Source organism: Vigna unguiculata, chromosome 3 (genome assembly GCF_004118075.2).
Source record: "Vigna unguiculata cultivar IT97K-499-35 chromosome 3, ASM411807v1, whole genome shotgun sequence".
Lineage (NCBI taxonomy): Eukaryota > Viridiplantae > Streptophyta > Magnoliopsida > Fabales > Fabaceae > Vigna > Vigna unguiculata.
Genome location: NC_040281.1, coordinates 49596220 through 49663956, shown reverse-complemented (window position 1 = coordinate 49663956; position 67737 = coordinate 49596220). Strand labels below are relative to the sequence as shown.

Here is a 67737-nt window from a genome sequence, read left to right as displayed (position 1 = left end):
CATTTACTAGGTAATATAAAAAACTTATCTTTTTTATTCTCTTTTTTCTTGATTTTTTTTATTAAAATAATTTTCGTTATCTCTCAATTGTTCAATTAGTTTGATTTCTGAAAAGTTTTCGTAGATTTCTAAAGCTTTTTTTTTCATGTTATCATACCCTTAATTATACTTTTTTTGTATAAGTTTACTCAATGGTCTATCAAATTGTTTATAAGACAAACGTTTTATCATTTTTACTTTTCTTAATAATTTTACTTGTTTATTTTATCATGAAAAATATTGTTTTGATACTTTTTATATATTTATTTCTATTTTCTAACTCATCTATAACAATATATAAAGATGATATCATTTTTCTGTGTTCACATTTCGTTATTTCAGTTTTAACTTTAATTGTTATTTTAAAAATGAATTATTTTATAAATAGTTTACCTTTAACTGTTATTCTAAAAATCTCTTTTGTCTTTAATAGTTATTTTATAAACTTATTTTGTGTACATATTTTATTTTTCTAATTTTACATTTAACAACTATTGTAAAGATTAATTATGTATTTCTTATTGATCTTGATTCAAATTTCTATGAAAATTAAAAAGTGCAAACACACACACACACACACACACACACCTGACTACGCATGTGTTTTCGCTAGTTATCATAACTCTAATTTTATCGATATAATTATATGAATTGTATAAAGAAAATTCATTTACTATAACATACTAACTTAATGTGATTGTCATTAATATTGTTTAATCTAACATATATTGAAGTTCAAAGAGAGGAAAGATTATGCTAAATTTTAATTATTATTATTAGTGTATAAATTAAAATTTAAAAAATACAAGTAAAAAGATATTTAAAATATTTTTATAATTTGATTTTTTCTTCTTTCATAAAATTAAAAAATATTTTTAAATTTTATCAACTTTGTTTTATTTATGTTTGCAAATTTAATAAACTTTTAATTTTCATAAAATTTTATTTGATACTTTAATTTAAAAAATATATAATTAATTAATGTTATAACTACATTAATTATTTAATTTCTCTTATTAACAAATGTTAATTGTTGAATCTACAACTTCTCTTATCTCAACACTTAGGGATGGCAACGGGGCGGGGCGGACACGGGTTTCACTATCCCATACTCATCTCCGTAAAAAAAATTTATCTCCATTCCCATACCCAAACCCAACATGTATCAAACTTTTGTCCCATCCCCATCCCCACCGGATAACGAGTATAATCTCGTACCCATACCCATACCCATTTTCTTACTACTTCAATATTAATTTTAATTATTTTTTTTAAATAATAAAAAAAGTATGATAAAGGAAACATAATATTATCAAATATTCAATATTAGAAGGATTATTGTTTCTTCGATATCAAATATTTTAAAATAAATTATAATTGTTTACATTTTAGATTATAATACCAAATAAAATTTCATGAGAACCAAAACAATTATTAAATTTGCAAATATTAATGAAACATAGTTGATAAAATTAAATTTTTTTAAATATAAAATAAAAACAAATATTCAAATTAAAATATATTTTAAATGTTTGTTTACTTCAATCTTTTAAATTTTAATAAATCTCTTTTTTATACACTAATAAAAGTTATAATACATCATTTGATCAAAATGATACAAAGAACAAATAATAATCATAATAAAAGTTTAAAATGAATTATAATTGTTTACATTTTAGATTATAATACCAAATAAAATTTCATGAGAACCAACATATTTATTAAATTTACATACATTAATGAAACCTAGTTGATAAGATTTAAAAATATTTTTTTAAAAATATAAAAGAAAAAAAAAATTCAAATTAAAATATATTTTAAATGTCTGTTTACTTCAATCTTTTAAATTCTAATGAATCTTTTTTCATACACTAATAAAAGTTATAATACATCATTTGATCAAAATGATACAAAGAATAAATAATAATCATAATAAAAGTTTAAAATAAATTATAATTGTTTACATTTTAGATTATAATACCAAATAAAATTTCATGAGAACCAACACATTTATTAAATTTACAAACATTAATGAAACCTAGTTGATAAAATTTAAAAATATTTTTTAAAAAATATAAAAAGACAACAAATATTCAAACTAAAATATATTTTAAATGTTTGTTTACTTCAATATTTTAAATTCTAATGAATCTTTTTTTTATACACTAATAAAAGTTATAATACATTACTTGATCAAAATGATACAAAGAACAAATAATAATCATAATAATAAAATTTTAACATAGATCTTGTATCTTTTGAACTTCAATTATGTTGGATGATAATAAAAAATAATTCATGACAATTACATTAAATTTTTACATTGTAGTAAATAAAAGTTATTTATACAATTATAGTAAAAAAATTACAGTATGATTGATAATGAGTTAGAAAATAAAAAATAATTAGATAAATATATCAAAATAGTATTATACATAATGAAAACAAACAAAAAATAAAAATATTAAAAAATTAACAAATGTTTACAAACAATTTGAGAGACTATCGAAAGAAATCGCACAAAAGAAAACAAATGTATAATTAAGGGTATGATAAGTTGAAAAATATCTTAGAGATATAAGAAAATTTTTCAAATATCAAAATATCAACATATATACTCAGTGGTTGAGAAATAACAAAAATTGTTTTAATGAAACAAAAGAGTTCTTCAAACGAAAAAAAAATAATAATAAGACTAATAAGTAAATGTTTTTTTTTTCTATTACCTAGTAAACGAAAGGTTTTAATATTTATTTTAAGTCTATCAGTTAAGCTGACACTATTTTACATGTCATGAATTTGTGTCATGGTGATAACGAATAAGGATGATATATTATTTTTAATATAAAATTTCATATTTAAAGATTCTAAATCTCTATTACTCTTAACTTTTTTTTCTCTTATTTTCTATATAAATTTTTTTATACTCATGTTATTCACCCTCATTCGTCTCCTCATTTCACACTTATATTTCATTCATATACTCTTCATCTCATCTTATTCGTTTAATCTTTCATTTACACATATTTCCTTTGTTGCCATTCACTTCCTTCATTCACTACCGGAAAAAAAAGTTTATATTTTATTTTGTTGGAAATAAAGGTTTTATCTAAGAAACTGTTTTTTAAAATTATTAACATTAACATCAATTAAACTTTCACAAATTAAATTAATATAAAAATAAATTTAATTTAATGTTGGCTAAATCTAAATTAAATAAATTTAAAATAAAAAAGTATCAACATCAATTTAACAAATATTAAACTTTTTTAATTAAAAGCTAATAATTTAGGGTAGACCTAATATTGTTAATATCTTGAATCCCCAACTAGTTATAGCTCACTTTCCAAATGGAAGGAAAAAAATTGATAGAAAAACATAAATTGAATTGTTCTTCTCAATTGCAGAAGAAGGGAGAGTTAATGTAACAAATATTCAACGCAATTTTTCTCAACTTGTTTATGACCAAAGTGTCACATGATACAAAATTGTTGGAAAAAACTTTCGAGAATCACTTTTTTAATAGAGAAATAAAATAAACACAATAGAACAGACAAACAACACACCTATGCCTTTGGGCTCCGAGTACACTCACACTTTCCAAAGCAATAATTTAACCCATAACAATTAAGAAGAGTCGAATACAAGCTTGAAGTTCCTTTGACTCAGGACAAGAAACATCATGGACTTAAAGCCCATTATATAGTCACTAACATTCACTTCCTTGATTGTCCTAGACGATGTGAGACTTTTCAAGATATGTTATTTTCATTAGTCCAACAAAATTACCTTGTTCTTAATATATTATTACAATAAAAAATAAATTAATTTTATAAATTACTTTTTTAATGAAATAAGAAAAACAATTGATTTAAAATATTTGGAATGACCATCTATTTCTTCAAGTGGAAGTAACATAAGTTTTCTCTAAATTTAAAGGTTTTCACTGGCTTATACTATTCTAAATTTTTTTAATGAGTCTCAAAAAAAAAAAAAAGAGACGGAATACTGTTGATTATTCCTTTTCTCTCATTTTTATTTAAATAACAGAAAACTGGTTACTTTAGTTTTTTAATAATATTGTGCACGTTGAAAGAAGGATGTTGAAAGAGGTAAATTTTGTTCACGAGCATACAAGATTTTCTCCGGTACATGCGCGTACGGTACATTCAGAGCACTTTAGAAGAGATGAAGTAAGAGCATACATAATTTACATAACATAGTGAGATACCACCCACTAGGGTTGTGCTCTCCGATAACCCGCATTGTTGTATATTCTCATACAAAAAACTTCAATAAACATGAAAATATAAATGATTTTTGAATGAAAAAAGTGGGATGATTATTATTATTATTATAAGTGAATTAAAAAAGATGGATAAACAAAAACAAAAGAGTATAAAGGTTTGTCTTAAGTACAGTTGGTGTCATGTGTCATGCATGCTTAGTTAGGAGTGAAAGGTGAAGAGACGAGACGTTGGAGATTAATTAAGTAGCTTTTGAGAAAACCCCACTGCCAAATGTGGCCACTGCCTCTAAACTTCTGAACTCTGTACTCTCTCTACTCAGGTTTAATATTAATATTGCTCACAACCCCCTAATCTCACTCTACTCCACTAGCCTCACTATACCTTTTCTGCCTCTACTTAATTCTGCATTTGGTACAAATAATTCCAACTTTTCGCCACCTACCTACCCTCCCTTCATCCAAATTCAATCTCCTCTTTACTAATTACTATCCTTCATTTCACTTTTTTATTCCTCCTTTTTCACAAACACAATAATTAATATCACCAATTCAAATTCAATTAAAATAATAAACCCAGAAACTGAAGTGAAAAGTAAGAATTGAGTTCTTTAGAGATATTTAGTAATATAATATGAATAATATTTTGTTTGAAGAGAACTATTTGGAAAAAAAAGAAGAAAGAAATCGAAAGAAGGCCTGGGTTTTTACTATTGATATTGCATTTTTATAGAAAAGTATTTCCAGGTTTTGCTCTCCTCATCCCTTGGCTGCTTTAGTAATGTCGTATGATGAAGAGGCAACAAGAATGAGTTCTAACTCAATGGAAAGTTGGGAACAGCCCAAATGTTGACAAAACATGCAAGTACAAATTTCAACTTGACTACCTATTGCCACCAGTTATCAGTTATCACCGCGAGTACTAACAGTCAGATTCCAAATAATAGTAAAAGGAATAAACAAGTGGAGCTATATACCAATAACTCATCACTTCTTCAATATTAACCCCAGTGCCATTTCAATTATCAACTTTTTTTCTACCACCGTCCAACACTGTTGATATCGACATGTCTTCCGTTTTCATTTCGTTCTTCTGCAGTTTCCAGTCGGAGGAGATAAGGAAAAGACGCAGTTTTATGATTGAATAAGTAACCAAAAAGTTCAACCGGTGTGCATGTATTGCTGTATATTAACAAAATACTTCTTCTGCAATTAAAGCGAGACAACTTTCTTATCCTCCTTTGATTTTTCAAAAAAAACAATTGTTGTTTCCCTCTCAACATGTTTGAAAAGTTGTTTACAAAGATATCTTCTACTTTTATGATAATCATGAAAGAAACAAAAAAAAAAAAGAGAGAAAAGTTTGGAATAAATTACATTATGTAATGAATAAAACTTGGCAGAGAAATAATATTATAAAAAATATTGTTTTTTTTTTTTTTTTTTTATGAAAAGACTAACCCTTCTGGTGGATTTGAATATATGGAATCATCTTAATGATATCTGATTGTGAGGGGCGAATAAAGTTCTCAACTTCCCAGTTAGGAACACATTTAATAATCTTGCACATAGAAAGCACGCACTTGACCCTTGCCATATACAATGGATGATGACACGGTTGTCTTTTTTGGGATGAGGGAATCCCACAGGGCTTACATGAGCATGGATGGCGACGGTTCTTATCGGATCTCTCTCAGATCAATGGATCAAGATAGGAGTTAACGACCATCAATTTCACCAGATTTTCAAATAGCTAGATCTTATATGCATACATATACATTTTACACAATTATTTTCCCTATATATTTCACTCACATTTTACTTTGTTATTTTGTACGAAGATGCAACAAGGGGGGTTGATGTGAAATTGAAATCACTTACATGACAAGATTCTAACTCAATTAGCTAACATAAGTCAAAAGAAATAGAAATATAGGAAAGGACAAAGGTGGTAAGTAGCAAGAGGAAAGTCTGCTCGCTGAGATGTTTTTTTTACTGACTTAAATGCGTATCAGTCTGTGTAAGGCCAGCGAGAGGGAGTTGTCAAATCACCAAAAGTAAACTTGTTTATCTCTTTTTCATAAATAATAATAATAATGATGTTATTATTATTATAATATTATAATAATACGGTGTATGATGGTAGCCTGGGTATTATGGGGTTTCTCTAGTTTCACTGGGTGTAGCTTGAATCACGCTTTGAGTGAGGAGCCCTAAGGAAGCGGAAGAGGAAGAGAAAGTGAGAAATAAGTGTTAGGGCTGACTGGGTGGTGGAGTAGTGGGGTTTCATTCTCCTTTGTTCGGAAATTTAGGAAAATTGATTTTAAAATCAAAGTGTTTTTTTGAGAACGCACCACAAGACAAGACCCTCTTTAACTATTGAAAACAACAGGTGAGTGTGTGAAAGCTATATCACTCCATGCACACGTCCCTTTCTGGCTCCTCTCCCCCACATCTGCCGCTTCTCTCTTTCTCTCTCTCTCTCTCTCTCTCTCTCTTACACACATACACATCGAAATGCCAACCACATATGTTCCCATGTTAATTATATAATAACTCCGCCATGTTCATGTACAAACAAACTAACCCCTCTTCCCTGTACATAAATGATGATGATGATGAATGTGTGAATATGCATACATGATAGATGCATGCATGCATGGATAGCAGCATCCATGGGAAGGTCTTGTGTGCTCTATAAACAAGAGCAATAAACAGAGAAAGCGAAGGGGTGAATTCTGTGCCTTTCCCTCTCGTAGTATATATCTATCAACCAGACCAGACCAAATAGATCAGCCTCTTTCCCTCTCACTCTTTCTCTGTCTCTCTGCACCTTTCTTTCACAACTCATAATCAAAAAAAGCATATCCAAGGTGTGGTGGTTAAGCTGTCCATCTATCAATCAATCAATCAAGAGACCAATCATCAACCGAATATAAGAGAACGAAAAAAGGGGGCTACCCAAAATGTCATCCTCTTCCACCACAATATCACTGGACCACCTCCCTCCTTCCGAACAGCTTTGTTATGTTCACTGCAATATTTGTGACACCGTCCTCGCTGTATATGAACACATTTTACATTTTCTTACCCCCAAACTTCTTTCCAACACTAGGGTTTCTCTCATACTCCTCTCTCATTTTTTCTTTCTTTCTTTCATGTTTCAGGTAAGTGTTCCCTGCACAAGCTTGTTCAAGACAGTCACTGTCCGATGCGGCCATTGCACTAACCTCCTGCCAGTCAACATGCGCGGCCTGCTTGTGCCATCTCCCACTCAATTTCATTTGGGTCACTCTTTCTTCTCCCCGTCCCATAACCTTCTGGTACATCACCATACTCTTCTTTTATTTTCAATTTACTCTTCGTCTCTTTAGTAAATTAGTGTATCAGTGGTAGTACACCCTTACCCTCTTCTTATTTATGGACTAGGACTTAAAGAGGTGATGGGTTCATTCTCAGTATAATTTATTTCTGGCTTGGTGAATGACATATTCCATTTCTGCAGGAGGAGATACCAAACCCCTCTCCAAATTTTCTTATGAACCAAGCAAATTTAACTGCTTCAAATGACTTCTCTATGCCTGCTAGGACTGCAGCTGATGAGCTTCCACGGCCACCGATCATAAACAGACGTGAGATAAAATATACTCTTCTATTTTATTTATTTTTTTAGTTTATTTGTTTACATTTATATGACTGAAAAATAAATAACTCGGATTTCTCTCGTTCAAAATTAAGGTTCCCTTTCGTGTTCACCCATGATCTTGTACTCACCTCAATAATGAAGTTATCTTTTAGATGAAAGCAGCATTCGCGTAGTAAAATACACTGTTGTTTTTCAAAGGAAAATAAATCATGTCGTTGCTTTTATGGTCAACATTGACAGCACCAGTTCCTTTGGTAGAAGAAAAAGGGTCTTTTAAGGCTTCATCGCGACAGTACCTAAAACCCTTCCTTGTTTCCAACCGCACATTCCCTAAAATCTTATCAATGATCCTAATAACTAAATAATGACAAGGTCTATATAGACAGCACTGCCCTAATTAAGCCTAGAAGAGATTTTAAATATCTGGGAACACTAATTAATGTAAAAAAACAGCAAGTATTACCTACTAGTATTTCTGATTCTAGGGCACAGTCTGTGAGGCCGTGTTCCACTTTCACTTTTATCAATAATATTTTAGTTTCCCTTGGATTAATTTTTTGTTACAAGCACCGACAGAGATGAAGAAAAACATAGGTTAGTTTGGCGTTCATAAGTGGCACGAAGGAAAATGGTTGGTAGAAAGAGAAAAACATGTAGGGGCAGCTTGTTCTCCCCCGGGATTGTAGTTGCTTAAAACCCTTAACACTGAGTATCATCAGAATCGGAAGCATGGATGTGTATACAGACAGAGGCAGTGATGCCCCTTGCCACGGAAAATAGGGAATTTAAATAGCTAGATAAAATAAATATTGCATCTGCAAAGTCAAAGGAAATGATTTTGATATATGACTGTGCGCCATTGTCCAGCTCCTGAGAAGAGACAGAGAGTCCCCTCCGCGTACAACCGCTTTATCAAGTGAGTATTCATTTTATTAAAGCACTCGCTATTTTTATTATTCTTCTCATTAATATTTTATTTAAATTTTGAACCACTTCATATTTATTTATTAAATTTGTACTTTGTGGTCATGAAAGGCTTTAAAGTTGAAGCAAATTTGAATGGTCCATGTATATTTCTGCAGGGACGAGATCCAACGCATCAAGTCTGTCAATCCCGATATAACTCACAGGGAAGCCTTCAGTGCAGCTGCCAAGAATGTATCATCCTTTTTCCTCCTCTTGAATAAATAAATAAATAAATAAACAAATACAACAATGGGGTTCTTACGTACTAGGGTTTCAATAAATTAAACAGTTAATCACATATATGTTTTCTCTCCAAATGTTGCATGCAAAGTTTTATTATTTATCTAAATATCTAATATATATCATTATTCATAGATTTGTTGACATATTTTCACAACAAAATAATAGATTTCCTTGTTTTGAAATGATTTTTTGAAGTAGTTGGTAGTATTTCCTCCCCCTAGGTTAGAATAAAATAAATTAATGAAAAGGTTTTCTGGCTCACTTTGAACTTGTTCTGATGTATGACGTGCTTTGTGTGTCAGTGGGCCCACTTCCCACACATCCACTTTGGTCTCATGCCTGATCAGACTGTGAAGAAGACAAATGTGTGCCAGCAGGTAAATTATCATGCACCCTCTTCTTGCAAAATGTTGCAGACAAAATAATGCATAACCCTGACTTTGATTTCTGAGTGTGTGGGTGTGTTTTTCTCTTTTGTCCAGGAAGGAGAAGAGGTTCTCATGAAAGATGGGTTTTATGCTTCAGCCAATGTTGGTGTCTCACCCTACTAATTCACCACTCTGTTTTCTCTCTTCAACAAATGCAAGAACAAAAGTTTTCCGACTTCACCAACCTTTCAAGCTCTTAACTTTAATATGTGCATCTATTTGTGCCTCAAGAGTGATTATGTTGATATAACTAAGAACTACTTCTACACTGTGACTGGCTCTTGGGATTATGCATGCATGTAGTTCTCTTATGGTTAGACCTTAATTATTAACTTTCATGTCCTTTAATTTCCCCACTACTACTGCAGCTGATTGCTTATCTCTAATCAATAATTAATTAGCCAAACTTTCTACCAACAAATTATGCTCCCTTGTTTGTTTTCTCACGCGTACACTTTCATGTTTTCTTCCTATAATTCTAAAGTCACACAAAAAATGAGGTGTAAGAAGGAAAAGAAAGATTACGACAAAAATAAAAAAAGTGATATATATATATATATATATATATATATAGAGAGAGAGAGAGAGAGAGAGAGAATGAGATGAAACTGAGTTAATTGAGTGTATGTATGTACGATATAATAACTCATGTCATCTTTTAGATTCTTAGATATGTTCTAAATCTAGTTAAAGTTTGGATGGAAGATATAAGCAATGCCGTTTATCTTTTTATGTTTATATAGAATATTTCGGATGGAGTGTGTCACTTGCATCATTAAGTTGAAAATAACGATTAGATTAACCTGTAAGTTGATTATTACGGAGACATAGAAGCAACACGTGGAGGAAAGTTAATTCAAGACACAAGTTGCACGAGGTCAAACGTACATTTTCTTTCTATCGAAATAGTCTTCATCTCAGGATTTTAACGACCAAAAGGTCTATGACACAACCTGTTTTGGGGTATTTCCTGTAATATTTCTTTGCCAAAAGACCAATGCTTTGCTACTACTGAGATAAGCAAAAAGTTTAGCATCGTTTAAAAAACTAATTCTAACGTAGTTAAATCCAACATAATACATTGCATCATGCTTAATAAAACAACAAAATTAGTCTTCTAAAATTTGATAGTATAGGAAAAATGTGGTGTTCGTAAGATTGAAATAACTACCAAATTCAGTCATTTGAAACAAACAATATGTGTGAAAAGATAATGAATAAAGATTTTTGTATTATCATCGGATTTATTTTAATCAGCAAAACGGGAATTATTTGTTAAAAGGAGTACGCGAAGTACTCAAAAGACATTTCAAGAGTGCATAGTGCATTATGTTCACACACAAAAATTATCCCCTGGAACATTAATATTGGTACCAATGAAATTTCATTCGATTAATTACCATTTTTATTAGAAAGATAATACTATTTAAATCATACCAGCTTAGCACATACCTAGTAAGATAATTTTTTATTTTTTATTTTGGATTTTTACACGTTCACAGCTAGATAATTAAAATTGTTTGATGTTGATTGATCAGAGAATATTTTGATCCAATCTACTCATAATTTGTTCCTGCAAGTCACTGGCCAATGTAGCCTCATGCCCAGCTGGCCGAGGTTAGAATGGGTTTTAAATATAATATTATAACTGGTTTTTCAAAATGACTTTTAATTTCATATACATTAACTTTTTGAAAATATTTTTAATTTAGTTTCAAAATATATTAGTATACACATTTCTTATTATATTAAAGTCATTTTTAGTAAAGGAATAATAATAATAATAATAATAATAATTAATTTTATAGTGTATTTAGAGTTCTTTTAAAATTGACGGAAAGTTTTGGGTATTTTTTCCTCTTTCCTGTTACATCAACATTTCCGTTATAGGGGAGTTCATTTTTCCTTCTTCCCGTTACATCAAAATTCCTGAAGAACTCTTTATTCATATTGTCCTCTAATTTCTTTCTCATTGTTCATCAATAGGATGGCAACGTGGCGGGATAGGAATGAGTTTCACTATCCTATATCCATTTCCGTAAAATAAATTTATCCTCATCCCCATACCCAAATCCAACGGATATTAAACTTTTATCTCATCCTCATCCTCACCGGGTAACGGGTATAATCTTGTATCCATACCCGTACTCGTTTTCTTACTACTTTAATATTAATTTTAATTAATTTTTATAAAGTAATAAAAAATTCTGGTAAAGGAAACATAATATTATCAAATATTCAATATTAGGAGTATGGTTGTTTCTTCGATATCAAATACTTTGAAATAAATTATAATTGTTTACATTTTATATTAGAATACCAAATCAAATTTAATGAGAACCAAAACATTTATTAAATTTGCAAACATTAATGAAACCTAGTTGATAAATTTTAAAAATATTTTTAAAAAAATATAAAAGGAAAAAATATTTTTAAAAAAATATAAAAGGAAAAATATATTTCAAATGTTTGTTTACTTGAATTTTTTAAATTATAATGAATCTATTTTTTAATACAGTAATAAAAGTTATAATACATCACTTGATTAAAATGACGCAAAGAACAAATAATAAATATAATAATAAAATTTTAACATAGATATTGTATCTTTTTGAACCACAATATATGTTAGATGGTAGTAAAAAAATATTCATGGCAATTACATTAAATTTTTATATTGTAGTAAATAAAAATTATTTATACAATTATAGTGAAAGAATTAAAGTATGATTGTAATGAGTTAGAAAATAAAAAATAATTAGATAAAATTTATCGAAATAGTATTCTACATAATGAAAATAAATAAAAAGTAAAAATATTAAAAAATTAACAAATGTGTGTCTTATAAACAATTTGGAGACTATTGGAAGGAATCACACAAAGGAAAACAAATATATATTTAAAGGAATGACAAGATGAAAAATATCTTAGAGATCTAAGAAAACTTTTCAAATATCAACATATATACTCAATGGTTGATAAAAAGTGACACAAAGAACAAATAATAAACATAATAAAATTTTATCATAGATCTTGTATCTTTTAAACTCCAATATATGTTGGATGGTGATAAAAAATATTCATGACAATTACATTAAATTTTTATATTATAGTAAATAAAAATTATTTATACAATTATATTGAAAATATTAAAGTATGATTGTAATGAGTTAGAAAATAAAAAATAATTAGATAAAATTTATCGAAATAATATTCTATATGATAAAAATAAACAAAAATAAAAATATTAAAAAATTAACAATGTGTGTCTTATAAACAATTTGGAGACTATTGGAAGGAATTACACAAAGAAAAACAAATGTATAATTAATGGTATGATAAGACGAAAAACATCTTAGAGATCTAAGAAAACCTTTCAAATATCAACATATATACTCAATGGTTGAGAAATAACAAAAATTGTTTTAGCGAAATAAAATAGTTCTTCAAATGAAACAAAAATTAATAATAATAAGTAAATTTTTTTTATATTACCTAGTAATGAAATGTTTATGCTATTAAACACTTAATTTGTGAGTATTAAACATTCTCATGTGAAAGGAAAATATACAATAAATAAAAATATTAAAAATAATATAAATATTCAAATGTTAGACATAAATTTTTTTTAATTCACATACATCATTTTAACATAATTACATAAAGGTTATGATAAGATAAAAAATATATTGGAGATGAGAATGAGTTTCATGACAAACCAAATATTTAGAAGAAATAAAAAATAGAAAGAATATATATATATATATATATATATATATATATATAGGGTTGCTTAATTGATTGTGAATATTTTAATAATTTAAATGAGGATGGAGATATGGCGGGGACGGGTATTATGGCGGGGATATATCCATCCCCATACCCAATTGAAAAAATAGGAGATTCCCCATACCCATACCCATATCCAGTCAATGCGGGGATTCTCCGTCAAAACGGAAACAGGTTCGGGCAATACCCACGGGGAAGAATTTATTTTTGATATCTCTATTCATCAATGGAAGTCATATTCCATGCTCCCAGTTAAAGTCATCTTCTCCTTTTTGTAAGTATGTTTCCTCTATCTTTTTTCTCCATGTAAAGTATTTTGAGTTTCAGAAATCCTAATCCTATTTTCAATTTGTTGAACCCTAGCTTGAATTTCTACCTTTAAAATATAGAAGAGCTCATTATTTCATCTCTATCGAAGCTATATTGTCTTCTCTTAGTTAAAGACTTAGTGGTGGTTACAATTGCCACTAATTTTTTTTAATTCTTAAACTTTTTGACAGTTACAACCACTACTAAATTTTTTTAAATTCCTAGACTTACGCTGGTTATAACCGCCACAAAATTTTTGACTTACTGGTGGTTGCAAGTTTTGCTAAGTATTTAATTTAATTTTTAAAAAAAATTATTTAGCAACGGTTAAAATCGACTTTAAAAATTTTAGTGACGGTTGTTCCAGCAATTATAGTAAACCAACGTTATAATGACTTTATGGTACCAAAATTTTGTGCTAATTAATAACTGACGATAGAGAAAATAGCGACGGTTCTAAGCATCACTAAATAATACATTAAACTGACATGAAAAATTAAAATTTTAGTAGTAAAAAATCATTAAAAAAAATTCTTATATTTTTTTAAGTAAAAAGTTAAATTTACATCTTATTTATTTTATTTTTAAAATTCTTAAAAATAATTAGAATCAAGTAAAAACGTATTTAAGTTTCATTTTAAAAGAAACTAAATTTTTCATCGATCTAAGTAGACTTTAAGTTTTGAAATGGATAATGAAAAGATAAGATTTTTTTTATTATAGAAAAAAAATTAGTAACCAAATATCTACTTTTAATATTTTTTTTAAATACTATTCTTTTCTATTTATTATCAAAGTTTTTCATCTTTTTTTTTTCTCTTCTTGAGTGGATGTTTAAGATGAGATGTTGTCAATAGTTTACGAAAAGTTTGTTTAGGTTGGTTGATTTGTTGAAAGGAATTTTCAACATATTACTAGATAATAGCACGTTTTTAATGTATGTAAGAGAAGCTAATAGTTGTAATGTTGGAATGTTGATGGTTGTTTTCAATGCATTGATTGATTCCATGAAGAAATATGAATGAAATATATGAAATACTAAATGAGTTGGTTGATTTGAATGGATAAATGTTATAAGTATAGAAATGGCAGTTTTATCAATTCCATTAGTTGTAGAATCATTAAAGATACCGATAAAAAGTTGAAAATTTTGATTTTTGTTGTTTTAGTTGTTCTCAAGCTAAATATTACTCAAACAACGTGTTTTTTTTAAGCAAAATCAAGTGAGGTTCAAATAATGTACAATGATTGCACATGTTGTCTCAAAGTCTCTCAATAAACTTGTTGGCTACTCAAGCTTCTGTATGTATAACTCAAGTAATGGTTAACAACTTAAACATGAAAGACATCGAAACAATTATTTCCTTTCCGCAAGCGTATGGCTTGAACATTGGATGGAACACAAAAAGTAATATGGCTTATGCTTCAAACATTGGTTAATGCTTGAGACATATTTTGCTATGAGATAGTGTTGGACATATGGCTTTGACGATTAAACACTAGTTTGATGCTCAAGTACCCTATAAGGTGATGAAGGAATTTTAGGAATTTGTTGGCTTTCTTCCATAAACATAGTAATGTTGGGCTTAATACTTAAGTTATGGTCACTTAAGTGACGACATGATCACCATAACAAGAGAAACCTTGAGAGAGTGTCACTCTCGAATCGCCTTTCTATCAAAAGATGTAATGTCACTCAAGAAATGTAAAATACCTCTCAAGTAAAATAAATGAGACTTTGTTTATGTTGATAAGGTCACTAATGGTGTGGTGTTGTCTTGTGATTACTGATTTATCATACATGTTATACATTGTGATGTATAAAATATGTGTGATTAATGTTGAGATGCATGACATGTTATATCCATAACATAAGTTCTTTTTAAGCGGCTCATCATAAGTAGTTGATTCTAGTTGGATCGCTTGTGTATGTTGTGTGTGCAATGTTTAACCCTAGATGATGATTTGCATGACTCTTAATGAGTGTTGGATATATGGTATCATGCTTTTGATCACAAAAACAAATACAAAATTCACGTGAAGAGAGGTATCTTGACATCACTATTGTCTATTTACAATACTTTTGACACCCCTTAAAAAATATAAATATATTAATTTCATATTTTAATTATATATTTTTATTTTAATATGTATTATTATATTGTTAAAGTAAGTTGCAAATAAAATTAATTTTATTTAGAGTATAATTTTTGAAAATATAACAAACAACCACATAATGAAAGTAAACCACATAATGAAAGTAAAGGCACCGACATAGATATTATATTTTAATAAAAAAAGAAAAAAAAGACCATGTTTCGTAAACATCCAAAATCTCGTACACATTTGAAAAAAATATAGATTTATAAAAGAACTATAGAGATATAAATTAAAAAAAATAACCTAATATATATGCTGTAAAAAGGATTTTGCATAACATTACTATAGTAAAAAGTTATTACGAAGGTTAATTAATTTTGACGAAAAACATTCAGTATTTCTATTACACGTATGTATAAAACATGATACCAAAAACCAGTTACACCATCCATAGTTTTGGAAGTTCGTATTCAGGTCTGTGGTTGAGTTTTAATTAGATTTTAGAAGAATTACAAGTGAAGTATGTTTCCATAAAACATGCTTCTTGTTAAAAGTTTTTTTAAGGAGTTTTTGTTGAAAATCATTCAATAAAAAAAAATAATAGCGCGGAAGTATATATATCATAACTAAAAATAAAAACAAAAATATATCATAAATTTAACATGGTTCAATTTTTTAATCTTATCTTTACAAATACTTAATAAAACTATTATATTTATTATGTAATTTTTTATAAATATTATAAATTTTTCAATACATTTTTTAATACAAAATTATAAATATTCTTCTCACGACACATAATTCCTAAAGTATTTATACACCCAAGAAATATATAAAGTTACGATGACAAATATCAAGTCAATTTTTATTTACATAATACGTTATGGCCAACAAGTTTTATCATAATAAATAATATTTCAAAAGTCTTAATAAACTCTTTTAACTAATTATATATTTTCATAGGCTATATTACCTTTTAACTGTAATTTTGAAAATAAAAAAATAGATATATTTTAAATTAAAGATTAAAGATATAAATACATTTTTTTAAGTAGAGATTTTGTTAAAAGTAGACTTTAAGCCTAACTCAACCCCCAAAAAGTTATTTGTAAGATAAGGATTGCACCCACTTATATATTGTGAATTGGTCTTATCTCTAGTCGATATGAGACTTCCAACATACCTCTCACGCCGAGGTATATTCATCTCATGCATGGGACAAAAAATTAGTGGGTAGTCCGTTAGCGATCTGATATCGGGTGGAACAGAATGTCCAAGAAATCTCGCTAGGATAGACTCTAACTTGGCTATGATACATGTTAGAAGTGGGCTTTAAGCCTAACTCAACTCAACCCCACAAAATCGACTTGTAAGGTGAGGATAACAAGATGAATATACTTCGACGTGATGGGATGTGTTGGAAGTTCCACATGGACTAGAGATAAGGCCAATTCATAATATATAAGTGGGTGCAATCATTATCTTATAGGCTGGTTTTGTGAGATTGAATTAGTTTTATAGTCCACTTTTAACTATAATTTTGAAAATAAAAAATAGATATATTTTAAATTAAAGATATAAATTCATATTTTCAAGTAAAGATTTAAAACATGATTTTTATTGCTTTATAATAATTTTTTTATAACATGTTGGTTTTTTTTATTATAATAGTAATAAATAAATTTTAAAATAATTATTAATGATATATAATATTGATATAATAAACAATAATAAATATTTTTCTCTAATAAAAATTTATATTATTTATATATTTATTTCATTTCAATCAAATGACGTATATTCGCTCATTTTTATCATCTCTGTTTCTTATGTTTTTTATTTTTATTTTTTGTTTTCCTTTCTATCAAACAAAACGTGGAAAAATTATAATTTTTTTTATGTTTTAAGTTTAAGCTAAAGTTAATTTTGAAACACGAGTTTTTTTGTTTTGAAAAATAATTAAAAATTAAAATTATATTTTAAAACGTGTTTATTTATTTATTTTGCTAGCCATATTTTAAAATGAAACTTATTATAAATCATATTTAAAACAGTTTATTTATGTTTAAAATTTTCTTAAATAATATTTATTTAAAAAATTATCCAAAGGGTCTTATGCAGTTTTTTATTGCACAAATTCTATAAATTCGCTGATTTACGCGGATGAATTTATAAAATTTTCATGTTTTAAAAGCATGTGCAGGGATAGATTTGTGAGATTTCACAAAATTTTTATCTTCTTAAAATGTAAAGATTTGTAACGATAATAAATAATTTGACAATTTTAATCATCTTTGAAACTTTTTCTTTCATAATTTTTCAAATATTTATAATTATAAAATATATTACTCTTAAATTATAATTTACATATATATATTATTAATAATTATATATGATTATTTTTATTATACATATAAGATGTAACTGATTACGTAACCGGTTATATATATATATATATATATATATATATATAATAAAATAATAATAATAAATAATATATTTATATGTGTAATAATTATTAAAATTAATAATATAGATTTATAATAATTAATAATATATGTCTAATAAATTATTAATAATATAAGATATATAATAATAAATAATTTATATTGAATAATAATAATCTTTTAAAAATAATTATAATAATATAATAATTTTTTTTGTATTAATTTTTATTAAAGTTTATTAAGTGATAGTTTTTAAAATTTAATATTTTTAACTAATTTAAAAATTATTTAATGTTTTTTTATCAAGAGTATTTTAGTAATTACAAAATTTTATTTATTATAATTTTTTATTTTATCTATCACATCATTCAAATTATTCATTAACTTTTATAAAATTTATCTTCAAATTCATTCACTTCACTTACTAAATTCAAAAAAAAACCACACATATTTATCTCCATAAATTTACACAAATTCATTGTCACACTTTATCAATTTATCACGTATTTAAATCCATTTATCGATAAGAACACACCCTTAGGCTTTATTGTTATATTATAACCTAGGTTTAGTCAAGCACTCACTCGGATAACTTTTCTCAGTTCCTCAGAATTGATTTTTCAAAACATCAATGTCAGTCTACAGCTAACAATCAAATCAACCAAATCACCTACTTCAGCTAATTTGTATTTTTCTTCGTGTATTTTTTTATTGCTACAAAACATTTCGAAGAAGTAAAACAAAATATTTTTTTAAGTAATAGATAAGAAATAAGTGAAAGTTGGGATTATTGGAATAAAGCGAAAAATTTAATGTATAAGGATTTAGTTTGAAGAAAAGAATGATAAGTATTAAAAAAATATTATAATCCCTTTAATTTTTGCCTCTTTTAACAATGGAGAAGAATAAAAAGAAATAGTTTTGAAATCATACTATAAATTTCTGATTTACAGAAGAAATAAAAAATTATGTTAATATTACGGATAATAAATTCAAAACCTACTTATTCTATGCAAAATTAATTTTAAAAACCGAAAAATTAGCAGTGGCTATTTGTTGTCCAGAATATCGGGTTTAACCATTTTGTCAGCAACTTTGTTAATAGTCAATCTATTAATAATTATTTATATTTCTTTTACATCAATTAATTGTCAATTATTATAACCCTTCTTCTCTTCTATTTTCCCAGGAAGATGGAAAACTATACAACCTTATACCATATTCTTTTTGGAATAATTATTCGAGAGAAAGTGTAAGAGAAAGAAATTCAAAAGCTTAGACAGCGAAATTGATATTTTTTTCTTTTAAAGAATCAGGAGATAATTTTAGAATAAATTAAGAATTAAATTTATGATTGAATTGATTTATGTAATTTATTTAAAAAAATTAATAAATAAAATAGTCAAATTACAAAAATGTTTCGATTGTTAAAATTAATATAAAATGATATATAAATGATTTATAATTATTTTTATAAAATTTATTGAATAATTAAAATTAAAACAAATTATTTATAAAAATTGAATAATATAATATATTTGGTATGAAAATAAATTTAATATTTAATTAAAAAATAATTTATTTACATGGAGATTTTATTTTATTTTTAATAGTAATTTTATAAGTAATAAATTTTTATTATAACTATAAGAAATTTTTATTTGTATTATTAATTTTATTATGTTGTTTTCATAATAAGAAAAAATAAATAAATCACGTACAAAGAAACTGAAATATAAGGAGATAATTTTGTAAATTGGAATGTGTTACCCTTTACAGGTGATTACATTTTGAATGAATCTTCCTATTCATCTTTTGACATCACCTTTTTCCACTCCCAAAAGAATAAGGTAATCACCTCTTAATCCTCTTTTCTCATTTCACATGAACGGTACATCCTTCCAAAAGAACATAGTGTTAAGAAACCCATCATATTATTTTTGTTAATGAATGAATATTATATAGTGTTAAATATATTTTTGGTCTCTTAAATTCGAGTGAAGATTGAAATTAATTATTCTTCAAAACTTTGGTTCAATTTAGTTCTCAAATTTATAATTGCATGAATTTAATCCTTATAACCAAATCTTGTTAAGTTTATTTAACATTTCAAACGCGTTTCATATTTTCTGAACTAACACTGAAGTGAAAATGTGTCAAAATGCTGTAAACAAACAAATGCTTTCATAAAACGCGCTTGAAACGTCAAATAAATTTAAAATTTGGTTAAAAAAAACTAAATTCATGTTTTTCTAAAGTTAAAGTTGAAGGATTAGATTAATTCAAAGTTTTGAAGATAAACTAATTCCAATTTTCATAACATGTAAGGGACCAAAAATATATCTAACTCTATTATTTACATTATAAAATGTTTGACACGAGTATGTTAGGTGATTGAGATTTTTATATAACAATAATAGTTAAGATTTTAAACTTTTTTTTCAATTCTTTTGTAGAAAAAGTAAAAAAATAAAATTATTTTATGTAATATTATATTATTTTTTTATTTGGTTATGATAAAACGTTATGTAAAAAAAATACCAAGTTAAATTTGTGGAAGTGAGACCTCTCTTCTTTTTTAGTAAAAAAAAAACATTTGAGAATAATATTTTACAATTCCAAATTTAATATCAGAATAATTAATCATATTTAGACTTAATTAACAATATTATATTTTTATTTAAATTTATTATTCACTTTGGCTCCTAAATGTTTTTTAGTAAGTATCCGATATTTTTTAAATAGAATTAATGGTCTTTTTATGAAATTAATGTTTTTCAAAATGTCACCTGTCAATTTTTTTTTTATTAGAACTCATTTATTTGTATTTTTTTTTTCTCTTTCCATCTTTTATCTCTTCCGGTTAGGGATGACATATAGACGAGTTTCGCTATCTCATACCTATCTCCATAGAAAAAATGCATCTCATTTTCATACTTAAACTCTACGAGTGTCAAACTTTATCTCATGCCCATCCCACTAGGTAATGGGTATATCTTTTCATACATATACCTATACCTGTTTTCTCAATGTTTCAATATTAATTAATTATTTTATATAAAATAATAATAAAATAATAAAACATTGTGATAAAGACAACATAATATATCTAATATTCAATATTAATAGGATGACTGTTTCTTAGATATAAAATATTTAGAAAGAAATTATAGCTGCATACATATCAAATTAAAGTACCAAATAAAATTTCATGAAAACCAAAATATTTATTAAATTTGCAAATATTAATAAAACCTAACTGATTAAATTTAAAAATATTTTTAAGAAAATATAAAAAGAAAACAAATATTCAAATTAAAATATATTTTAAATATTTCTTTACTTCAAGTTTTTAAATTATAATGAATCTATTTTTTTATACACTAATAAAATTATAATACATTACGTGATCAAAATCACGCAAAGAACAAATATGAAACTAAATAATAATAAAATTTTAACATAGATTATGTATCTTTTGAAATTAAATATATGTTGGATGGTGATAAAAATATATTCATGAAAATTACATTAAATTTTTATATTATAGCAAATAAAATTTATTTATACAATTAGAGTGACAAAATTACAACATGATTAAAATGACTTATAAAATAAAAATTAATTATATAAAATATATCAAAATAGTATTCTAGATAATAAAAATAAACAAATAAAAATATTAAAAAAATTATTAAATGTGTATCTTAGAAACAATTTGAGAGACTATTGAATAAAATTTCACATTTTTTTTTACAAATATATAATTAAGGATATAGTTAATAATAGCGAAACAAAAATAATTCTTCAAATGAAACAAAAATTAATCATAATAAAGTAAAGATGATAAATTTTTTATGTTACCTAGTAAAAGAATTGAGACTCTTAAAAATATATATATTGTGATGGAAATTAATTTAATGACAAACCAACAATTAGAAGAAATAAAAAATAGAAAGTATATATATATATATATATATATATATATATATGATTGTCCTTGGTTCCTTTAGATTTTTTAACTGATCAATAGTTTAATTAGAACTAAAATTTTCAGTTTTTGTCTTTGTTTTGAATGTACATAATCATATTATCGGCAAGACATCCATATTTCATTCTACTAATGTACATATATTGATTTAGTAAGTCTTCACAAGTTTTCATTGCATTGTTATAGAAAAACAACCGTATTGTCATGTTTTTATCTTCATAGATAATTTTCCTTTTATCATTTTTATAAAATAAATATGCTTTTTTATTCTTCATCAATATACTTATTTAAAAAAAATTAACAATAAAAAAGATATGATAATCAATCACATTTAAAAACTGATTATGAAAAAAAATTGATGATGCTAATTTTTTTTATATGATGTATAAAATCTTTTAAGATACCAAATATATAAAATATATAAAAATATATCAAAGTTTTTAAAAAATATTTTAAATTATATATCAATTAATATATAAAAAAGTGGGAAAGGAGTGGTGAAGGCCCTCCCAGTTTCCACTAAGCTCCGCCATTGACCATAACTTAATCCTTTTAAAGATTTGTTTTTCAATTTTTTATCTTTTAATGACCAAGACGCACAACCATACATCTAAATGATAAGGTTCAAATTTATTAAAAGGTAAATTTTAAACTTAATTTAACCTCATAAAAATCATATGTAATATGAGATTTACGTTTATTTATATATTATAAATTGGTATTTTCTATAATAAACATAAAACTTTTAATGAAATTTATTTGTTATCACGATTAACCATATTCTAAAAGCTAAAAGGGAAATTAGTTGCCTTTATAATTGGCAACATCATTTAGATTCTTGTTTCGCTCATCTTGTTTATACAATCTCCTTCATCGCAACGATTATTATTTTGGGTGTGGGAAGTGAAGACTGTGGTTGTACAAGAAGAACTGTTTCCGTTATTTGTTTCTTACAAAAATCTCCAAAAGTTGGTACAGAAGAATCTGTTTGCACGAGCTTGGTAGCATGTCGGTACTCAATTTCGAGGTGCCGGTTCTATAGCTGCCAGATAAAAAAATGATCCAAAGCAAAGGACGTCAAACTACTGTTTCATCTGTTACATTTTTTGCAATATCTGTAGCCATATAATTGATGTTAGTGGGGCATTGGATTCTACGTAGCATAAGCAAAAAGAGTAGTGAATGTTGAGAATAATTACATAACCCCACATTCCACCAATCACTGCTAACACTGTTTTTCACTTTTTCTTACCCATATTTTCCTCTCAAAGCAAAATTCCACACTTTTGCTCCAACATCTTAACACGCTCAACTCTCGACTCTTTGCGCATGCATCTCAACCTTTTTTCACCCTAAAGCGAACCAACCAAGTGCAATATAATTATATGCATATATCAAAAGAAGAGAACGCCAATTACCTCTTATTTTCTCCCAATTTTCCAACATATTCAACCACGAGTTACAATTACCACTTGTTAGATTTATAGACAAAGGAATATTATTATAAAAATATAACATCAATGAGACCTGAGTCTAAACACATCAGAAATTGATACTATTCTCAATCAAAAACGTTAACAATGAATTTATGGGTCATTATCCTTATACAGTGCTCTACTTTCTCATTTCTAATCAATGTGAGATTTAAACTTACATTTGAATTTCTAACATCTTTCTTTCATATTAATATGTGAGAATTGACCTATAACATTCGAGTTCTTCCTATTAAATTTTTTAATCTTTATAGAAATAAAACACTTCTCTCCCCTTATTTAATAGATGTATCTATTGTAGCAAAATTGAAATTTGAAAGTGATTCCTCCGAAGAATATTTTCTCAAATCTTCCTATACATCCTTAACATTATCAATATCAATTGTACTTTGTATATGACATGCATATATAAGTTAGTACAACAAACTAAAAAACAGAAAAGTAAGACTAATACTTTCATTATACCTTTTTACATATATATATATATTACTTTTTAAAAATGAATCAACCCATCTGATTAATTAACATATGTTTTCATGAGCACGTTGACATTTCTTGACTTATTAAAATGAAAAGGTTAAAGTGACTCACTTTTCTTACCAGTATGGAGTAGTTGAATCTAAATAAGTTAAGTTATCTCTTTTTATCAACTCTACATACTATTAATAGGCATTATTTATTTTTTAAAACAACTAATATTTGATGTAATAATTATATATGTATATATTAATTATAGTACTATAATACAAAATACACTATCTATATAAATTCTCGGTTAGTAAATAAAAAATAAGATTGAGATTTTATATTATGAAATATATGCGAAAATATATTATTATCATTTTTATATTGGTATATTCTTATGTTAAAAAAATAAGTTTTATCAAACTTGAGAAGTCATCTTATTTATTTGTATTTTATAATGATACATGAATAATATCACTAAAAGAAAATGTCTCGTTAGTAATCAATTTTAGTGACTAAAAATTGTTAGTCACTATAATGACTAATTTAGATACTATTTTACAAAGTAAAAAATTATTGGTTACTAAATTGATTTTTCAAATTAGTTACCATGGTTTTGGCTACTAATGAAAATTGGTCACTAAAAATTAATTATTTAGGTTTTGACTATCAAAATGACTTAATTGCTAAATTGTTCTTTGATTAATTAGTGACCAATTTAATAATCAATTATAATTTTTTTTTGTAATAATGATTATTTTAGTAATTAAAATTTTTTAATTTTATAAATTAATATCTAAATAGATAATTATAATAACTAACAATTTTTAACCATTAAAATTCTAAAATTATTATTAATGAAGTATTTTATCGTAATAATATATAAACTAAAGATTTAATAAAGAGAATGAAACTACGAAGGTAGATTTTAAAGATGAAAGAAAAGCCTTAAATCACATGTCCCTTCACAGTACCACTCACATATTGTCTTCAATTGTCAGACTGTACTCTGCAATATTTTCCTCAGAAACACTGTTTCCAACAATGAAACGTAGTAAACTTGTTAATTATGCAAGCTTGACCCAAAATTTCAATAATTTCTTTTCACGCGTTTTCCCTCTTTATCAACAACTCCGAATTAGGAGTGTCAAACTGAAAGTGACTTAATTTAATTTGATTTGTTATTTGTTTGTAAAGGATTATTAGCTTATTATAGTGAAATAAGTAGAAAATCTTGATTTATTAAGTTGAATTATCAGGGTTTTTTTTCATTTTATTTTATATTTTATATTTTTTATATATAAATAAAGTGTACTTAAGTATTTTCAATAATAACTACAATTAAAAGTACATCATCTCATTAATAAACAAGTAAATAACAAATTTAATTAAAACCTAAAAGCTTTTCTTTTAAAAATAAAAAATATATGAAATTTGTTTATTTGAGAACAATATTTAAGATAATGATGGTATATGTATATGGTGTGGTTTTGACGTTTTGGTTTGTTTGATGAGTTGAAAAGGTAGTTTAAAATGTTGGGATCTAAGGATGTAACGTGTTGATACTATTTGAACGTAACATTCACATATGGGACGCTTTCTCCAAATCTTCGCATGTGATTCATGAAAGGGATATTTCTTTTCCTATTAGACTGTCTTTTTGAAACGATGTTCTTAAGAATAAGATTTCTAACAATTATTATTTTTCTTTAATTGAAATCAAACATTTAAAAATATAGTCCACTTATTTCAAAAATATATTTTCCAAAATAAAAATTGAATTGATAATAATAATACTATTGTTAATGAAAATAGTAATTTATAATGATAAAAAAATATTATAGTTTCAAGAAAACAAGTATACTCTTTTTTATTTACTATAATTGACAAAACTTTTATTTAATATAATTAAAGAAATGTTGATTGTATTTTTATGTTTTCATCTATCATATTAATAGCTGTTAAGATAGTTCTGATCTTATCTTATGAACGCATTTAGAAAGTTAGGATTTTTTTTTCTCTTAGTAAAATTGTTAACAAACTGTTAAGGGTGTGTTTGTTTTCCCGTTTGGGAGCCCAAACTCTTCTTCGTTCTGCATTGAAAGTGGTGCTAAATGTTTAACATTTTTTTTTGTGTGTATGTTTCATTTAGTCCAAAACGTTGGTTAATTTCAAAACAACTTCAATATGCTTTTCTGTTCAACAAGATTTTTCATTTCATTGAAAGAAATATAAAAAACCTAAGAATTGTGCTTACATGATACTCTAATAATTTTGATGAATAAACTTATAAATCACTTACGAGCCAAATATATGTGAATATACAAGTAATATTCTAAAAACATGTTATTTACAAAACATCTAAATTTCTAATCGAGGATGTCCAAGGGGAAAATAAGTACACCGCATAATAAAATATTATTAGTCATTATATTATTGACGTGATTGAACATCAAATAACACATTTCAATGAAATGAATAAAGAAAATAATTGCAATACTTTAGATGGTTTAAATACATCAGCAGCTACTTTAATTTTTAAAAAGTTAGCTGATTCCTAAACTAAAAGAATTGTAATTCAGTCCTTACAATTATGCAATTTTTGTACTTGTTTCCTGGAATCAATTTATGGCAACTTGAAATAAATACAAATTTGCGACAATTTTACTTGTTCTAGAGAGGAAATAATAAAAAATGTTGAAAAATCAAAGATTCAGTTGTAATTCTTTTAGTTTAGGAATCTGATTGAACTTTGTAAAATAATGTTAGGACTTCTTGATATATTAAACATGTTTATGCTTCATTAATTAATCGTGTTATATATTATTGAGAACGTTAGTAAAATATTGTTGACCGTTCTTATTACATTAAAAAAAGTAATCAATGACATGATTTATATATATAGTAAAGTAATAAATTATCACAAATTAATTAATTGTTTCTTTGTATATGATTTTTAACTATAACTTGATTCAAAAGAATTTTATTTTGAACATTATTCTTAACAATAAAAGTCTACAACAAGCAAATAACTAAATAATAAATATTAAAAGTAATAGAACATATTTTTTCAACATTATTTACATTCTAAACAAAATACCAACATTCTAAACAACATTATTTAAAAACTTTCATATTCAAGAAAGTAAATGTGCATATTGGAGCCCATGTGACTTATTTTATCACTGTGCATATTGGAGCCCATGTGACTTATTTTATCACTGTACTGCTTACAAGATCCGCAAATATCGTGCACATTTTTTTAGTTCAATTTTTACATGCATGTTAAGCACGGGCTTTTTTCTTTCACTTTTTTTTTTTCCATTAAAGTCATGGACTTTTTAAACTTTATCTGTGGAGAGATGAAATTGTGATTGAAAATTAATGGACTGTCACTTTCAACCTGGGGGCAAGAAAACAAGCTGTAACGGCCCCTCATGGACAAAAATTAGTCATAAGAAAAATGAAGAATATAGAGAAAAAAGAGTGCAGGAGAATAATTTCAAAGCTAAAATATAGCATCTACCAAGCTCAGTGAGGCAAATCCAGCTAAATGTCCATGCAAACGTACTAGAGAAAAATGTTCGGTTTGGTCGTGTCATTATGTCAATTTGTTGTTTCCCATTTTGCTTCTGTTTTTTAAAGAAATGCTAGCTAGATCATATCTGTAAAACAGCTAGAGAAGAATCTTCGGTTGGGTCCATGCATCTTTGACCTTGCATGATGGCTACAAAATTGCACAAACATAAAGATGAAAGGAGGAGGAAGTGACCACGATGCAAATCTCGTCGGCAGGTAAAGTTACATGTATGGAGAGAGTGTGATTAATTGTCATTACTACATCAACTATAGGCATTAAAAGAATCACAAGTCCCAATAAATTAAACTCGGAACCACAACCATTAAAAGCTAATAGGAAGAATACAAGTCAAAACCACTGCAAGATCAATAATATAAACAAGACTTACAAAACTAAGAACTCAACCACAAACCTCACCAACAAGCCAAAAGGTCCACCGGCAAGCAACTAAGAGAGGATGACCCGGAATGTGCTCTTTACTGGAATATATGGATCCAGGCGCATATAATCAGCCAGGTGAAAAACAGCTTCAGGGTATTCCCGTTGATTGGTGATGCCGCAGAAGCAATAACTTGAGGCCTAAAAGAAAACAAAACAGTTGGCCTCAATTTATAACCATTCATAATCCAAGTTAATGGTGGTAGTTGGAGGAGAAAGATTTGTAACATACTTCTGCAATTTACTGAGGGCACCACAGAAGAGGGCATTGTCTGGAATGGGCAGCTCAGTCTTGTTGGTAACCTCTGGGTTGACAACCCTGACATATGTTTCTTGACCAAGGTACCATGAATCAAGGTTTTCTGTTCTGAGATTCCATACTCCTACGTTGTCAAGGGAAACCAAAATTGCAGTCCATGCTCCAGGGTAAACCTGAATGAGACATTGGAAACAAACAGATGTTAGATTATAACATTCACGAATCATGATGCTGAAGGATAGCATCAGTTAATTTTAAGGTACGTACTTGAAAACAAACTTTGAAAATGTAACAGATTGTGGAAGCTATGACAGAGAACACAGATTACATATATTAATGGAACAACTCAATTCTACATTTCATCCGAGGTTATGAGTTATGCATGACCAAACCAGTACGTCAGTCAGCTACAGGATAAACAAGAGTGATTAAGTTTACAGTTGCAGCAAAAAAGTTCCAATTTTTCAAATTCCTTGAATCAAAGACTTCCCCAGGAGCCTAAGCGAGAATGTGAAACTACTAACTATGAACTTGAGATATGAACAGCACAGAAGTTCTAGTGAAGCATTTGACAGCTTTGGAAAACATGAATGTTTCAATGATTTTAGTGTTCAATAGAGTCAGACACAGAATCTAAGATAAAATACCTGAGCTGTAGTGCGAGCTATTCCATCCCACTTGTTATACGTGCCCCTGCTATTCTCAGACCAATCACCATAATCCATCCTGCAGGCAGCAAATCGAGTTGTGTTATTGGTTCCTGAAACAAATGGAACTTAAAAGATAGAGAATTAGTTTGTACCCGACTACAAAAAATGCATATCCACTCATGTGATAAGTATGCATCTTGGTATCATTGTTCTGCAATATAACTTCCATAAATCCTCTATAGGTTCCATTAATGATTGATGTTTCTGCACGAGGTGGTCCAGTAATAGGCTTGGTGGGAAAATCTAGCTTGTATACTCCCTTCAATTTGTACTGGTCAGCAAGCCTGATTGGAGTCGAAGGATTGACAAAAGAGATTCCACTGACGGTTGCTCGCCTCTTCCCATTAATTTTCTCAGGTAGCTTATTTTTTAGTACATAAATCTCAGTCACATTGATGGAACCATATCTGAAAGACCCTTGTGGGTTAGGACGAGCACCACTTGCTGATACATTCCATCTGCACAGTTAACAAAAGAATACACGAGTGAGAGATAAAAACTTTTAATTCTCAAATTTCAGAATCTAATCTACATATGTTCTTGTGGAATTATCATTCACTAATAACAATAATATATTAAAGTTTTATATTTGCTTTTACAAAAGCATTGAATATTTTGAGGCTCAACACTTCTGAGAATTCCTTAACCACTTAAACCTCCAAAAACAGTACAGAAAAACTTAATACCAAAAATAATTGTTGTTCAATTTGACAGTATTCCTACATACAGCACGAACAAATGAGTACATAAAATTGCAGCACAGACCTGATGGATCTTGCTTGGTTCATTGAGTAAGTTTTGTCAAATTGATCATCAGGAGCCGGTGGAAGAGGACCATGCGCCTTCCCCTTGGAATTTGTATAGCGCAAGATAGCAACTCCAGTAACTTTTTGCCAACGTGATTCATTCACAAACCTGGCACTTGCTACAATGTAGTAATCTGAACTTGCATTTTGGTCCATGGTTACAAGAAAAGAATAAGATTGCCCAACATGAATATCTAAGCTAGTGTAGTTCTGTTGCACTGTGTAAGACCCCTCTGTCTCTGCCAGAAGTAAGTTATGACTCTGGATCCTGAAATTCAGACTTGTTGATACTCCAACATTATGTACACGAAGTCGGTAAGTTTTTCCTGTTGTACATCATGTGATGACCATTAAAATCATTATATAAAAATGACATAATACCGGAGCCAAAGTCATCCAAGGAAACAAATTATAAATGGCTACAGCGGTGAGAACCACAAGAACCTTTTCTTTCCAATATCATAAACATCTACACGACAGATATAATCAACGTACCAAGTTGCGTTGGATAAACTTCTTCCTATGCACTTGTTAAGAAAAAGAAAAAGCAAGTAAAATAAATTGTTTCTCTTATAAACTAAAATTAACTTGTACAATTCATCTTTTGGAAAGTTAGAGAAGTGTGTGGAAAGTTGAGTGTATGAGTTTATTGTAGCTTCTAAGAAAAAACTGCATTCATTTTACATTTTTCTTTTATTGTAGACAAATTTATCCAAACAAAATTTATATACACCACTATAATAAGACAGACTTCGCTTGCTTTTTCCTAACTTTCTGCCCATTGTTTTCTCACAATACAGACATGCGTATTAGTCAAGGATTCCTCGTTCATACTCCAAAAGAAGCATAACATTAGAGAAACTACAAAACAAATTTAAATTAAACTTTTCTAAGAGCCTACCAGGATGGACTTCAATTGTTTCATAATCGATGCCATCAGGAACAAGTGTATCGTTATATCGGTATGGGCCTTTCCCATTGATGAGAACACCATCCGGCATGCCAAGATCTTTTCCATCATCCAGGGCCTTCCTCAAGTCCTACATTCCAACGCAGAACCAGTAACAAACAGTTTAACCCGTGTTATTATTTACTTGACTAGTATGAACTGAATTGTAGTAATGTTAGTAAAAATAGGAGTTTCCAAAAAATTCAACCATCACACTAACCGTATGGTTGCGGGTGTACCAATCTCCAATAAAAACGACAATGTCATCATATGGGGTATCAAAAGGAATCGGAATGATGGGTCGGTTGTTTATAATGAAACCCCCAAATCCACCAGCAGCTCTCTGAAGATGAAGGGAAGGGAAGTAGAAAAAGCTTCCAATTTGATCCTTTACCTGAAACTGGTAAGTCCAGTTCCACTTAGAAGGAATGGGACAATTGGTGCCAAGAACACCATCTTGCCAGGAACTCCTCCTCTGCTGAATCCCAGACCTGTCTCGAGAAAGTTCCATAAGTTGAGCTCAGTAAGCAAATCTAAGCTCCATATGAAGCTTTGAAGCTGAACAGAAAAGCAACATACCAATGAAGGAGGAGGCTCTCATCCAATTTGTTCCGAACATTGACGGCAACATTGTTGTTTGTGGTGACATTGATAGTAGGACCCGGGAATTTTTTGTTGATAGCAATGACCTGCAAAAACAATGCAGACAAGACATGAGAGGCAGCAGCAAAACCCCGTAGCTCTTTCTTCCCACCCACCTACCAAACTGTCACTGAGACAAACAAACAAACACCTCGTAACTGCACTCACATAACATAACAACCCTTCACTAACCCAAGTATTAAAATACGACATTACTATCTAGAAGCGTCCCATGATGCAGATCTGCAAGTAAAGCCGGAGATTTTAAACATACAGCAAGAGAGAGAAGAAAGAGAACCTGCTGAGGAACTCCAAGTGGAGAGGCAGTGATGTAAGAGACCTCAAAATCGTAGGAAACAAATGGATCCGCAGCGGAGGAGAGGGTGAGAAGTAAGGAGACGTTGACGAGAAAGAAGAAGAAAGCTGTGGAAGAAGACATTGTGTGGAACTTTCTGGGTTTTCTTTCCCTCAAAAAGGATTTAGAGGCAAGTTAGTTGCGTAGCTTTTTCCTTTCCTCTGATTTTACATTATCAAAGGAACTTAGAAAGAAAGAAAGAAGAGTTTGAGAGTGGTAGAAACTAGAGAGAAGAAATAAGAGGGAAGTGGGAGAAGAAGAAGAAGAAGAAGAAGCACTGTGAGGTGTGGTGTGAAAAAGGGTAAGTACGTAGCAGACACACACCCGATCAACCTCAACCAAAGATGACAGCCAGTAGCCAGTTCACACCTTCTCATTTCTTTCTTCACTACTAAATAATATACAAAACTATATTTTACAATTTAAATTTTAACTTAATATATAATTTAATATTTTCAAAATATGAGAATTTGAATTATTCTACATTATTTAAACACAAACATATAAAGGCATAAAATAAAACTGTGCATTTAGCCGTTGTTGGGACCGTAGCGTTCTTTGTTGTGTGTTGTTGTTCTATAAATTAAGAAAGGGACACAGTATATGTGCATTGGCAATTTGTTTTATTCGATTAGGAAATAAAAATAATTAATTAATTTTGGTGTTTGATGGAGGGGTCACTTTCCGTTTTGGTTTGATAGTGGCAACGCCGTAAATTGCGTTGCAACGGTCGGATCTCTGCAAAAAGCGCCACATGCTTGCCAGCCGGGAGCCATTCTTCGAGTGGGCCCATTACTCGAGGCCCAGTGGGCCCATCACTCTGCTCCGCGTAATTACCGTTTGATCCTCGCTTTCTCGTTTTGACTTACTTCAACGGTCCCTGATCATCGTCATGATGCAGACCACGTGAGTCCAGCCATGTAAAGTGCTCAATCACACCTCTATCCCTCTCAAACATTTTCTTTTTTTAATACAAATTTTTATTTTCACACCTTCTTCCTGTGTCAGTTAATTAGTTAAAACTGAAAACGGTTTTGCGACAAAGTATTCGGTAACAGAAGTAATAATATCTTTTCTGTCTTTCACTAATGCCAGATTTATCGATTCAAATTCTCCTTAAAACCAGTATTTTACAGTTTAAGCTCTTCACTCAAATTTATCACATTATAATTCACTTATTACTAATTTACTACAACAAATATAACTTTTTCACACCAGCTATAATTAAGCTTGCACAATCCAACTGTCTTTATTTTTTTTTTATAATGAAACAAAAACGGTGATTCAGGTGATAAATAAAGGTTTGGAAAATGTGTCAGGATTTAAGAGATATCAAAAATTGAAAATAAATACCTGTAGACCAAAATGAAAATGAAAAAGTATGAACTCTGTGAATAATTCCCGTAAAATTGTTTTAATTTAATAAATAGCAGATATTTTAAAAAATTATTTGTTCAATTCGAATAAAATAATTTTCCTCTTATATATATATAAACCTTTGTGGACCTGATACAAGTAACATGATGATTATCCTGACGTGGCCCTATCTTTTTTCTAGTAACATCTGACAGAGTTAAACATTATGGATACACGCTAAAATGCGAAGTCTGAAAATGTTGAGTTACTTGTCCAAAAAACAAACGTATAAGTATTATAAAGAATAAGTACAGCACCATGAGTCATATGATTCAATTTAATTTTAGTGATAAAGGTGACATTTCAACCAACACTGTCACTTGTCTAGCCTAATCAGGAACGTTTAGCAAAAACAATTTGAGAAGAAGAAATCTGACAGACAATAATTCAGGAAAATTAGCCTGAATTTATGAACTGGGTGCATCCACCAAAAATATAAATAAATAAACTTTGTATTGCAAAGCTGACCAAAAGATTTTGTGTTTGTCTTTTAGTTAAAATAATTTTAAAAATAACTTTAAATCTAATTTAATATTATAAAATTCAACATATTTTTCAAGGAAAGATTTTGAACGATTTTAATAATAAGTCTCTTTTAAACTTAGAAAATCAATTTATTAGATAAGTTTACTGTTATTTATATATTCTAAATTTATTTTATTTTTAATTGATGTGGAACTTTTAACAAAATTGGTTTGAACGTTTGAATAATGTAAAATTAGATACACCCCTGTCGAATAATTAAAACTTGTTTGCAAAAAATAATAAACAAAAACCCTTTATTCTATTTTTTATTAATAAGTTTAGGAGTTGTTAGAAACAATATTTTCTATCAATTGTGTTTCCACTAGTTTTTGATAAAGTATTTAATTCTTTGCAAAGTTTAATAAATCGGTAAAGTCTGCTAATTTTTTGTTATTACACGAAATTTTTCTTGGAAGTTTGTTATAAAGTTTTGAAAGAAAATAAATTCTTTTACTATTTTTTTTAATTTTAATTAATAATTAAATTTTTTGTGGATAATTATTTCTTACAAAATTATACAATTGTAAATATTTTTTTACAATTTTTTTTGTGAAAAATATTTTATACAAATTTTTTCACAAAAATATTGATAGTAATTTTTTGTAATTTTTTTATAAAAAATTTGTAGTACTTTTAAAAAAAATTTAACAGAAAATATAAGTTCTTTTTACCGTGAATCGAACCTTCTCGACTAAAAATGAATAAAAAACAAAAATAAGGTGCAAATTAGGTTTTGAAGAGTGAAACTTTGGAAAAAAAAAACAATACGGTTGATTAGTACACTTCGAAAGGGAAAGGGTATTTTGAAAAGCTATGCTTTAACACGTGATTTAAATAAACGATAATTGAAGAACAGGTAAAGACAATTGATAAGAAAAAACTAGATTCTAACAATTAAAAAGAAAAAAAAAAGGACTTTAATTCAATTATAAACATTAACATTAAAATGATACAAAAAATTATAATTGAGACAGTAGAAGTAAATAAATATATATTTGATTAATACAGTTTGAGAAACTTTACAGGTTTCAACTGTTTATAAAAGAAAAAAGTTTGAAGATTTTTGTTGAAAAAAAAAATCTAATTATTGATAAAGAAGGTAGAGTTGTTATTGTGGGGGGATGAGTTAGTAATTGATGGTGAGGTGTGGACATAATTTTACTTATGCTTTTTGTAAGCAGGGTGGGTGTGAGGAGGGAAAGGAAAATAATTAGTAATGGATTAGGATAATTCCATGTCCTTTGGAGAATTAAGCACGCCAAAAAAGTTAAAAAAAAAAAAAAAGAATTATTATTTGAAGATTAAAATAAAAGGAGTAAGTTGTTTTGGAGTTTAGTTTTGCGTTGGCATGAGTAAAATAAATAAATAAATGAGAGGAAATTGCGTACAAGTTTTGAAACAGCAGCATGGCAATTGAAGGGGTCATGTGATTGAAATGCTATTAAAAGCGCATTGAGATGGGACAACAGACTGTAAAGTTGGTGGTTGGAGAAATTATAATGCTATTCTACTCATCATTCAAGGACACTTACCCAATCCTCTAGGACTCTTCATTATATCAACCTTAAATATATATATATAATTTAATCACCCATGTCTCACCAATTCTTAGTTAAATTTTTAAGTCAAAAACCTATTAAACTGTTTTTTTATATAAATAATTAAGATTTTTTTTTTTCATTTTTATGTTCTTTTCTTGATATCTTTTAATTTTATATTTAAGAATGTGTTACTCGTCTCGCTACATGGATATTTACGGTAATGACAAAATCAACCGATCAAATAATATCTAACTAGAAATAATAAAGCCAAATAAATAGATCAGATGTAGGTATTTCAAGATGTTAGTCAAATGTCTTAGGTAGAAGTTTGTAATCTTTCTGCTTATCAATTAAAGTTATGATCCTTGTTGGGGACTTTAAAATTGAATTAGGTATTAACCAAGTGAATTGTGAATGTTGTAGACAAAAAATCTTAGAACATAAAATGCATGATTCGGGAGACATGAGTCATTAAACTTGAGTTCAACAAGGAAGAACTTAGATTACTAACTAAACTCTGGTTTAACATGTTTTCCTAGAGATCCTATTAGACATAAAGTGGATTTAATCGTAAATTTTATTTTATAAGTCCATTTTTTAAAGTTGAATTAAAATTAAAGTTCAATTTTTAATATATTATCATAATCATTCAAAGTTTGTTTTAATCAGATTTATTATTTGTTAGACCTATTGTGTCAAGTGTTATCGGGCCATTATCAGACAATTCATTAAAATATAGTCTCATGCTTGAAATATATATATAAGGATGACAAAGTAATTCGTACATGTAATGATGTAATCAATGGCGGATCTTGACCCAGAGTTTTGGAGGGGTCAGAGTAATATAATTCTCTGATAATTTGATTGGATCATTAGTATAACGCTTTAAATGATGACTCTTCTATAAAATAATTGGATCCTTAAATTGTTAGATTGGATCATTAGTATAAGACTTTAAATGCTTTGAAAGATGTGAAGAAGGATAAGAAAAAAGTATAATTTATTTTGTTTTCATCTTTACGTATAACTTCCCTTAAATCACTTTCACAAAATGAATCTATTATGTTATTGTTCATCGTTATACTTTCTTTTAAATATATTAACAAATAATTTATCATAATCTAATAAAAGATTGAGAGACATAATTATTAGAAAAAAATATATTATAATCAATTCACAATTAAAAATGGTGGTAAAAAACACATAATACATTGTTTTTTGCTTCTATAATCATAAAAATGAGTATACAAAAGGCTTATGAGATAAAAAATAATTTTAATAACTATTAAACTAAGGCAAGAGAGAGTTACATTTTTTTTTCTTCAAGGAACAAAAGAAACAAATGAGAAATGAGAGCAAAAATAATGAGTATGTGTCTAACTTCATTTTTTTTTCTTCAAAAACAATAAAAAAACATGAGTGAGAGACGAGTACAATTTTGTAAAAAAATTAAAAAGGAAATGACAGAAAAAAACAAAAAGTATCTTAATAAATGTTTAGTTTAATTACTCTTTTAGTTACTGTTTTCAAATATGAGTCTCAATTTAGTTCCAATTTTTTAGTCACAATTTGATATTTTTAGACGAAAAGAGAAACCAAAAGAGTAATTAAACCTAAATATATTTTTTATTATATTTGATTTTATGTTTTTATTACTTATTAACATTAAATGTTGTATTTTATAAAAGAAATAAAAAGATACATTTAATTTCTATCAATTTTTAAAATATACAATCTATAATTTTAAAAATTTAATTTTTTTTAAGAATTTCAAACATATGTATATAATTTTAAAAAAATAAAAAACATTTGGAGGGCCATGGCCTTCCCCGCTACCATGATGCTCCGCCGCGGGATGTAATGGATATTAAATTAATATCTTTAATGAACACTCATGAGTAATTTATATTTGTATTTAATTACTCGCTTGTTGTTGGAGTAGGTATGAGTAACGTGATATTTAACATGCAAATACTTGGTACTTACTAATAATTATTTGCCAAATTATGACATGTTTTTATTTTTATGTTTTATTTAAATTATGAAATTGAAGTTATTTTTATAAAAGATTAATGATTAAAATTTATACTTTGACACAAATGATTTAAATTTGATTTTTAGAATGACCAAATTTATTTGCATTAATAATTTATTGAGTAATTTGATTCAAATTGTACTTAAAACTTAAAAATTTGACATTTTTTTTTAATTTTAGTGATCAAAATAAAATTATTAGTGAAAAAATATTAATTATGAAATAATTGTTTAAAATTTGACAAGTTTTTATTTTTATTTTTTATTTAACTTAGGAGATTGAAGTTATTTTGAAAAAGATTAATGATTAAAATTTATACTTTGACACAAATCATTTAAATTTGCTTTTTAGAGTGACCAAATTTATTTGCATTAATAATTTTTTAGTAATTTGATTTAAATTGTACTTAAAAATTATTTTTTTATCTAATTTTATATTTTAAAAATTTATTTTTAAATAATTTTATTTAAATTTTTAAAAAATAAAATATAAAAATATTTGTGGGTAGATATGGATACCAGCTGGTATAGAAAATATCATGAACATTATTTTAGATAACGGGATAATTTTTTTCAAATAGGGGTAGATAGCAGGTAAGGACTACCTGTATCTGATCCGACCCATTGTCATATATATGTATATATACCTTGACATGATGGGTGTATTAAAGATAAATAAGGTTGATTTATAATATATAAGTGGGTACAAATCTCAAATTATAATTCGATTTTAAAGGTTGAGTTAGACTAGCTTTGATGGTTTGAGACAAGATTGTTAAGTTTTAGGTTTAAATACTAATTTAATCATGTTTTTGTTGAATTTGTTGGATGTATCCTATTTTCGTTTTTTGTTCAATAAAGTCTAAATTGTCGTCAATTTAGTATTTTTTTTGTAACATCATTTAAAAAGTTGACAACATGTGAACAAAACATGTCACATATAAGTTTGTGGTCTTTTTGTTTTTTTTTCCTTAATTTAAAAAAAAAAAATTGTTTACATGACAAATTAGCATCGCGCCACGTCGTGGTATCAATGTCATGTGAGTATGGATGATAAATCAATTCCTCTCTGTGGGTATTGTTTGAACTCATTCCCATTTTAACAGAAAATTCCCGCATTGACTAGGTATAGATATGGTTAATACCTGATTTTTTCAATTGGGTATGGGGATGGAGATGTATATGTACATATCCGTCTCGTCCTCGTCCCCAAACCCGCCATAATACCTAGCCATACTTTTATTCTCATTTCTGTTTAAATTATTAATATATATATATATATATATATATATATATATATATATATATATATATATATATATATATATATATATATATGCATGTGTGCGTGTGCGCGCGCGTGCGTATGCGTGTGTATATATATTACACATTTTCCATTTTTTAGTTTTTATAATATTTTGGTTTGTCATGAAATTCATTCATATTTTGAGGAAATGTTTCCTCTTATCACAACCTTTCTTCAAATGATGTATGTCAATTAAATATTTTGTATGTTTCACCTTTGGATATTTCTACTTTAAAAAAATGTATTTATTGTGTTTTTTTTCATATGAAATGCATAAACCTTTCATTTACTAGTTAATATAAGAAATTTATGTTCTTTAATCTCTTATTATTAATTTTCATTTCATTTGAAAAGCTCTTTTGGTTTGCTAAAACAATTTTTATTATCTCTAATAGTTCAACTAGGTTGATATTTGAAATATTTTTATAATTGGCATTATCATGTTTTTATTTTAGTTTACTTTTATGTTTAATTGTTATTTTATTTTTGAATTTTATTTGGTATTTTAGGTTTTATTCAATAAACATGGAAAGATAAATGTTTGGGTTATATTTTGCAAGAGATATGGGAAGATCATCAACAAAATGAGAAGAATTGAAGAATAGTTCGAGAATATGGAGTTCCAGAAGATAAAAAATATATACCCAACATGAAATTTCAGTACAAAATAAAATACAAAGGTGAGGTCCAATTCAGTTTTCGCATCATTCACCCAACTAAGGACCACTCGTTCTGCAAATAATGCTTAGTTCGTTTAGCAAGTCAATGTGCATAATGAACTACACATTTCAAAAAATCTATAAATTGAGGATCTAAATGTGGTCATAAACACACTTGGAGAGAAAGAAACTTGATCCATATACATTGGACAGTAAAAGGACATCTTGAAGGTTGAAGGCATTCAATTTCATCATCAATCTAATGTTCAGTATGTTTAGGAGTAACTAATTCCTTCCTTCACGAGCTTAGGTGTAATGTATTCTTAAGTCTCTGTGTATTCTTCATTCAATATAATTTTTTTCCATCACCTCTTACATTTTATTTTTGTTTTAACTGCATAGTCTATGAATTTTGCACGTGCGGGAGTACCAACTGATCCAAAAGATAGTTTAGAAAACTTGATTATGATCTTCAACTTGCATACTCTGGATATGGTGCATATGTGGGAGTATCAGTTGATCTAAAAGATAGTTTGGGAAACCTAAGTGGGATAAAATAGTTAATTGATTTCACATGCTAGAGATAGATGTGGTCATTAATGATTCCTAAACATCAACGTATTGGTCATTAATGCAAACTTAATAGTAAAAATTGATAGATACAATTTTTATTATTCAAGTTTATACTTGTCTGTGACAAAATTGAGGCTTGTTACAAAATATGAGTGTGACAAAAATAGGATTACTTTGTATGAAATCATGAAAACAATCTCGATGAATCTTTTATCTAATACTTTTCTAAATCAAGTTTATTGTTTTTAGCAAATTTCTGATTAAGTTTTTATTTTTATTGCTGAATTTATTTTCTTATATAGACCATGATTTTTATTCGTACGTTTATTAGTAAATTGTCCATTATTTTAAATCACATTAGTTTCCGTGAGAATGATATCTGGTCTTGTCTATTGTATTACTTGTGTGATTTGGTACACTTGTCAATTTCGTAACAGTTTTCTTATGATATTTTTTATCTTATCATACCCTTAATTATAATTTTTTTTTCTTTGTGTGATTTCATTCAATGGTCTGTTAAGTTGTTTCTAAAACACACACGTGATCATTTTTTAAATGTTTTTATTTGTTGTTTATTTTTATTATGTAGAATGTTGTTTTGATATTTTTTATATAATTATTTTCATTTTATAACTCATTATCATAAGTGTAATTTCATAACTCTAATTGTATAAATAAATCTTAGTTACTAAAATATAATAATTTAATGTAATTGCCATGAATATTTTTTATCACCATTCAACATATATTGAAGTTCAAAAGATGAAATATCTATATTAAATTTTAACTATTATTGGTTTAATCTTTGTTCTTTGTGTCATTTTGATTAAGTGGTGTATTATAATTTTTACTAGTGTATAAAAAAATAGTTCATTAGAACTTAAAAAATTGAAATAAAGAGACATTTAAAATATTTTTTTAGTTTGAATATTTGTTTTCCTTTTATATTTTTTAAGAAATGTTTTTAAAATTTTATCAACTAGGTTTTATTGACGTTTGCAAATTTGAAAAAGTTTTGGTTCTCATCAAAGTTTACTTGATAATCTAATTTGAAATGAATACAATTATATTTTCTTTCTAAATATTTGATATTGAAGAAATCACCCTCTTTTTGACATTGAATATTTTATTATGTTTTCTTTTTCATTATTTTTTTATTAATTTTATAAAAAATAATTACTTGATTGAAAGAAAAAGAAAGCGGGTACGAGTACGAGTCCAAATATATACCCGTTATCCGGTGGATTTGGAGATGTGACAAAAGTTTGATACCCGTTGAATTTGAGTTAGGTATGGGGATGAGTTTTTTATTTGGGAATGGGTATCGGATAATGAAACTCGTCCCTGTCCTACCTCATTGTCATTCCTACATGTGAGTGTCAATGTCACGTGTTATGACATTAACAAAGTGTACCAAATCGTACATGTAATAAAATGAATAAGTACAAATATTGTTTTCCTACATAGGCTCACGTTATTTAGAAAAACTATATGATTATTCACTAATTTAGGCGAAAAAATTTGAATGATGAAAATAATTAATTTTTAGGAGAATAATTCTAAGATCTTGAATGCATCCAAATTTATGAAAGTACTTATGCGGTAAAGACTTTAGTGTGGTTAGATTTCATGCACCAAATCAATAAGAAAACAATAAAATATATATTTCTAATTCCTACTCTAACATTCACACCACTATTTAAAATCTAATGTCTTAGAGACAAGTCTAAATTTAATAATAAAAACCCTAATGTCTTAGATCTTTTTATTAAATGTCTATATTAAGCATTTAATTCAGATGCTTTGACTAGCTAACCTTTAAGCTATATGTCATGATGAAAAATCAATTAGTTGTTCTATCCTATTCGAGGTTCCAACATCGAGTCCAATAATCAAATACTCATAAATATGTAATCAATAGTTCATGAAGTTAATAACAAGAATACGAGAATAGAACATAAGAGTAATAAAAAAATAAATATATTGAATAACAAATATCACAGTTAAGATACATTGCGTCCAACCCCTATAAATAAGGGAGTTAGTTACTTTTGTATATTCTGAACACTAAAAAAGAATAATGATGAATGTCTTCAGCTTTCAAAATGATTGTCCACCTCCAAAGATTGAATTTCAACTTTGTAAGACTTTCTATTTCCATAAACACACATCTCAATGGACTAGACCTAAAAGTTGTACTTAATTTTGTAACTGAAGTAACAAACTTTAGATAATTGATTTTATTGATAATTGAAAATTCTTTAATCTTTAGTAATTTTCACTTATCTACAAACTTATAAACCAAATACTTATCCTTTTCAATTTTTTAAATAAAACCTTAATTATCTAATAAAAGATAAAATACTTATCTATTTTAGAATTATCTAATAAAATCTGAATTATCTAATAAAAGATAAGATATTTATCTTTTCTAAATTTATTTAATAAATCCTTAATTATTTAAAAAGATAATAATAAAAATATCAATAAAATATAAAAGTAACAAAAAAATATATAATAATGTCAATTATCCCCACGTGTGAGTGTGAGTGTTAGCCCTACGTGTCAGTGCCAATCTAGTCCCTTTATATAAACATTACACTGATATTAATTAAATATTTCTTAAATTACTTTTAAATCAACTCTAACTATACTAACGATAACACAAGCGTCACAACACTTGTGTGTTTGCATTTTTTTATTTTCATAAAAAATTGAGTTAAGATCAATAAAGAATATATAATTAATTTTTAAAATAATTGTTAAATGAAAAATTAGAAAAATAAAATGTGTACATAAAATAAGTTTTTTAAAATAAGTTTTAAAGACATAAGAGATTTTTAGAATAACAGTTAAAGGTAAACAATTTATAAAAAAATTAATTATTAAAATAATAATTAAAGATAAAATAGAAAAAATTAGATACAAACACAAAAAAGAATATATATATATATATATATTATAAATTATTAAAATATAATTGTTAAATTTATGTTTTATTTTTGCTGTCGGTAAAAAAAATGGGGTTAGAATTGATTTAAAAGATAAAATGAGTTAATTGTTGTTATAAAAAAAAATAACAAAAATAAGATGTTTTTACTTCAATTATATGTAATTATTTTATATGCAAATTCTAAAGCATATATGATTGAATAAAAAGTATTACTTGCAATTATTTTTAAATTAAATTATTTACATTAAAAGGACATAATCTCAACTTCAGGGCTAGTTAAATAGTTTAAGATGAGCTTCATTTGGACCAGGATTTTAATAACTTCAAATCTAATTCTATTCATGAGCTATTTTAGATAAGTTTATCATATGAATACTTCTTTTGAATAAGGTATATATATATATATATATATATATATATATATATATATATATATATATATATATATATATATATATATATATATATATATATATATAAACAAACATAATTCTGCAAGTGGATTATTTTACTTTTAAGAGTTATATTACCGGTAATGTATTCATGTAATGACCTGTAAATGAGGTTCTAGATATTATTTTTTAAGTTTTTATTATGTTTATTATATTCACTATTTATTTTATAATTTAAAAATAAAATAAAATAAAGACTAAAGTTAAACCTCGGTCTAATGTAAATTATTTTAAATTGGATATGATTCAAACAAAATTAAATTTTAAATATATTTTAAAAAACAATTTTTTTCTCCTAATTTATTGCTACCTATTGAGACAGAGAAAAATTATCACAAAAATAAACTTGAAGATCGAACCGGAAACAAATATATTAAAACAAATATATAATTAACATATCAAATATTGAAAATACTAAATTAGATTTATATTTAATTATATTTCATTTATCTTTTTCTCTTATAAAGGAATTCAATTCAGATTTTTTTTTTCTTTTAAACGAGTTAAATTGTTTCTTCATTCAATTTAAAATTAGTATAAATTTTAATATAATAACATTTAAAAATTACTACAAGATAATACTTACAAGAAGTATATTTTTAAGTGCATAATCAATTAAGTGACGATTTTTTGTCGCTACAACATAACAATAATATTCAAAAACTAAAAAAAAAAAAAACTCTTTCGCTAAACATGAAAAATTTCATATTTGATTTATCTCGGTATTGTTTCATGCATTTGGATTAAAAATTATAAATTTCAGGACAAGTAAAAGTAAGGCATGATTCCTTGAGTGTATGAATTTGAGAAACAAGAGCGAATATATTTGAGTGGATATGACAGTGAATTATATGTTTTTTTTAAACGATTTAGAGGTGATTGTGAATGAATTTAGAAATAAAATTTGTGAGAGTTTATGAATGATTTGATTAATGTAATAACAATAATATTAAAAAAAATTCCTTCAATAAACATGAAAAATTTCGTATTTGATTTCTCTTGGTATTGTTTCATGCATTTGGATTAAAACATCCAAAATTTGAGGACAAGTAAATGTAAGGGCATGTTCCCTTGAGTGGATGAGTTTGAGTGAGAGAGAATGGATGTGTTTGAGTGGATATGAGAGTGAATTGTTATATTTTTTAAGAGATTTAGAGGTGATTGTGAGTGAATTTGAAAATAAATTATAAAAGATATAAAAGATAGATTACCATATTGTCCTTTATGTAATAAATAGTATAAATTAGTATTTGTAGGAATTATAATTTTTTTTAAAAATTTTTTTACTACTACAATTGAAAGAAATAAATTATAGAAATTAATAAAATAATTTAATTTTTTCGTATTCCATTTGTAAAAAATGTTACAAAGCAATTAATAAAATAATTTAATTTTTTTCATCTAGATCTCTAGATCATGTTCCAAATAACAAGGAATTTGATATACCATGTTGGAATCAGTTGTATGTAGGTAATTTTGGGTCATAAATATATATGATACATATTTTAATGTGTTAGAGCCATATTTATTAAGCCAAATAATTAAGTGACATAACTAAATTAATGTTTTGGCTAAAGACATACGTCATGAAAATAATAATAGTGTAGAGACCATAAAGTAATTTATAATTTGATGAGGGACCAAATTAGGAATACTAAATCTTAAAGTAATTAACCTAATTAGGTTATTTAAAGGGTCATGATCCCCTTCTAAAAACACATAAGTTTTTATTCCTGATTTGTTCTCTCTATCCCCATCAGTATCAGGAGAGAAAATCTATAAAAAAATACAGGTGTTCTACAAAAGGAAGATCAGAGGACCAACAATGCTCTAACGATATTATCATTATGTCAAATTTAGATACTTTTGCATTCAGTTTACAGATCCACTGATCGATCCTCTTACTCTCCAACTTCACCAGATTGCTACATACATTTATGTGATCCAAGATAAAATGATCTTTCCTCCGATAACCCCTCAAATCTGTTCATAACACACAAAATTACAAAATTGATGCATCCCGCAAATTAGTACTTTCACTCGTCCTCAATTCAACTCAAACGAACGTTCAAATAATCTATTAATTTATCTTCTCTTTTCCTTTCAAATGGAGAATCTTTTCAAGCGAACATAGCACAAGGCTCAAGAAGATATTCTAGATAAAGAATAATTTTTATAATACACCTTCAATTATTAATTAAATATTCTAGATGAGAAATAGTCAGCTATATATTCTTTTATTACCGTTTTGGACTGTGAATGAATTAAAGTTACTAACGATGTTAGTTTTAAAGGAAAAGAAGGATGACATTAATCGAATTCACCAGATAAAAAGTTAAGAAAATAAAAGCCAAACTAAATAAAAAAAGAATAAGGTGAATGTCCAGAAGTATAATTTTACCTTTAACAAAATACAATAAATAATTTTTATTATACCTGGACTCAAAACTCATAAAAAAAAGGTGAAAAAGATTTTACAGAGAATCGAAGAACATTAAAATTATATTTCATTGAGAAACATCTGATCAATATAATTGGGCAAAAATGAAAGAATGGACGTTGAACAAGAACCCATCACTTTATCTGGGTTTAAGGGAAGGTCATTACAGTTGTTGATAAGCACATATTGCCATGTTCTCCAATCCTTCGTGACTATAAATCTTTCATCTTCAATTTTAATTAACTTTAGCTCTTCTGATCTGGGTCGAATGGGAATGGCCGTATAAACGCAGAATTCATTTGCCAAACTTTGAGTGAGGCTGTCACAGTGGCCTCAGTAGCATTGTTGAACAAGAATATTCTAGCAGCTCCATAGATTGCCTTTGTTGGATAAACCCTAGATGTCACACACGTTCTTCCACCTTGAGCAAAGCTTTCAACAATAGAATGGTCCACCTAAAATGAACATTCATTAGTTAATCTGGTTAACATGCGCAAGATATGTGTTTTCTTGAGCAAGAAAACAATAGAAAACTTAAAGGAACAACTCAATTACCAGCATCCGTAAGGAAAACTTTTCGCCTTTAAGTACTGGAACAACGCTCCCAAGTATTTGCTTGCGAACATCATTTGCCTGAGAAGACCTACCAAGACAACGTACCAGATTCTTCAATATTGAATTTATGAAAATCTAGTGCAAAGTTATTTTCTTTCTCTATCTCAGAATATTGGATAACTTTCAAGTTCAGAATTAACAAATAGTAGTCCAATACCTTGATTGATCAGAGCAAAATGAAGTCCTAAGATTTCCATTTCTTCCTTTAATGACATAGAAATACACCGGAGTATACTCAGAAAGCCCCTGATCAGCCAAAACCAGAAGACCAAAAGGTCCCAAGGCACCACGTTGTGCAGCTCCACCACTGCTGCTGCATGTGAACTCCTCATTGGATTCACCTGTTTTCTCTAGGGATTCCTTGTCTATCTCAAACTCCGCAACAACGTCCAACTGTTGCATTGGTACAAACAATGTCTCTTAATTCAGATTCACCTTTGTTCATGTATAGCTAAAAATTTGACAGCTTTAGAAACTTTTTATATGTATATCATGAACACAAACCTGTGTGGCTGTTTCAACATCTAGTGACACCACTGACCCTGGTTTAGCCTTCAAACTTTTGAATTCATCACTTCTCAATCTCAAACTCTCCACCTCAGCAACAGGCCACTGAAGTAAGTTGCTGCCAGTCTTCGTATCAAGACTCACAGTTCTTGGAATACTCTGTACAATCAAAATTTAACAATGCCATTACCAACTAATTATAAAGTCAGAAAACACATCATCTATCATAAGTTAACTCATTTTTACAATATTTATCCTAAAAGACATAGTTATGGTTTTATTATATTGATGAAATTCTTAGGTGTGTATTATATAAAAAATTAAACTTTTATATCATATATAAATGTACCTGAACTGAAGCCCAACCTTTGGTGACATCTGCATATTCACTGTCAGATTCTCCAATCCAACCCCACAAAATTCTCCTATCCTTGTGCTGATCATAAAATGTCTTGGATGCATAGAATATTCCATAGTCATACCTTAAACCAACTCCAACATCATTCTTAACATCATCTGGTGTGAACAAAACTTTGTTTTCATCGTAAGTCCCAATGGCGTAGTAATCATGTCTATCATCATCCAGGCTGACCTTCATGACATGCTTGACCTCAGCCCCATTAACAGAGGTATCCAATCCATTTCCATTTTTCTTGGACACAGGGAAGAAGTCCACACACTCCCACATGCCAGTGCCAGGGACAGCTCGAAGCAACCCCTCCTTAAGCTCATAGGTCTTGAAATCCTCAGTGTCATAAACCAAAGCAACGCCAGTTTTATTAAGCTTGGATCCTATGGTTATGCGCCACTTTCCTTCAGAGGTGAGCCATGCAGTTGTAGGGTCACGAAAGTCCTTGGCACCAATTCCTGGTGGTGGGACCAAAACTGGGTTCTCGGGGTGTTTGATCCAATCCAGAAGCAGAGGGTCAGAGGGGTCAGCAGGGTATGCAAGGTTTTGAACTTGCACTGACTCGTTGGTGGAACCTGTGTATAACATGATGATTTCACCATTTGGTAAGATGGTGGCTGAGCCTGTCCACACGCCTTGTTTGTCATACCATTGATCAGCCACCATTGCTAATGGAAGGTGAAGCCAATGGATCATGTCCCTTGACACCGCGTGTCCCCAAACTATGTCACCCCAAACTGCACCGTTCGGATTGTATTGGTAGAAAAAGTGATACCATCCCTTGTAGTACATAGGACCTGAGATGCATAAACAAGACATCTTTGGATTCAGGGAAGGAATAAAATAAATCGAAGTCAAATTATATTTGTTTTGTTTTTTAAATATACTTTTACTTCTCCTAAAATAAAAGATACGAGGTTTTATTTATTTATTTTATTATAAATATTTTAAACTAATGACTTGATTTTATTTCCAATTCTTTTATAAATTTCAAGTGTATTTTACGTCATCTTATTTTATTTCATATTATTTAACTCGTTGTCATATATTCAACTTTATGTGGGCCCTCTGGTAATCCAATTTCCCACGTTGTGTCGTGGAAAAAGTTATTTGCTTCTAGATTAGTAGTAATGGATAATTTTGTGAGACTTGCTAAACCATAATAATAGATGCCAAAATCCAATTGAACTCCCAGACCCCGCTAAACTTTAACTCGGTCCCAGTATTTATTTGGCTGCTATCAATCAGTGCGTTGAAGGAGACAATTCTTTATTAAGAAAAATGGTGGCAATTCAACGCGAAATACTCAAATCAGAAGAAAAAAATTAGCAACGAATTAAACCGAATTACGCAAACTTTGCAAGGGAGAGGAGTTTCTTACCATTCGGATCTGAAGCAGAGCAAATCAGGTTCCCCCATCAGTCCAAGCCACAGTCATCAAACAAAAAAAAAAATAACAGAGACAGTAGTTAGCTTGAGATAAAATACAATTACGTAGAAACATCCACCAGTATTCACAATTTTTTAATTCAAAAAAACACTCCGACAAAACGGGATTTGACCCCATCAAAAACACTTTTTTGTAAAAGAAAAAAAAAGATGATTTTTTATTGGCTAAACCTTGATTAATTATTGTCCTTATCACTTTTGATAGGGCTCTTTTTCCAAGTAGAAAACCCACGGAATCCTAATCGATATTCCCTTTTCGTTTAACTACAAAATGACATCTCTAAAAAGTGAATAACAAAAAACAAAACAGAGGTTTCAATCGTAAAGAAAATTTATTACACGATACGAGAAAACTATTCAGGCTAATCCAATATCACACATAATCAAAACGTTCCATCTTAATAAAATCAAATAAAGTGTGACCTGGATATTGGTTAGGTAGAAATTGAAGACAATAAAAACGTGTTGATTTCGAATCAAAGAATTTTAGTTGGGGTAAGAAACGAAACAAGAAAACGAAAAGAATTACCGTTCATCCAGTTTTTCTCTGGCTGGAAATGAAAAGAAGTTCTCTGCCAAGACAGCATGCTATTGTCCCAAGGAAATGCTTCGGAAGCTCCTCCTTCACCGGCGAATAACAAGTTCAATGACTTCTCCGACACGCCGGAAGAAACACCCCTTGAAACAGGGTACCATTTAGAAGAAGGCAGCGATGTGGGACTTTGGTGTTCTTGTTGATGGTTGGATGCAGGCGATGAAACGTGAGCATGAGGCACGTTGGAGGCCCTGTAACCCCCATAAGCGACGAGGGAAGAGAGGAAGAGCAAGCCGAAAACGACGAGAAGAAGGTCCTTGCGAGTGGTTGGGGTTGGAGCGGCGTGAGAGGAAGTAGGTAACAATGGTTTATGATGTTCCATGGTGAGAAAGAAAAGATGAGGGGCAGAGGAAGTGGTTGTGAATGAAAGAGAGAAAAGAGAGAAAGAGAGAATGAGTAATTGGGGGTGGTGTGTTATGAGTTGTAGGCAGAGACAGCATGCATGTGTGTGGGGATTGGATTGGGTTGGAAGTGTGTGCAGAAGGTAGATAGGTGGGTTCAAAAGTGAATGGGATGAGAGAGGCTTTTCCTCACATTAGCACATTTTATAGGACTCGGATCCCAGAGTCTGGAGAAAACCAGCACTGATAGGGATGTCAAACACAGATTCGAAGACTAATAAAATAATTTTTTTAGCAGAAAAATGTATAATTTTATAAGATTTTGGTTTCTTATTATTTGAAAAAACTATTTTTTCAGAATGTCTGTGACATGAACCATATGAATTGTTGAGGACTGGATGAGGTGGATGGGATGGGCCCCAGGTGGAGGTTCGGACTCACAGATCCATGTCGGGGACATTCACATGCATAGGTGGGGTTCAAGACTACAATTTCCTAATGCAATGATTCTTCATTGTCTTTGTCTTGTTCTTAGTTGAATGTTAAGTGTGTGTGATTAAGGATGGTAATTCGGCAAATTTTGGTACACTTTGGTCTGGTTTCTGTGTTTCTTCAAAAACTTTCTGCATTTGGATTCATACTTAGGTGATAATAATTTTAATAGGAGTATTTTTTTTTTTTGTTAAGAGTTTAATTGTATACCTACATTGCATTCATCACTTACATTTTTATTAACAAAAGTTTTTTAATACCCCAACCCAAATTCTTATTCATATCCAAAGTGTTAATTAATAAGAAAGAGGTAAAATGATGTGTCAAAAAAAAGAAAAGAAGATAGAAGGACTTTATTGAGAGCTAATTTTTCATCATTTTACTTTCTTTTAAGACATTTCATAATATTAAGATTTACATTATATAATTTGTAAAAGGTAAGTAATTAATATCGCAGACATGCTTCTAGAGTGCTCAATTTGTTAAGTTTCTTAAAATATTTTTACCAAAACTGAATAATTAAAACTATATGATTAAAATTATCTTCATACTCAATCTTTGTTTCAATGGACGGATTAAAGGTACGTAAGAGTATAAAAAAAAGAAAGAGAAATGAAATTATTTGAATTAAATGTCAAAGATTAAAAATAAACAGAAAATTAAATGCTTTTTTTATTAATATTTTTAAATTATCTATATGAAATAATAATAATAATAAACACTTATTATGAAATATTGTAAGTGACTTACAATATATTATATATATTTGGTAGATAAATATCATAAGAGAACAGAAATTAAAAAAATTGAAATCAGCTAGACCTTTTCAAATTATTGTCCAACCTCTCATCCCAATTTTGACACTTTCTTGCTGTCAACTTAATACCAAAAATGTAAGGAAGTATTTGGGACAATAAATTTTTTCACATGTAGAACGTGTATCACGAGAGTTATAACCGCTAAAAATAGTTAAATATAGTTTAGTTGATAAAAACTATTACCGAATTGTTTGTATAAGTCCTCTATAAATAAAAATAACAATGTATCATTTTAACTAAAATATTTAATTTTCTATAATATATAATTTACCACGGATAACATTTTTCTAGTAAAAACATACACACACATACATATATACATATATATATATATATATATATATATATATATATATATATATATATAATAACTTAATTGTTATTTTTAATGCAAATGTCGTTTTCTATAAATAAACAAGATAAACGTGTTTTCTTTTTCTTCTGAATTTAAAATATTTTCTTCCACCAAAGGTCCCTTGTATTGGAAAAAGACCAAAAAGTTCAATTAAATTTAAAAAATAAAATTAATTATATTAGTAAAAGATTTTTATTTAGAGGAATAGATTTAACAAAAGTAAACTAATTAAATAATCAATCGAGGGAAAACTTAAGACATTAAGTTGATGTCCAATAAAACTTGAAATATTTTTAGTGTTTTGTTAGGAAATATGTGAAGTTATATGAGGTGGAAGGATGAATTTAAACTGATACAATTTACTTTTATTTTTACATTAATTAATATATTTTATTGCATAATTTTGTTCTAAAATTTTCTATTGAGATTAAAGGTTAAAATCTATAATAAGTCTATAATATATATTTTTCTTAAAATTGTCAGAAATAAGAATATTTTTTATTATAATAATATCTAATACAAATCATCTATATGATATAGGATTATAATTGGTTGATTGAATAAACTAAATAGCCAATTTTACATATAACTTTTAATAATGTAAGAGTAAACATAACTCATACTTGTAAACTTGAATTCAATTTTATTAGTGCTTTCGAAATAACCATAGAAAACAACTGATTTGGTTCTATTATAATTGTATTTAATTTTGATCCCAGAAAAGCCATTCTCAACAAATCTTGAAACTCATCAAAATTTAATAAATATTCATATATTAAATTCAATTAGTTGACCTGTGAACGTAAATCAACCAAAGTTTAATGGTGTAGTTACGAGGGTGAAAGATTTTTAACATCTCCTTGAAAATACATAAAAATTTACAGCTTATACCAGTAAAAAGTCTTATTAATTTTTAACATGAAAAAAAAATGAAAATTTCATTAAAAACTTAACTGTGCAAAACTAAAATAATTTATTTAAAAAACACCAACTTCTTCCAATAATATTTTTTCTTCCATGCTAAATCTCACCAAATTACGTATCCAAATTATGTTGTATATGTGTGGTAAGGGCTGAGACACAGTTAAGACAATGAAAAAGTAGTAACAAATAATAAGCGATGGGTCCACTCTATTTTTTCAAACCACTAAAATAGGTATACAGAGCGGAAAAAGAAAGATAACGGGAACTTACGTGTTCACCGTGTTGAAATAGAAATCTAGCCAAAGCATTCAACAACAACTAGTCTATCTGAATATTCAAGTTTTAGTTTTGTCATAAATCAACGGTGTTTCTTTTTCTTTCATCTGTTATCTTATTGTATAAGGTGTCTGTTTGTAAGGTTTAATCAAAAATTAAATATATTTTTAATTTTAAATTTAATTGTGAAATCAAAATTCAATTTATATTTTAAATTTTGATATATTTTAGTTTTTAAATTTAAAAAAAAAAATATAATTATTTTAGTCCAATAGTATTATTATTATTTTTAAACATGTTTTATATTCATTTATTTTTATTTTTAAAGTTTAATAACTAAAATATACAAAAAATACATAAATTTTAATTTTATGTCTAAATTTAAGAATTAAAAAAATATTTAATTATTTAATTAATAATAGACTCATGTTACTACATATTAAATCATATTTTCATTTTTCAAAATATATATATTTTAGTTATATATATACTCCCATGTCTAGATCCATAATTAATATATATATATATATATATATATATATATGTATATATATATATATATATATATATAATATTTTAGGTTTCATTATATATAAGAGCTGTCTGTTTTTATATTTTATATAAATCTTATATTAAATTCAAGAAAATGCACCGTCAGATTATTTTAAACATAATTATCAAAAGAAAACAAGACGTGAGAAACTAAGCAAAATCCAAATCTACAATATAAGAATATTTGAAATATGGCAATAGTTTATTGGAGGGGCGTAGGTGTGTTTTAATCTATCTATCTATATATATATATATATATCTATATATATATATATATATATATATATATATATATATATATATATATATATATATATATTAAGGCATGATATTCTGTAGGACTAGAAAAACTTTAGATCTAGCCCTGCTTCAATATTGGATTGGTAATAAACGTAAATAAATTTATTATCTTAACTGTATTTCTATTTTATTTTATTTTAAAAAATAAGAAATATTCACTACATATGTGTAAATAAGAATTCAAGATATTATGATAAGATAACTAATTAAGATACTTACAAGTACCTATATTACTTTTTCAACATTCTCCTTTTTTTCAATGAGTAACTCCAGTTTCAAATAATAACCTCCATTGTGATGCATAATTTTTTTCTCAATGGATAATTTCTATTGAAACATTATCCAATGTTTTAAATAAACTTCGACATTGTCTTCTTTTTATTGAAGTAAAGTACAGTATCTTCTTTTTGTCAGTTTATATAGTTTAGGTATCCTGTCTTAATACTTTGGCATCAATATGGTTATGAAATAATTGAGTCTCACCTCTCTTTTTTCACACTGGGTTAATTTTTTTCACTTTTTTTTTTTTACTTTCTTGGTGTTTATTCGCCACTCATAATAATTATGGACCCAACTAATTGAATTTTCGAAAAAAATAATCAACTTGAATTATTCTAAACCTAAAGCAAAATAATTGGGTTGAAAGTGAAATTCTCACTTTCTTAAAGGAAAATAATTTTATATTTATAAATAAGTTTTGATATCAATTTTAAAATAGATTTTAAATCTCAAATAATTTAAAATCATAGGTATAACAAATAAATATTGAGATACTACACATCACATATGTGCAAATTACAGTCAAGTTTAGTGGATTGCAAAGTCTATTCATAATAAGTAATACGATAAATAAAAAATGATATTTAGTATATAACCTCTATATGAAATACATGATGAATAAATATAATTTATTTAAATAAATATTAATTAAAAATATAAAACATAGTTTGACACAGTGTATCTTTCATATATATATATATATATATATATATATATATATATATATATATATATATATATATATATATATATATATATATATATATATATATATATATATATATTTTACATAATCAATTTCATAGTTTTTAATAGTCTAAAGATAAAAAAGAGTGTGCATACCTAGAAGTAGATCGCTCACTATTTACTTAACGTTAACTATTATATTTCTTTGATTTAGTACAATATTATATAAGGAAAAAGTTTGTGTCACGTCCTTTTGTTTGTCAACTCTTAATAAATGTATAACATTACTTATAAAAGGAAAACCTATGTTAGCCTGTCCAACTCTTAATAAAAATATCTTAATTTAAAAAAAGTATATTTACATTTGAACAAATACACTAAATTCTCAAGTTACGCTCACATTTGTTACTGTTAGTAAATGACATGCAATTACATTCAAGAAATATAGAAACATTCTACCTAAACATATACTAAATATCAGAAATTGGTTTGTTTTTTAAAATTATGAATAATTGCACATTTTTTTAAATATAAAGATTCCAACAAATTTTGATTTCAAAAGTATTGGTAAAAGAAGTATACTGGTTGTAAATTATTTTAGATTAAATCTCATTTATAAATTGAAATTAAGATGATTTATAACTATCAAAACTAGTTTTTTTAGAAAATATGAAATTAAATTGAAAATTTAAATAAAATATTATTCATGAGATATGTGTACATTGTAAAGGATTTATATCTCTAATGTTATTAAGTTTGCCACAAATGAGAGGTATATTTTTAAAATTATATAAACAAAATGATGTAATATTTATCAATTTGTCAACAATAATCTTTATTAAATAATTTATTTTGTTTTATTTTTAACTTCATTTTACTTGTATGAAATATTCAAACTTCATATCTTGTCCAACACTTTTCTTTAACTAAAGTTTTGAGTTTGAACTTCTATATAGACATGAAATTGCAATTAAAGCTATTACTATACCTCCAAAAATTAATCAACCTAGTATAGGAAGGGTTTATACCACTTAATTATTGCAAAAACCTCGATATCTTTGTTAATGAAACACGGTTTTATTTGGATTCAGGGATTCAAGATTAATTAATTTATCAGTATTTATATATTTTACTGAAAATATTCTTTTATTACAGTAACAGTTGGTCTCCCCTTTTTTCTTGCACATAGGAGTTTCTTTTCATTGAAAATATTTTAATAATGTAAATAAATGACTATGACATGATGAGTTTATGTTGTACAACAACAGTATCTACTCAAGATGTTGTCACTTTATTTTTTTGTACAAATTTAATTAAATGCATTATTACACTTTAGTGACACAGGTGGGTTGAAGTTTGGACTTTACCAATAATTTGTATCACTAAACATCAAACCAAAAACTATATATTTATTCATATATAATCTGATGTTGAGAATGAGTTTTCCCTGTGATTGTGATTAATAGGTGAATGAGAAGTGAGTCATTGCTGAGTCAGATGGTCCATCATGTTGCCACCTGCATCAATAATGCAACTGTCAACACACATTGCCGTGGCTTTCATATTTACCAAACATTCTGGTGACAGTTTTGGACCACATGTGAAAGATAATCATATTAGCTCCTTATTAATCCACATTCAAATTATTCTCTTTTTCTTGTATTTTCTGCTTGTGGCTCACATTCTTTTCCTCCCACCTCATTTTCATGCTCAACAATAATGTTTCATTATTCACGAAGCCACCGAAGAAATTAAGCAGACAAAAGCGGAGGCAGATCTTAAGGTTTGGCTCTCCCTGCGTTACGATTAATGATGTAATTGATATGCCCTACCAACCCAGTTAACTTTGACATAAATTTTGTTGCATGTTTCCACAATCCACGTGCACCAAATGGGTGGTGTTGGAGGTTCCACATGCCTCTCGGGAATTACTATGTGCTATGATTACATTTATTCAATAATGTTTGGAGCAACCAATGAGTGAATGACTAATTAATTTTTATCAGATGAATCTGTCCTAGGGCAAGCTAATCACGACAATTTCTATGCACATAACCTTCTGTTTGTGTTTCACTACATACAGATACTGTTCACTAAGGGACACTGGTGTCAATTAAATTAACAATGCAAGCCCACCACACGGAACCAACATCAACATGGGATGATTCACAGGGTAGCTAGTGCCAACTAATTAACATTGAATAGGAGTCATGATTTTATTTTTAGAATTTACATATAACAAAGTAACATGCATATAATCACAGATTTTGGCATAACTTGCTGCTAAAAAAACTAGTTGATAAATGAAACAAACACTTGAAAGATATTGAAGATTTAAGAGCCGAATAAAATTGAAAATTTGACAACATCAGTCATTGTTGCATGATATAAGACGAATTTATAATATATAAATTGTTGCACGATTTTTTGAAATTGAGTTAGATTTAAAGTCTATTTCTTAACGGGTATTAGAATCATTGGTTAAAATATACCATAGCGAAATTTGTTGGTTGTTATAAAATTTATGCGGAAAAAGGATTAAGGACTAACCTTCAGTTATTGTCACTATCATGAGAATCCTTTAATGTACTTTTTCGTTTCAAATCTTCACTCTCTAAACTTTGATGGTATAGTATGATGTAAAGAGAGCATATATGATGATGCAAAGCACATAGCACCTCTGAAACTTATAGAGTTATTTGTTCATCACAGAGTAGTTGCCATAATAAATTATTGCCAATTATATGAGATTACAGTGTAAAAAATTATGCAACAATTATAAATAGATTGACAAATGGACCACATCTATGACAATAATTGACCATGTAAATATCTCATATTATCTCACATATAACATATTTGGAAAATTTCCAACATTCTCCCACTTGGTCCATTTATCCTATTATCAATCAATACAATAAACTAAATACAAGGATCATAGTGACAGGTGATCCAAAAGTGAGATCCAGAATTAATCCACCATGTGTTATGATTAACACTAGTCATATTATATCCATAACAAACAAAAATAAAATAATTACCTTTCTTCGTGCAATCCTTCTTCATGTGTCGCTTCTTTTACGAAAGAAATACTTGGACTCCCTCTTTATAACTAGCTTAGCAGACATCTATTCCTTCTGATTAACTTGATTCTTCTTATTCTTAAGAGAAGTAGTCAAGTTCACCATCTGACCTTCCTCCATTAGCCACCTTCCCTTTTCTTGAACACACATGATCACTAATTCATTAATATACCACTTATCCTTATGTGTGTTAGAATCAAATTTTAAAGGAGCATATTGATGAGGCAAAATATACGAAATATAATGTACTAGAAGGGAATCAGACATGGTAACCTCTAAAGCCTTTAGTTGAATCACAATGTCCCTTATGCACATGATTGATCATGTACTCTTAGTGTCCCGATGAACTTTAAGATGAAAAAATACATGATAATAGTGTTGGTAAGAGATTGATCAAATGCGATGAATTGTTCATGGATAACCTTTATCAAATCTATCATATTGTCATGCTGATAAATAGACCCCGAATACCAACAAAAGGTTGGTCTTTATTAATGTCACAAAGTGACAATTTAACCTCTACCACTTTTCATAGAGATTAACAACAAGAGTGTTGGTCTTAGTAATAACGGTGATTCTATTTTCTAATAGCATAATCAATGCCCATCTAACCCAAATGGATAAGAACTTTCTCCTTCCAAGACTCATAATTATGCCTTTTTTAGTTTGGAAATACCTCGTAATGGATATCAGAAATATTCACAGATTGATAAACTACATTTTTTGTTTAATACATGTTCATTATTATAATTTGAGACTATATCAAAATAATGTTTTGTCAATGCAAACATGTCTTAATAAATGAATCTTGAGATATAAAACTTGACTATGGATCAAAGTCATACTCAATTAGACTCACATAACCAAATGATAAAACTATTATGTTTTACCGATACAAATACGTCTTAATGAATGAATCTAGAATCTAGTGACATAAAACTTGTCTGTGAGCTAAAATCTTACTCAATTAGACTTATATCACTACTATTATGTTTTATCAATGTAAACACGCGTCTTAATGAATGAATCTATTGACATAAGACTTGCATGTGAGCTAAAGCCTTACTCAATTAGACTCACATCACCAGTGTTGTGTTTGGATTGGGGTGTGGATTGTAAATTATTTTGTAGTTTCCATGCAATAATACTTCATTCTAAAAAACTACTATAGCATCTTAAGATTCATGATTCTCACATGTTCATGCACATAATCACACATTCATGTACATAAATCATAATAATGAGAGACCCAATAGTAATGCGTTTTTCAATCTCTATTTTTCAACCTCCTTTCCCCAATCTATCTCTTTGCCTTCCTTACTCCTCTCACACTCTTTTTTTTTATGGCTTATTGTGAGAGAACCTTATGACCAGAGACAAAATCTTAATATTCTTTCTTTTTTAAACTAAAGTCCATCAAGTTGGGCTGAGCTTTATTTTATTTTATTACAACTTCCCATAATAACCAATAGGTCGTATATTTTATTAAATCACAAATGGGTCCATCATAATATTTCAAATGAATCACATAATAGAATTAATTCGTCAATTAATTCTAACATGGATTTGAGGGAGTGAATTTGCGTTGATTTGAGTTGATTTGTAGGTAAAGATGAAGTTGTTTGGATTAAGGAAAAGATGATATGATTTGAGTGGATATGACTGGAAAGTTTATGAAAGTTTGTGTATGATGTGATTGATAAAATTTAATAAATTATAATTTTTAATAGAGTAAATTGTATGATTATCATTTTACCCTTCAACGTAAATAGAAGAAATGATATTAAATTAAAATTAAAAATTTTATTTAAAATTAGAAAAATATAATTTATTGATATCATTAATAATTTAAAATAAATTATTATTATTCTCAATGATAACTTAAAATATTTTATAATATAGACTATTTAATTTATATCTCCACATTTATTTAATTTTATTTTATTTTATATAATTAATTCATTTACAAAAGATATTTATTTGAAAAATAATATTAATTATTATTATATAATACTAATTATTATAATAATTAAAATTAAAATTATATATATATATATATATATATATAATAATATACAGTGTTATCAGTATCCATATAATTAATATATAATTATTCTATATTTTATTATATAATATTAATTATTATATGCATGTAACATGTAGGAACCTATGTAGGGTGTGTAGTCAAGAATCTTTTCTATATACATTCATGCGACAAAAGAAACTAATAAATATAATAAGTATAAGTAAATTAAATTGTTAAAAGAGAAGGACAATAAAGTAATTTTAATACTATGATATGACTTTCTCTGCACATCTCTTCATTTTAGAGAGTGCCAAATTTTACAACTCGCAAATTCATACTCACAAATCAGTGCAAACAAGCAAATCTAAACAATTTTTCAAGTCACTTTCCATATGTATGAACAGTAATAATTAATGTGGATCCAAACACATCACACATAATAAAACTATTAATTATTATGTTTTACATATGTAGACGCACATTTTAATGAATGAATCTAGTGACATAAAAATTGTTGTCTGTGGACTAAAGTCTTACTCAATTAGACTCATCTAACTGAATAATAGAATTATTAGACTATATTCATTATCTCAATTCATGTGGACAAGTTGAGAAATATAATTCAATATTTCATCCTAATCAATCATACATATGTAAGAAAACTATCGTGGATAAAAATTCATCACATCACATATAATTAATTACAATCAATGTTTATTACGTGATTATATCAATCAATGAGAGATGATGATGTGGCCATTCTCTAATTCACTCAAAATATATTCACTATTCAAACATTTAAAATAAATATATGCATCAACATTGTTTATAATACAATCAAAATAAATAATAATGTTCACATGTATATAAATTAATCATATAACATATAATCATAATAATGTATATTAACATGCATTAGGTAGAAAATAAGTTTATAGTACGTACAAATATTACATACAAAAGGAATAATGAATAATCATATATCAAACCTTAATGAACTCATATACTAATTCAAACAAAATTAGAAGATTACTTGACTATAACACTATAAAATATTTCACGCTCTCGTTATTTAACAAAATAAAAGGTGTATTTTTTTAATTCATCTTCAACCTCAAAATAATTCGCACACCCATTGTTCAAGAATGGTGTCAATTGCCATAAGCAAGCAACCACGTTTTGCATTACATGAGTACACAAAACAAATCTCGGAGTCCTAGAGCGATTTCGACAAAGCCTAGAAGGGTCTCAATGCGGATGTTCCAAGCTCTTTTGTACTCAACTGAAAAACCCAACCGTGGGCTAGCATCACCTCATCAATAGTGATAACGATAACGCCGATAATATTATGCTCGATATCAAACACAAGAAAAACACAAATAAAGAATCCAAAAGGAAAACCATAACAGATTCAAGCAAGAAGGTAAACCTTACTCTGATACCAAATGATAAAACTTATGCGAATAAGGAGTAAGGACTAACATTCAGCCACCGCCACTGTCATGATAATCCTTTAATGTGTTTTTTCATTTCAAACGTTCACTCTCTAAACTTTATGGTATAGTATATTGTAGAAGAGAACAAATTTGATGATCCAAAGCATAGAGCACTTGCGAAACTTATAGAGTTCTCTTCCCATCTCTGTCATAATAAATTGTTGTCAATTATTTGGGATTACGGTATAAAAAATTATGCAACAATTATAAATTGATTGACAAATGGACCACATCTATGAAAATAATTGACAATGTGAACATCTCATATCATCTCACATGTTACATATTTGAAAATTTTTCAACGAGATCATTGAATCTTTATTTCATCCATTATCAGATTACAATCGGACCACTCATTAATATTTAATCTTACTTCTTGAACGTTCTACTTCTTAACAAATCATCTTACTATAATTCCAAGTTATCAACTAGTTGTTATATTTAACAAAAAAAAAACTGATAAATCTAAAATACAAAAAGATTACTTTTGTAATTAAAGATTAAAAATTTATTCTTGTAAAAATAAAAATAATTTTGTAAGAGAAGAGGGAAAGTATGATATTTTAGTGCGATACATAAATAAAAATAATTAACTAATATTAGATCACGAATTTTATAAATTAGTATGTTCACAACACCTTAAGAAAATAAAATAGGATGAATTTGATTAACCGATCTGTTCAAGAATGGTGACTCGGACAAACCCGTTATCGTTCATCATGGTTCTTTCACGATTTGGAATGCATCTTTCATTGAGCTGTGTAGACAACGAATACCCTGTATAATGTGCAATAAGTGCAATTTTTAAATATACAAAACTACTATATGAATTTTATTTAAAAGGATAAATAATAAAGTATTCATAAATAAAACAAATATTTATTTTTTATTTTATTAAAAGTTATATTTCACAAAACTCTAATTCTTTAAATTTTATAAAATAATTAAAATGCTACTGGACTGTAGCATTACATATTTGAGAAGGTAATGAAGTGATGATTAAATAAATTGTGTGAAAGTATTGATCTAGGTAAGTAGATCACTTTGTACTAAGGATTCTACCTTTGCTTTTCATTTTTAAATGTTTTGTAAATAAAAGATGATAGTAGTATAAAATTTAATATTCAAATACGAATTAAAAATATTTTTATTTGAAACATTTTTCATGAAGTTAAAGTAATTATATAATCATTATCACTCGTGTCATAATTGTAAGTGATGTAGGATTTGTCGGCATGTATTATTTTCAGCAAATCAATAATAATTAACCAATAGACTTCTAATGAGGTAGATGGATACAAATTTTCTTAAATACATTGGAGTGTAATAGACTTCTAACAAGTTAGATGTATACAAGTTTTCTTAAATAGATTGAGTGTTGACAAAATACATTGTCTTAATGATATGTAGTTGAAGATTCATGTATCACCCATTCGGTTATAGTTTATAGTGTGTGATGTGTTGACAGTGCAATGAGATTATAATGTATATATGCATCTTCGATATAATAATTATTTAACTTGAATTTATCGTTAGAAAAAAAAACAGACAAATTTGTACTTTGTATTTTATGGCTGGTCTCTTTGAAAAAATCGAAATTATATTTTATACGAATGATCTAAAGAATAAAGTCATTAACATATATTAAATTTCAATTTTGCAGTAAGCAAAGTAAATTTAAATTTTGTTTTAAAGTATAATATATGTTAAAAGAGGTCCATTAGTGGGACCCTGCGGAACTGTAGAGATAGATTGTGCGCGGATTTGGAAGCAACATACATCACCCCAGCAGCTTCCACACAATGCTCCACTGATTAGAGTTGTTTATTCACTGACATTTATACCGTGGGGTTACCGGATTTTAAAAGTTTAAAATTATAGTATATTTATTAAATTAATTTAAAATTATAAGAGAATAATTAAATTTAATATAAATATTTTCTTTTATAAATTAAATAATAATTTTTTATTAATTTTATGATAAAAATGTATTAAGTTGTTTTATATTTTTTAATAAAATGTATTGTATATAATTATTTTAAATAATATATTAAGATTGAGTTAATTAAAATTAAGAAATAAATTTAATTTTAAATAATTTATTGAGTAGACAATGTAGAAAAATGTAATAGTATATTTTCTGATAATAAAATAGATAAATAATATAAAAGTTGTTGAGTAGATGTAGAACTAATAAAAATATAAAAGTTAGACGATAAAAAATTAGAAGGGATAAACGATATAAAATTACAAATGAAAGTACATATAAATATAAAAAATAGATTATATTGAAAATACAAATGTTAGACGATGTAAATAAAATATAAATAATAAACAATAAAAAACTACAAAATGTAGACCATGCATAAAAAATATAAAAAGTATACTTTATAAAAATACAAAAGTTAGATATTTGGTAGACTCATCTATTAGAGTCACTTTTTCATAGTTTTTTTTTGGATTTCAAATTTAAACTTTGTTATTGTATTTTTATAGTTTTTTACGGTTTCAATTTTTAAATTCAAACTTTATTAATTTATATTTTAAATTTCAAATTGTGTAATATGTATCTTAATTTAGAAAAAAATATTGAAATTGAAATCATTAGTAATTTTTATATCTTTAAAAGTTTTAAGGATTTATAATTTTTACTTTGTAATGATACACATGATGTCTATATTATAAAAATTATTTGTTAAATTTTTGTTTAGACTTTTGTGAAATGTAAAAAATATGTGAAAGTTGTTCAAAAACATTTAAAAATTTATTAAAAAGACTTTAATTAGGGATGTCAAAAAAGTTCGTGTCTGTGAATATCTGGGGATAAAACCCGCCATGGGTAAGAAATGAATATTGTAAATGGATACATGCGGGTAATGAGTACGTGTATTTTTGTATACTCTCATGTTAACGGACGAGTACGGGTATCACAGTATCCATACCCATGGATACCCGTACCCGCTATACTCTAGTTTAAATTCAAAAAAAAAAAAAACATGACTAAAACATTAACACATTGATTCTGAATAAGTTATTTTTTATCAATTGGTATTAAAAAATTTCAATTTTTTTTGTAAACTGTCATTGAACACTATTTAAATGGGTTATTTGCACTTTGTTTAAAATTTATGAATGTTATGCATTATATTTTTATTTGGATTTATCATTAAAATATTTTGTTAAATATTAAAAATGTTTTTTTGTAAATACTCGCGGGTACCCGTGGATATTAAAAAAATATGCGGGTACCCACATAATGGATACCCGCACAAATATGAGTACGGGTACGAGACGAATATTTATCCAGCAGGTAGGACACGAGAGAGCTACTACCCATACTCTATCCCTCGTTGACATCTCTAACTTTAATGTTTTACAATATTTTTGGATGCTAAATTTTAAATTTAAACTTTGATATCATATTTTTATTCGTTTTTTGCTATTTTAAATTTTAAATTTTAGATTTGTTTCCATATGTTTTGAATTTTAAATTTTCTGTATTATTGACAATATAAATGTTAATTAAAAAAATCATTACTTCTTTTGTATAGTTTAAATTTCAAATTATAACTTAATTTTTAAAATCATTAAAAAAATATAATTTATCTGTTTTTTTCTCCATTTAATAATAATAAATTGATTCAATAATAATTTTAAAAAATAAAATAAATTGACAAAAATCAATCAGAACATCTATAATTTAAATAGAAAATATTATATATATATATATATATATATATATATACTATTTATTTATGGTCATGTTTGATTTTATATATAATTTTATACACAGTAAATTATTTTAATAAGATAATAAACTTTGCGTATTTATATATTAAATTAGATATATTTGTTGTGGATGACATCAATTGTCTCGTGACGAAGGCCGGGTGGGCTGAGTCACAATTGAATCATATTCATAGCACTTGGACTCATACACTCTTAAATAGAAAGAGTTATGTCCTGATTAACACTTATAGTTTTTGGTCAAATGTCGAGCGCTCAATCAAATAATTGATATTATAGACAAAATCATGAGTTTGATTCCTGAATAAAAATGACTTTAGTATGAAAATATATAACCAAATTATTTTTACATAATATTTATAGAAATTTGTTTCATATGTGAACATTGAACCATATATTATTAATAAAAACTTTAATATTTATTCATTTTTATTTTAAAAATAAATTTATAATAATGAAATTTTAATATTAATATTATTATTCAAAATTTGTGAGAAAAGTTAATAAACATTCAATATTAATATTAATATTATTATTTTCTTTGAAAATGTAAAATGGAGCAAAAAAATATAAATAGTAGAATAGACTTGTCTAATAAACTCATATAATAGAGTTGTTATGTTTTAGCACAAATTTATATTTCAAACTTTTATTTATAAAATCTGCTTTGAAATAACAAATTGTAAATAGTATAATTAATTTAATAATTGACTTTGGTTGAAAATACAATTACATTTTGTAAAGTATACGGTCTTTTAATATTTAATTTACTTTTAGTTTATTTATAGTATCATTATTCAATTATTTATTTATTATTTTACACCATATTTTAATTATTATTACTATATTAGTGCTAATGTTATTATATTATTATTAAATATTATTGTTATTATTTATTATAACATATTATTATATTATTAAAAATCATCAAAGCTTTTGAATTTTTGATTTTCAAGATTTTGTTTTCAAATACTATATTTCTTATTTATTGTTTTATATCATATATTTATTTTTTAACTATAATTATTAACGTATTTTCATTAAATTTTTTTAGTTTATCAATTTTCAGATTTTTTTATATCTTAAACAAAACTTTTTTCATAATATAAGAATATCTGAAAGTTGTTTATATATATTAAAAGAATCCATTAAAAAGCCTTTACTTTTTACGATTTTTTTTTTTTTACTTTCAAATTCAAACTTCATTAGGATATTTTTATAACTTTTTGAAATTTAAAATTTAAAAAATAAATTTAATATATATATATATATATATATATATTTTTTTTTTTTTTTTCGAATTTCAATCTTGACAATATGGATCTTAATTTTGGAATAAGACTGAAGTTGAAATAGTTAATTGTTTTCCTATCTTTAAAAATTTAAGAAAATTATAATATTTTTTAAATTATATTTTAATTATTATAATTATTATCTTAATATTAATATGACATTTTATATTTATAATGGTATTAAATAGTGTTATATTTTATAACATATTATATAGTTATAAATCATCAAATTTTTTAATTATATATTTTTTATCAGAAATATTAAAAATGTTTATTAATTTTTTTTTTGTATATTTCTGTTATTTTAAATGTTAAATTTCAGCTTTGTTCTCATATTTTTTTTATTATCTTTTACTATTTCAAATTTAAATCCAAACTTTATTTTATATATATATATATATATATATATATATATATATATATATATATATATATATATATATATATTATATGAGAAATTTCTCATAATTTAAAATCAGACCAAATATTTTGATTTCCAATCAATTATAACAATATTTTAGAAATCCTGAATGCATTATAACATTAGTTTAGAAATCTTGAAATGAAGTATTGTAATGTTTTTTAGTGATAGAATGAAGAATATTTAATGAGCCTATTACTGAATAATGTAATGTATATTATTTATCTTTTTAAAATTAATTAATCTAAAAAATAAAATTTAAAGTAAGCATTTGAAGTGTAGAATCTCTAGTCTTCCAAATTTGATTGATGTTTGGCAATGCATTGAGTCTCACAAATTATAATTGTTGTTCATAATACATAGAGTTATAATTAAAATTGAATACGTGTTGGAAGAGACCAATTCTCTTCACGATGTTCATGAATCTTAGAGGAAAACATCTATCCAACAGAAATAAATACAAAAAAAAAGTAGTTACATATAATAAAAGAACAAAAAATTGTAAAGAAGAAGAAAAGTTATTACCTTTTTGGTGTTTTTTGCGGTGTTCATGAATCTCAGAGGAAAACATCCATCCAACAAAGAAATACAACACAGTAAAATAGTTAAATATGGTAGAAGAACAAAAAATTGCAGAGAAAAAGGAAAGTTGTTACCTTTATATGGTAGAAGAACAAAAATTCGTAGAGAAGAAGAAAAAGTGTTACGTTTTTAGTTTTCTTCACGGTGGTTCATGAATCTTAGAGAAAAACATTCATCCACCATAGAAAAACTACAAAGAAAAGTAGTTACATATAATAAAAGAACAAAAAATAGCAGAGAAGAAGAAAAGTTGTTACCTTTTTTATGTTCTTCACGGTGTTCATGAATCTCAGAGAAAAACATCAATCCAACAAAGAAATACAACAAAGTAAAGTAGTTAAATGTAGAAGAACAAAAAATCGCAAAAAAAAGAAGAAATGTTGTTACTTTTTTTTGTGTTCTTTACGGTATTCATGAATCTAACATGAAAATATTTATGAAACATAGAAAAACTAAGAAAAGAAGTTAAATATGGTAGAAGAACAAAAGATCGCAAAGAGAAAAAAAAACTGTTATCTTTTTTGTGTTCTTCACGGTGTTCATGAATCTGAGAGGAAAAACATTCATCCAACAGAGAAATACAACAAAGTAAAGTAGTTAAATATGGTAGAAGAACAAAAAATGGCAAAGAAAAAAAAATTGTTACATTTTTTGTGTTTTTCACGGTGTTCATGAATCTGAGAGTAAAACA

At 27.0% G+C, this 67737-nt stretch overlaps 3 protein-coding genes across 3 annotated transcripts; 1 reads left to right on the top strand and 2 right to left on the bottom strand.

Annotated features, from left to right (window-relative positions):
- Window positions 1-7001: 7001 nt before the first annotated feature.
- On the top strand, window positions 7002-9989 carry LOC114177350 (protein YABBY 4-like). The gene is made up of 7 exons (XM_028062652.1): window positions 7002-7347; window positions 7453-7608; window positions 7791-7917; window positions 8799-8847; window positions 9014-9089; window positions 9443-9517; window positions 9623-9989. The coding sequence occupies exons 1-7, from the start codon at window positions 7252-7254 to the stop codon at window positions 9689-9691; spliced, it is 648 nt and encodes a 215-aa protein (XP_027918453.1). The 5' UTR covers window positions 7002-7251; the 3' UTR covers window positions 9692-9989.
- Window positions 9990-27921: 17932 nt separating this feature from the next.
- On the bottom strand, window positions 27922-32269 carry LOC114178078 (monocopper oxidase-like protein SKU5). Its single transcript, XM_028063775.1, has 9 exons — window positions 31845-32269; window positions 31484-31593; window positions 31125-31395; window positions 30857-30995; window positions 29915-30281; window positions 29242-29607; window positions 29087-29165; window positions 28413-28612; window positions 27922-28321 (listed from the first exon to the last, which is right to left on the bottom strand). The coding sequence occupies exons 1-9, from the start codon at window positions 31983-31985 to the stop codon at window positions 28219-28221; spliced, it is 1776 nt and encodes a 591-aa protein (XP_027919576.1). The 5' UTR covers window positions 31986-32269; the 3' UTR covers window positions 27922-28218.
- A 13467-nt stretch (window positions 32270-45736) lies between these two features.
- On the bottom strand, window positions 45737-49902 carry LOC114178394 (acid beta-fructofuranosidase). Its single transcript, XM_028064258.1, has 7 exons — window positions 49310-49902; window positions 48713-48721; window positions 47272-48128; window positions 46920-47081; window positions 46573-46808; window positions 46356-46443; window positions 45737-46255 (listed from the first exon to the last, which is right to left on the bottom strand). Exons 1-7 carry the CDS (start codon window positions 49695-49697, stop codon window positions 46046-46048), a joined length of 1950 nt encoding a protein of 649 aa, XP_027920059.1. The 5' UTR covers window positions 49698-49902; the 3' UTR covers window positions 45737-46045.
- Window positions 49903-67737: the final 17835 nt, after the last annotated feature.

Bases quoted from the DNA above. Each gene is read 5' to 3' on its own strand.
- LOC114177350 (XM_028062652.1), top strand. From the start codon at position 7,252: ATGTCATCCTCTTCCACCACAATATCACTGGACCACCTCCCTCCTTCC. The intron at 7,918-8,798 runs GTGAGATAAAAT...GCCATTGTCCAG, and splicing joins GCCACCGATCATAAACAGAC to CTCCTGAGAAGAGACAGAGA. The intron at 9,518-9,622 runs GTAAATTATCAT...TCTTTTGTCCAG, and splicing joins AGACAAATGTGTGCCAGCAG to GAAGGAGAAGAGGTTCTCAT.
- LOC114178078 (XM_028063775.1), bottom strand. From the start codon at position 31,985: ATGTCTTCTTCCACAGCTTTCTTCTTCTTTCTCGTCAACGTCTCCTTA. The intron at 29,608-29,914 runs GTCTGTGCTGCA...TTAACTGTGCAG, and splicing joins AACCAAGCAAGATCCATCAG to ATGGAATGTATCAGCAAGTG. The intron at 28,322-28,412 runs GTATGTTACAAA...GTTTTCTTTTAG, and splicing joins GCCCTCAGTAAATTGCAGAA to GCCTCAAGTTATTGCTTCTG.
- LOC114178394 (XM_028064258.1), bottom strand. From the start codon at position 49,697: ATGGAACATCATAAACCATTGTTACCTACTTCCTCTCACGCCGCTCCA. The intron at 46,809-46,919 runs GTTTGTGTTCAT...CCAATGCAACAG, and splicing joins ATGTTGAAACAGCCACACAG to TTGGACGTTGTTGCGGAGTT. The intron at 46,444-46,572 runs GTATTGGACTAC...TTGTCTTGGTAG, and splicing joins TTTTGCTCTGATCAATCAAG to GTCTTCTCAGGCAAATGATG.